Raw genomic sequence first — 72,089 nt, 5'->3', positions numbered from 1 at the left:
ACTTTTCAGGTAACTAATTATATAGCTGTGGATAGGATAACATAACAATCCATATTACGACGCACATTTAGTTCAGATTAAGGACCTTTGAGTTGAATTGAGTTGTATCCATAGACTAAAAGCCTATAAAAGCTACCCAAAAGATAGAAATATGATTTTTAGGTAGATTTTAGCACAGGAAAAGCAAATCTACTGTAATCATTTGACAGGTCAATGTTCCTCGGATGACAATATACCAACAACATGCTCCCTACAAAGACCCTGTAGTATAATTAGCCCAAAAAGAATGAGATGACTTCTAATTTTACGGCCAGGATAATTTAGCCAAAATTTGTTAGTAGATAAATCTTATAACCTCAATATTAAAAGCTGGAGTATGTCGTAATTTTCTAAAATAAGGCACTATTTCTTCTACCTCATCGAAAGCCTCGAATATGTCAATGCTTGGTTGGTGGATGGTGCAAACCGTTGTCCTTCCTGTGGATACTACATTCTTCACTGCACGCATGACAATTGCAGCTGCTCTCGCATCTAAACCCGATGTAGGTTCATCCATAAATATTATTGATGGATTTGAAACAAGCTCCACTGCAATTGTCAGCCTTTTACGTTGTTCAGTAGATAGGCCACTTTGGCCTGGAATTCCAACTAACGAATCTTTGATACCATCAAGTTCAATTGTTTCAATAACTTCTTCTACAAATCTCTGCATGACATATTATAGAGACTGTTATGAATGCATTATAATATTGTAGACCATGTAATTCATAGAGTATCTATAGCAGTATACTAACTTCAATAGAAATTTTACGTACTAGTATCAGTTATTGTTTGTTTGTGCCATTTGCACCAATATTCAGGGTTTTATGCATTTATCTAAACATGATTTGAAATCTCCTTATCATTCTCTTGTTTTTCCCAAAAATTTTAAGCAAATTACAGTGGTTGTTTAAGTGTTAAAAATGTTACACATTAGTGGACACAAGTCTCAAGTCATTAAGTTTCTGTCATGCCAATATTTTTTTGGGACAATGTCATGTATTGATCTTAATCAAAAGTCAACAGTCACAATCCCCATGACAAATCAAAAACTTGAAGATTCACTCCATTAGACCCACCAATGCCTTCTCTATTTTCTTATCGTTACAATAATTATTGAATTTCACTTAGATTGCTAAAGACTCTTGTAGCCAGTCCATATAGTTGGTATAAGGCTTAATTTAGTAATGCAGACAATCTTGAAATTTTGAGTCCCTTCAGAAATTGTTTGAAATTCTATACGATAGTACTATTGATAACTATGGAGAGGAACTGGAGGATATCATACAGCTTTTGTGTCTGAATCAATCTCAGGTGGCAATCGCAACCAAGCCGAGTATGTCACTGATTCTTTTACAGTAATCCATGGAGAATGTATATCATTCTGCTCACAGTAACCTGATATTCTTGCAAATGTCTTCTGGACCTTGGGATACCCTCCTATTCTTATATCTCCTTCAACAGTACCTCCAGTTTTCCTCCCAGAGAGGACGTCCATGAGAGTTGTTTTTCCAGCTCCACTTACGCCCATAAGTGCTGTAAGAATTCCTGGCCTAAATGCTCCTGTAATATCACGAAGCAACTGAAGCTTTTTCTGACTGAAACCCATCTCTCTCATTTCCTGTGCAGAAGGAATGTAGTAACAAGTAAGTTCTACCTTGTATACATATTCAAAATAATCATATGTGAATCATCATTTGCACTTGATTACCGGAGGGGTATCAACAAAGTATTGCACATCTTTAAATGATATTGTCAAGGGCTCAAATGGCAGGACCAGCCTCCCTGTACAACCAACCACATTCTCTTGTATCATCTTAGAACCAAAAATTTATTTACTGTATTGAGAATTAATTTTTTTGTTAACTAACTTATTGGCTAACAGTTTTATCTTACCAGAATTTCTTGTTTCTACAGTAGTTTGCAGAGAAGTAGCTAGAGTTGATTGGTTATCCAGCTTTACGCTTCCATTACAATCATCTGTTCCTCGTAGCTGAGAGAAATTTTTTTTTGAAATAATAGCTCGAGAAATCTTTGGAGCTGTATTCATGATAGGCTTACAGGTGAATGGATGAAATTTAAAAATTCAATCTTTATGCTTGTTTATTAATTGAAATGAACTTACGCTTTATGTAAGTTAAGGCTAAGATAAATCCAATATCGAAAAGTATTGTGAACCCGAACAAAGCTCCCAATGATATCCAATAGAAATAGCCATCAAAGTTCAAACCATGAGTAGTTAGAACCTCCATTCCTATGGTCATGTTTCCTTTCGAAACCTACAAAATGAGAATGAACTAAAGCTATTTAGTTGCTCTTGTAAATTAGCATGGCAAAAAAATATTAGGTCTTCTTCAAAGTACCTTTTGCCATCGTGGAGCAAGAAATTCATTCAGTGCTATACCTATTTCCGCATAACTCATGGGAGAAAGCCAGAAACCCCATCTCAACCAAGGTGGTAAAGAGGCTACAAAGAAGAAACTCTGTAAGTAGTCTAGTTGTTATCCCTGAGAATCAAAGCAAATAATTTATACTCACGTCGAGGAATAATGAAGCCTCCAAACAAAAAGATTAATACTAAGATCAAAGCACCACAAGTTGATGCAGTAACCATAGTCCGGAAAACTGAGGCAATGAAACGACACATGGACGTTGATTCTAGATGTAGAGCAAACAGCAAAAGGAACTGGAAGAAGAACCTAAGCCATATGTAGAAAATGTATATTAATGCTTAAAGAGAGAGAGATTATCCTTCTAATATTTTTGTTCAATTGGATTTTGAAAAGTACTTACCTTTCTACCTCAGGGCTATACCCAACAATATAGTAAGTCATTACTGTCCAAAGTATTGAATCAACCAAAGAAAGTGGAATCTTTAGGAGAGATGCTGGAATAGAATATGCCCATGCCGGATACAGATAGAATGATCTTTGCTTGTAAACCACTGGAAGTCTAGTGATTGTCAAGGACAACTCTGCAACTCCATTAGTCATGAGTCTTACAATTGTATAAAATAGACAGCCCAAAAAATAATTGGCACCGATCAAGTCGACAGTTGTTTGAGTACGCATAAATACTGTCATTGTAATAAATGCAGTGATGATGAGCTGCAGGATAAAGAAAGGGGAAATGTGTTAGTTTAATGTGATTGAGAATGTTATTGTAGATGCACCAGCCTAAGTAGTCATATGAGTAAATTATCACCTGCATCGTTTTGAAAATATAGACAAATGAATTCCGTTTCATGAGAAGTAGCTCTCTGGCCATGCAAGCTTTGAACATCTCCCATTTGCTCAAAGAGTAAATATCAAATGACAAGGCACTATTGTGGCTCTTAGATTTATCATATGGTTTTGAGAGCTCATCATTTAACTTCTGTCCTAAAGAACTAGCTTTGAACCTTTGAGAGAACTGATCCACTGAAACATAATTGTATGGAAGGTCAGCATGGTACCAGTATTGTTCTTGATCCTTCCTGGAGATAACCTGCAAATGTTTGAAATTTGAGCATATGAGACAATTAGGATTAATGTCAACTGTAAACAGGAATCATGTTCTCTCACCTCCTGAAGGAAGTCTGCAGCACCTTTTCTTTCTGGGCACTTGAAACCACAATCCTCAAAAAATTGAAGTACATGAGCTCGAGGACCATGGTATACTATTTTCCCTTCTGCCATTAATATCACTTCATCAAATAGATCAAATGTTTCAGGAGCTGGCTGAAGAAGTGAAACTAATGCAGTTGTATCTGTGATGTGCACCAATTGCTGAAGGCAGGTAACTATCTGAAAGGTTGTGGAACTGTCTAGTCCAGTCGATATTTCATCCATAAAAAGAGCTTTTGTGGGACCAACAATCATCTCCCCTGCCAGGCAAAGTAGCCATGAAAACCCTGGGTTGAGAAGAATATTCCTGCATGGAAAATATTTTCTTTCCTTTTCTCACAACACTAGGGAACAGGTTTTACAAATATAAGACCATTTTTGATAAACTACCACTTCATTTGAGATTTTTAACTTTTAAAATGGCAGTTAGAGTGGACACAGGGTTCAAATTCAGGACCACATGCTCTAATACCATGATAAATTCTCACTTGTCCCTAAGGTTTAAGCTGTGAAGAAATTATGAACTTTATCATTTAACTATTATTCTAACCATTTTAATTGCCCCACAAAAGAAAGTGGGAGGAAGTAGCAAAAAGATTGCCCAACAAAAGCTTTTAGAAAGATATCAAGCTTGTATTGATTTTTTTTTCTTGTTCAAGGGAACCTCTTATAGAATTTATAAACTGAGATGTGCTAGTAGTGGTAGAATCATTAGCAAAACGAAATTAACAGCATGTTTATCATTTTTAACAACCTGTAGTTAACCTTTTCTTCTGGCCACCGGAAATGCCTCTTTTCAATGCATCTCCAACCATTGTATCACTGCAGATATCGAGTCCAAGGATCTAAAAGGCCAAAATATTGTACTTTACACATCAAATTTGATAAAAACTTCTTGTTTGAAATATTCCATTGCCTAGTTTAATCAAGCTCTGCTTAAAGAAAAGCTACCTTTAAAACGTAGTCTGTTTGGAGATTTCTTTTTTGTCCTTCTACTGATATTGCCTGCAAGTATTTTGTTACTGCCTAATATACTCTCAAAAGACTTTTAGTAATTACTTTAAAAAAAATTGCCAACTTATGAATACCTTCATATAGGTGTCAATGTCAGGGTCAGGGACAATCCCTTCTTCCTTCTCTCTTCTGCTTACTTCCATCATGATATCTGCAGAGTGGAAAAAAAAAATGTTATTGGTAATGGCTCATATTCTGAATGAGAAAGTAACACAAGTATCTAGTTTAAATGTCTCAAGGTACAGTAAGGTATGTTAGGAAATTCAATGTACTGGGTTAGGGTTTTTTAATAGGGGCAGACTGGCAGTATAAACATGTAAACCCTAGTTTTTCATATAGAGGAATGATTAGCCACTCACTCCCATGGATATAGGCACACTACTGAATCATGTAGATCTTTACGTAGATTATCTTCTTTTTTTTCACTAAAATTTCATAAACAGAAATCTTCAACAAGAAATAAGTTCAAATTAAATAAATTGATATGGGTGCACAACTACCCTGCTAATAACTACATGAAGGAAACAAGGAACCTTACCTGCTCTGCTTCCAACACCCTGGCAGCGTGCTGCAAAGTCGATTGTTTCCCTCACAGTCATCTCAGCTAGGTGCAGGTCATGTTGGCTTACGTAAGCTGATGTTTTCTGTGGAATAAACTCATCTAGCATGTAGCCATTATAAGAGATTTGCCCTGCCACCTGTAGTGAGGAAAAGCTGAAGATTATTGTAAAGATTGTGACATCCAGATATGATTAGTTTGTAAACATGTATATGAACTATAAATAAGATTATTTTCCTATAAGTTCATAGTAATTGAAATCCTTATGTGCATGAAAAGGCATAAATGTGATGGCTGATCATGTTTTTTGAAACTACCCATGTTTGGGTGTAATTTCTTTATGATTTGAAATTAAAGTATATAGAATCTTGAATTTTTTTAAGAATGAAAATTTATTTCCTAGCATTGTATTGCTTTTAAGCTTGTCTACTATAGTTTTTTGAAATACTAACGTCGAGAGATTGATCAAGCTTTCCTGCAAGAGCCAATAATAAGGTCGTTTTCCCACAGCCTGGCGGACCGAGAAGAAGTGTAAGCCTGCATTCATAGAGAAATTCCATAAGTGAACAATTTTGGCCCACCTCCCAAATCTTAGCATACTGTTCTACTTACATAACTTGGCTGACTTGGTGAGTTTGTTCTGTTAGCATTGATTTAATGTAAATTTCTAACCATATAAATTGTATGCTTTGTTGCTATGCAAGGAACATATATTTGGCTTACCTTGATGGTTTGATGATGCCACTGACATCTTTTAAAATGTTTATTTTGGATTCTTGAGAATTGCACTGTATTACCTTTGTAAAAACCTGTCCAAGAGATAAATTCAGTAGAATTGTCAATCAAAAGTTGTAGCTCTTTTTGCTGATGACGACAGTGGAATTTTATTTTTTATTTTTTTTATGTATTATTTCTTTGACTCAGGATTTAGAGGTAGAACAGGAAGTTGGCCTGGATATTTCTACAATTAGAAGGTAGAAATGCCTACTTACTGATAAGGGACTCATGATGGAATTCCATAGTGTTGGAAGAGGCTTTCCTTGAACTACCTCGCACTTTGCATCCACAAAGAGATTCTTATATCTCACCTCCACAGTAGGTAACTTTACGTTCACTCTAACAGGAAAATTCACTTTTTAATTCATCAAAATGATACATATCTGACTAGTGTCAGTCAGGAAGAGTTCCATATACATTGATATACACATGCATAAAACTCATATGACAAAAAAGATAAACAAAGATAGATAGAAGCAGAAAAAAAAAAAGGATCCAGCATTTTCTACCTACACCACAATAAAATTAATGACAAATCAAAGAAAGTTTTAAATAAATTAAGAAAATATCTAACCCTTGAGCACAGATTTTATCAACCTAACAATTCCTACAACTAATTAAAAGGCTTTCCTTTTTCAATTCTGTCAAAGCCTAAGGGCAGGACAACCAAGGATATGTATGGCAGTTTGATTTTGTGGATTGGATGTATCATCAAAGGAATTTTTTTTATAAAACCAGTTTACTTTGACCACGAAGTACTTAACTAATATAAGATCCAAAAAAGCTTTACTACTCTGATCTCTTATGATAACAACCACTAAGCCTTGCTCCCAAACTTTTAGGCTCAGCTATGGATTCTCAACAAACTAGTCAAGTTCAACTACATGTATTGTTACTCTGATCACTTATTAAGTTGCAGAAAATTCTGTGCTGTGACAGGCTGAAGTTAGAGGTCATAATAGAAATAAAAACATAGCTTAAGTTATCTGTAATTTAGAGGCCTTTGGAGTGCTATTCTGACTGGTAAGAAAATATATGTAAACGAAGCATTTGGAACGAGATAAGCATTTCACTATATATGAACTAAAATTTGAGATACCTGTCTATTCTGTCTCTTAGTTTCTGCAGCAACCGGAGATTATCATTCTCAATGTGCTTTATGAGCTTCTCAATAAACAGATGTCTTTCAACTGCTCCAAGCTTGGTAACATCAGTCACTCTCTTACCTCTAAATTCTTTTCCACTTCCATTGTCATGATCAATATCAAATACTGAGGTTTTGAGCCGTTTGAATGTTGGTAGTCTCTCAATTGCTGCCCATTGCAGCTCAAGTTCCTCATCTTCCTCTATGATAGAATCTCCACCAGCATCGAGAGTTGAAGCATGGTGTTGAAATGATGATTGGGTGCTTTTTCCAATTGTTGTTAGCTCCATTTTATGAACTGATATATTTTTTTTTTCTTGGCCTTCAGTGAGGTTGTATATAATGAGTATTGTAGACAACTTCTTGTCTTTCTAATAACCCAAGAACAGAAAAGACACTGCTTTTTTAATTTAACCAGTAATATCCCAGATTTTTTTTTTTTTTTTTTTTGCTGAAAGCAATTTCCCAGATATTTATTGATCCCAAGTTGCTTGGGAATATAATGTAAACTATTAGATGTTGGACCAAATTTTCCAAATACCATAATTTTAGCACAATTTAAGGAAAAAAGAACATTCACAAAATTATTTAATTATGTAACACATTTTTGGAATTCGAGTTCCAAGAATTATGGCCTCTACTGTTTGGCATGCCATGCGAGCTATATGTAACTCGAATTTGAGTTGAAATTCAAGTTTGTCAAACTCGAATTTAAAAAATATGATGTATAACTAAATAACTTTTGTAAAGTTGAATTTAATCAACCATGTGTTGGCTTTATTCCATGACAAATTTGCTTGTAATATAGCACTTAGAAACCTTGTATTTAGGTGGGAATCATGTAAGGGTAGTGTGTGAAAGAGTGTGAAGAAATGCTCAAGACAGTGCAGTGAAGCAAAGACTCGCGGCTAGGACTCGCGGGTGGCTCGCGGCTTGCAAGCCGCCAAAAGTTGCTCACGTGCAGAGCACGCAGGGGAGCTAAACAGTCACGCCATCTGGAGCACTACACGACAAAAATCCAGACTGGCCATTAAGTTAGCTCGCGACTTGAACTCGCGACTCAGTCAAGTCGCGAGGTCAAGTCGCCAGCCAGCCCTGTTTTTGGAAAAACTGACTCTTCGCATTCCATTCTCATACCAGTATAAATACCCTTCATTCCCACAAGATAGGTGTGGCTATTCAAAAAGAAAAACCCTAAGAGAGGTTTCTTCAAAACACCCACCCAATTAGAGAGAGCTACTCATTCTTAGAGAGAAACCTTTGTAGTCTCTTCTCATTCCCTCTTTCATTGTCATACCTATTGAGAGGAGATTTCTATCCAAACACTACCCACACCCATTTAGAGTGTTGAGTGTTTTTGGAGTTTTGGGAAGCATTGGAAGATGCCAAGGATGGCGGATGCTATGGTCTAGTAGTGGAATCTGGTAAGCTAGAAAAGAAAAAGGTTCGGCGCAACCTCGTTGGAGCAAGAAGCTTGGAGGGCTTAGGTACATCGGGTAGATTAGGCTTGAAGGGTCTATTGCTGTTCATGTATCCCAACTACATTTTCTAGTGGATTATTGACCGCTTGGAAGGCGGCGGAGAGGTTTTACGCCGAAGGCTTCGGTTTCCTCTTCGATAACACATCGTGTGTTGTCCTTGTGTTTGCATCTCTCTTCCCTTTATCTTTACCTTTTATTTTCTGCTGTGGATGTGATTTATAATTGGCTTAGATTGATTTCCAATTCTGTTTATAGTTTATGTTCATTTTCCGCACACTAGTTGTTTGACATAAAACTTAAATTTGTTAATTTGTAAATTGGGGGTCTAAACGTTCAAGGGTGTTTATACACGTTTTCGAACTTTCAATTGGTATCAGAGCGGGTACACTTGTTGTGGTTTAAATACCTAAGTGTGATCCTTGACCCCTTGTGTTTATTTGCCATGGATTGTACTTTGTATGACTCTTTGCATGATTTGGTTGGTGATGAATGTAACATGCCACGTGTTTGTGAAAATGCCTCTATGAGTGTTAATCCTCATAAGTGTGATGACATGTTATTTGAATCTATGGGTGTTGTTAACAAACTCTTGAAGAAAAATGCTAAGAAGTTTCAAAAGAATTTAAGCAAGTTATTTTGTGAAAATGATGATTTGATTGCTAAGTTCAATGAATCCAACAAATTGGTTGTGAAATATAAAAAACTTGCTGAAGATTCTTTTGAAAAGCTAAAAGAGTTTGAATGTTTGAATATGGACTTGGATGCTAAACTTGTTGTGTCTAACAAACTTGTTGATGAGTTAAAATGTGAAAATGAATCTCTTAAGATGCATGCCAAGTGTTTGATTGTTGAACTCATTGATAAAATGGATGATAATATGTGTTGCAATCATGTTGTGGTACCCGATCTTGTGCCTAATGTGTATTCTACCTCTAAGGACAGATCGGTGTACGTTCCTCCACACAAAAGAAATCAAAATGTGGAGAGAAAGGCTGTTAAGTCAAAGCCTCCGTTTAGGTCTCAACCTAAGGTTTTGAATGGATCTAAGTTCGTTCCAACTTGCCACCATTGCGGTGTGATCGGTCATATAAGACCTCAATGCTCTAAGTTTCATGCTTTTAAAAGAATCAAAAGAAAAGAAAAATTTGAGCTTTTTGGAAGTTGTGCTAAAAAGAGTAAACCGGTTTTGAGTGAAAATAGCATGTTGTTAAAGAAAATGTTTAATGCTCTTAACTCCTTGACTATGTGCATCTCCGGTTCTCATTCTTCCAACCCTCGTCTCACTTCTCTTGAGACACTCATTCCAAACAATCGTTCCGCTTGGATGAGAAAGGGTTCCTATGGTTGAGCTTTTGCTCTTTTGGTCCTTGAACTTATTCTTTCGATTTTTGTAGGACCCTTCACGTATTAAATGTCATATCTTCATGCATTTTGTGCATCTTGCATTTATTTATATGCATTGTTTTGTTTTTTATCTTACTTTTATATTTCAGTTTTGTGTGAGTAAAAAATCCAAAACCACATAAAAAGTGAAAAATTCAAAAAGTTTGATCGTATATGTTTGAGCACATATCACATGTGAGTTTGGCCTTGTACCTTTGTACAAATGGCTTTGTGCATTTACGAGTTTAGCTTGTTATTTTTGCACTTATATCTTCGTGGGAAAAATCTTGACATCTTTGTGTGATTGTTGTAAATCGATCTTCAAGCTTGTCATGAATGATTAGTCAATAGTCATGTTGGTATTGATACATGCGTAGACTTGTGCTTATATCTCTTTCCACTCTTTTATTTTTATTACTTAAAGAGCTCAATAAATGTAAATCTCAAAATGAAAAGAGATAATGAGCTGCAAAAGCCGTCGCATATACTAGTATTTGACTAGGAAAAAGGGAAAGCGACTTGTATTGAAAATGTTTGATGCCCAAAAGCCAAAGGCTTGTTCATCAAATTGAAATATCAAAAATTTCAGGCATCAACCTCAAAAATGAGATGTATTGCTCAAAATGAGTTGTATTGATTCAAAATGATCAAATGATATGAATTGTAAGAAGCCAAATGAAAAGCTTCAATCTTATGTAATCATTTTCTTGTGGGAGGTCATATATGTTCATTTCTATAATTGAAATAGACCACTTGACTTAGTACTAGTTGTGTATGACTTGATTGAATTGATCATTGAAGTTTCACTCTAGACTAAGGACTATTCCACATTTGATACACATACATAACACACTTGCCTAATGTTCAATGAATGTCTTATTCATTTGTTAGATTGTACTTGTCTAAATGTGATGTGTGTGTGCTCAATCTTATATGAATTAATCCAAAAATATTTTTGATCATTTTATATGTTTTTGGAAGTGATTTTTATCACTTTTTGTGTTTATGTTTAGTGCTTACTTTGTTTTTCAATGTTTAAACATGTTCTGTTTTGAAAAACATGTGTCAGAATTTTTGGCCACTCATTTTGGCTACTTGCGTGAGCTGCCAGCAAGCTGCCAGTTTTGGCTACTCGGTTTGGCGGCTTGCAAGCCGCGAGTTTAAACTGCGAGTTCATACAGAGAGGTTTCGCGGCTCACTCGCGACTTGGCTCGCGACTCGCTAGTCGCGAGACGTCCAGAATCAGCTTTTTAAAGAGCTTTTTCATGGGAAATTTGTTTTAAACCTCTCCCATCCTCTCTAAGACCCCTCTTTCAATATTTTTACATCAAAACCCAACCAATTTGAATGGTTTTTCAATCCATTAACATCTCTAAGGTAATTATAAACTCTTTTCATTGATTTTGATCCTTAGATTATGTTTTGGAGAGTTTTGTGCTCTTGGTTGGGATTTTTATCATAGGGGTTGGGAAAACTTCTTTTTTGTCAATTTTCTTTATGGGATTGGTTTCTTTTACTGATTTACATTGGATGTTGGCCCCTTGTGGCAGAAAGAACATGTATTAGAGCGGATTTCATGATATTCTTGCATTGTTTCATATTTTTGTTCATAGTGTGCATGCTAAGTGTTTGATAAAATGCCTCTTAGACATTTTCTCGCTTGTTTGGACTCCGATGAGTACCAAACTTTGGGGTTTCTCATGTTTCCTCATTAGGAACATGTTTGGTTCATTGGTTGTGTATTTAACACACCTTACCCCACATGTGCATTTTTCATACATTGGTCATGCATTGCACTTAGCCACCTCTTGCACACACCTTTGCTACCCTTGTCATGCATTGGTCTTGACCTTGCTGTTTCATCCTAGCTTGTCATGTCTACCTTATGTTCTGTAGCATTTTACTTTGTCTTTGATTTGAGCTTCAGTTTTTCGCACCCCTCATGCATCATTAGCATTGTTCGTATCTTCATCTCTTGCCCTCATTTCTTCTTGACCCTTTGTCTATTCCTGACAAAAAGGGGGAGAGTATTCTTTAGATAATATACCGGAGTATTTTGTCATTTCTATATGACTCTTGTGCACATCCTTAGGGGGAGAAATTCTATTTCTCATGCACATTTGTAGGGGGAGAGATATTCCATAAGGGAGATGCATATACCAAGGGGGAGAAGACATTGAGATAATAAGAAAACTTTGTTTTGTTTGTTTTCTTGTTGGCTTTTTGGTACTTTGAGTTATACTTTGTTGTTCTCATTGCATCATGTTTGTGTTTTGGACATGCATATATCCCTATGCTATTGTGCTTCTTTGAATGCATGTTCGGATGATCATTTGCTTTGCTATGTGATCATTGTAGTCATTTCTATATGACTATTTTGGTGTATGATCAAGTTGCTCACATGTTTTATATCATGTTTACTTGATCGCAATTTATTTGTTACATTATACTTGTCCTTTTATTACTTGCTTTACCTTGAGGGTCTAATGTATTTTGTGCAAGTGTTTCAAGTTACAAGTATATATGTTCCTAGTACATCACAGCTTCTCATCATTTTGAAGGGGAGAAACTTTAAGCACTTTTAGTTTATATTGTTTAAGCTTATATTCAGTATTTTGTGTCTTGTACCCATGTTGCTTTTGTAAACTTTTAGGGTTATGTTTTATGCATAGTTTGTAGACTTTATGGTTTGTACCATGCTTTATGCAGCCTTTTATGTTTTGTTTAAATCAGTACTTCTATATAAATGTATTGCATTTTCTTTTAAGTACTGTCACTCTTGTGCCCTTGTAGGATTGTTCCTAGATGCATATACTTAGTGTATTATGCATTGGTTGAGTGTTTGGCATGCAAGAGACTTGCATTGAGCTTGTTAGCTTGTATGTCCTAGTGTTCATTCCAAGTGTGAATGAGCATTGTGGTCACTACTTTGTAGTGATTACTTCGTTGATCAAGTCATGATTTGTTTCTTAACTCCATCTTTGCTTGATCACATATTGCTTGCTTCATATGAATTTCATACTTTTCTGCATACAATGATCATGGTGTATTGTTGTATTTCAGGAGATTCATGTTCATATGATTCAAGAGCTGCACAACTTCTAGATTTAGGTGTGAGTGAGTTTTGCCATTGTTCCCAAACTCACGTTTAAGTCTAGAGTCTGTTTTAGGGTGTTTTGTTATGGAATAGCCAAAGGGGGAGATTGTAAGGTTGAATTTAATCAACCATGTGTTGGCTTTATTCCATGACAAATTTGCTTGTAATATAGCACTTAGAAACCTTGTATTTAGGTGGGAATCATGTAAGGGTAGTGTGTGAGAGAGTGTGAAGAAATACTCAAGACAGTGCAGTGAAGCAGAGACTCGCGGCTAGGACTCGCAGGTGGCTCGCGGCTTGCAAGCCGCCAAAAGTTGCTCACGTACAGAGCATGCAGGGGAGCTGAACAGTCACGTCATCTGGAGCACTACACGACAAAAATCCAGACTGGCCATTAAGTTAGCTCGTGACTTGAACTCGCGACTCAGTCAAGTCGCGAGGTCAAGTCGCCAGCCAGTCCTGTTTTTGGAAAAACTGAATCTTCGCATTCCATTCTCATACCAGTATAAATACCCCTCATTCACACAAGATAGGTGTGGCTATTCAGAAAGAAAAACCCTAAGAGAGGTTTCTTCAAAACACCCACCCAATTAGAGAGAGCTACTCATTCTTAGAGAGAAACCTTTGTAGTCTCTTCTCATTCCCTCTCTCATTGTCATACCTATTGAGAGGAGATTTCTATCCAAACACTACCCACACCCATTTAGAGTGTTGAGTGTTTTTGGAGTCTTGGGAAGCATTGGAAGATGCCAAGGATGGTGGATGCTATGGTCTAGTAGTGGAATCCGGTAAGCTAGAAAAGAAAAAGGTTCCGCGCAACCTCGTTGGAGCAAGAAGCTTGGAGGGCTTAGGTACATCGGGTAGATTAGGCTTGGAGGGTCTATTGCTGTTCATGTATCCCAACTACATTTTCTAGTGGATTATTGACCGCTTGGAGGGCGGCGGAGAGGTTTTACGCCGAGGGCTTCGATTTCCTCTTCGATAACACATCGTGTATTGTCCTTGTGTTTGCATCTCTCTTCCCTTTATCTTTGCCTTTTATTTTCTGCTGTGGATGTGATTTATAATTGGCTTAGATTGATTTCCAATTCTCTCTTCCCTTTATCTTTGCCTTTTATTTTCTGCTGTGGATGTGATTTATAATTGGCTTAGATTGATTTCCAATTCTGTTTATAGCTTATGTTCATTTTCCGCACACTAGTTATTTGACATAAAACTTGAATTGGTTAATTTGTAAATTGAGGGTCTAAACGTTCAAGGGTGTTTATACACGTTTTCGAACTTTCAACTTTGATAGAATGCCTTCAAAATATTTCCTAAATTTGTTACATTTCGTAAATTTGGCCTAAATGTTGGGATAGTATAGTTGCAGAAAGGGGCAACTAACTTCTTCGAGGATTGTCAATCTTTCTTCTCTGCTTTATGGCATATGCAGTTGCCTATTGATGGAGACCGGTCTCCAGATTTTTTTTTTTTTTTTTTTTTTTTTTTATATATATTTTGTTTGAAAGCAACCTAGTCTCTATAAATTTAACACGTTAGAATAATGTTAAATACTTAAATTTTTTAATAGTTTAAACTTTGTGATCAAGTAGTAATTTATTAAGGTATAAAGTTAGTATTTTGAGTTTGAACTTTGTCTCTACTCTTCTTCTCATTTAAAATTAAAATTTTATTTAAAAAAAAAAAAAAAAAAAACCTAAAAATTCTTTGGACCTCACTTATTAAGAAGAGTATGGACCAATACATGAGGAATGGTGTTAGAATAATAGTTAAATAATTAAATTTACTGTTACTTGATAGCTTAAACTTTTGAGATTAAGTGGTAAGTTATCCTAATATGGTGATATGTTTATAATTAAAACCACTAAACCATGACTCTAAAGTCTAGATAAACCATGACTCTAGATAATTATGTTTTCTTGTTGTGTCTAGTTTTGTATTATTGCTGGTCCCGTTAGTTCCAAAATGATTAACTATTGGCAATCCATATCCAAAACTTTGTTTAATTGTATTTCAAGTCTTAGCCTAGTGTGTCTAGAAAATGTTCAAGTGACATCAATTGAAGTCATAATCTGAACAAACCCAAAGACTTCGAAACCAACCGATCAATTGAGACTTAATAAATCTTGACACCAGCTTGACATTTGGCAATCGATCTAGCTTCGGGATTGGCTGAAACGTTTTAATTTAAGTCAGCTTTAATTGTGGTCTTTTGTAACCCTAATAGAGAGTTTATTTAAGGACCCATTATGCACTACGTATTCAAAGATTGTAGAGACTGAAAGGCTTTCAGAGTGAAAACTCAGCCTCCACCTATTGAACCGATGAGTTCAGAAAAGAAAACGAATAATATATTGTTGTGATTTTTGTGCACCAAGGATTTTGTACCAAGCAAAGTCTCTTACGTCTCTAACGCCAATTATCGAAGATCTTATCGGTGTTTAATGTGAAGTTATATATTGCAATCAATCTGTTGCGGTGTGCCTTTTTTATTTAGATCAATTTAGGTAACCGGTTAATTAAACTAACGTCAATTTACAACCCAACGGTTTGTGCATTGGACTATAATGGTGTCTTGTGACATCATTCTTGATGACGTGGTAATGAATATCTTATGATATTATTCTTTTTTTTTTTTTTTTACCGACATATCATTCTTAAATTGGTGAGGAAACAATAATTCATTTCCCTTGCTGACCCGGAAATTAAAAGGTTTGTCCCCCACCATTTTATTCAAACGATATGCCGTATCAATCATCATCATTGGGAAAGATATTGTTCTCCACTCCACACGCCTTATTTCAAATCACCGGTTTGACAATATATGATGTTGTCAAATCTGAACTACAACTTTCAATGGAAGTTCTTTTTTCATTTAAATATATATAAATATATATAGTAATGGAAGTTCGAGAGATAATATCTGGTTTTTTTAAATGAAAGGAAATGGAGAAATTTATATATCTGGCTTATTGCTGCTGCTCTGCTTTTATTTTTTTTAGTTGCTTGTCTACACGATGTGTGAGAATATATATAATTATTTTGTAATGTGGTATATGTATAATATTACAAATACATTATTCTATTATTTTGAGTGTTTTTTAATTAAAAACAATTGAGTGTGTTTGATTGATATTATTATTTTTTGAAGTGGTTTATATTTTTTCATACTTTTGTTATAGTTTTTTTTTTTTTTTTTTGGTATGACAGTACCATTTTAAGTTTCAAATTAATGATTTAAATTTCTCATTCTCTTAAGTAGATTATCATGATAATCAAACTCATCACAAATTTACAATTGATATTACTTAAATAATTTATAGACACATTTAAATAAATAGTCATGTAGATTGTATTTTGATATAAACTGAAATTCTTACTTCCAAAATATGTAAGAATTAACTCAAACGAAAACTATAAGAGGTGAAAAGAGTACATGTGATGGGGAACTTAAAAACAAACCACCACAATATATAAACCCAAACTAGAGATTAAAAAAAATACAAAAATTCATCAATCAAAATTTAAATTGCAAGAAAGAATAAAAAATTGAGAGAGAGAGAGAGAGAGTAGTCACCTTTTTTGGGAGAGAATATGAGAGAAATAGCAAATTCATATAAAATAAAATGAATAGAATAATACTCAAAAGAAAATGTATAGTTGTAAATACCAAATTATCCAAGTCATACTACATATAAAATAAAATTATATTATTATATATTAATATATAATGAAAGAAAAGAAAAGAAAAAGATAACAAATTAAAATATAACCAAATCACATTAAACCAAAGTAGAGTTCAACACAAAATTCATCAACCTAAAGTAAAGATGCAATAAATAATTAAAAATTCACCAAAAGAAATAAAAGATAAAGGACTACACACACACACACACACCAAAGTAGAGTTCAACACAAAATTCATCAACCTAAAGTAAAGATGCAATAAAGAATTAAAAATTTACCAAAAGAAATAAAAGATAAAGGACCACACACACACACACACAAAGGAAGTATTCACCTTTTTGTGTGGGCAAAATATATATAGATTGAATGCAGAGAGAGAGAGAGAGAGAGAGAGAGAGAGAGAGAGAGAGAGAGAGAGAGAGAGAGAGAGAGAGAGAGAGAGAGAGAGAGAGAGAGAGAGAGAGTATTCACCTTTTTGTGTGGGCAAAATATATATAGATTGAATGGAAGAGAGAATAATAAATTTTTATAGTAAATAAAAATGGGAAAAGAATAGTCAAAATTAAAGGAAAATGGAGGGATGAAGAAATTGTAATGTTAATGTATAAAATAATGGAAAAATAAAAAGATAAAAATTAGAGAAAGTGTGAGAATAATAAATTTTTATAGTAAATAAAAATGGGAAAAGAATAGTCAAAATTAAAGGAAAATGGAGGGATGAAGAAATTGTAATGTTAATGTATAAAATAATGGAAAAATAAAAAGATAAAAGTTAGAGAAAGTGTAATTTTACAGTGATAAATTAATAAAGAGAAAAATAGTTTAAAAGGTGAGTGAAAGTATTGGAAATATGGGGATGATGTGGTCGCTAATGTGGTTTAATAAAAGCGTAGCAATAAAAAAATATTACTCTTTAATATATATATATATAAGGTTATATTCAAGTTACATTTGGTGTAACTCTAAGTAATGTTACATTACCCAATAACTTGTTATAGAATTCATATTTTGAAAATCACACCGTTGAATTACATGTTCTATATGTTCTTAACACTTATGCCAATTTTTATGTCAATTGGATGTTATTTACCATTCAATCTATAAGCTTATCTTTTATGCATTATTTTAAACTATAAAAATTTGAATTTAAATAATTAATTGATAACATAGCTATTAATTTTTGATCATCTTAAAATTTTGCAAGCATGGAGAATATACGAATAAAATATAATCTAATGATGAATTTGTCAAAATTTGCATTGAATTAAAAAATATCGAGTGGTGTAACATTACTTAAAATTACATTAGGTGTAACTTGAACCCAACTCATGTATATATATATATATATATATATTCTTTTTTTTTTCTTAGGCAATGAAACTATGAAAGGCAATTCATTAGCCACTAAGTTTGCATTTGGGAAAAACTTAAAAAGTGCCTTTTTTTTACTATTTAGTTTTTTTTTATGGTCTCATTGTATTTTTTGATATTATTCATAAGTCTTACTATACTATTTTAATTATCTTTTAACTTTATTTATAGTATTTTTATCAAAAAAATTTCTATTTCAACAAAATAAACTGTTCATAAACGAACTAAGACTCGAAATAGTTCGAGGTTGATACAAATTTGAGCCATTTCAAAAACCAAATTTGAGTCATTTCAAAATGTACTTTAGATTCCTTAACTAATAAATTCAATTACGTGACTTCATTCAATTATGTGATTGTATTGTTCAATAAACCACTTTAATTTATTTCTTGTCCTACCTATGACCTATCAGACAAAACATGGTGTACCTTTTTTTTTTTGAGAAACCACCCCAGGGAAAAGGGGGAGCAATTCATTTAAGGAAATCAGCACAATATACATCAAATAAGTCTGGAGGAACATCCTCCATCCAGACTTGGTAATCAGAAAATTTACATGCCATACGTGCCAAACCATGGGCAACTCTATTCCCCATTCTGCGAGTGTGACAGAAGGACTCCCGATGAAAGGATTTGGATAGAAGATTAATGTCATTCAGAATGTGGCCAAAGCTTGAGGACAGAAGATCTCCCTTGTTGATGGCTTTAATGATGATCTCCGAGTCACCTTCAAAGATTACCTTAGAAAAATTCAGATCCTTAGCCAGGCAGATTGCACTGCGCGCTGCCAACACTTCCACTGTCTCTACCGAAGTAGGCAGGGGAATAGATTGTGTATAGGCAGCCATAACAAGACCTTGGTCGTTCCGGATAATGGCTCCCAAACCAGCCAGAGCTTTGGATGAGAAGGTGGCACCATCAAAGTTAACCTTCATCCAACCCGGGGGAGGAGGAGACCATTTAGCTGATTTGGATGTTGGGGGAGTTCGGAAGGGAGTGGAGGAAGCACGCTGGAATTCCTGAAGGTTTTCAAGGGCTGTGGAGTTGATTTTTTCTATGGGAAGAGCCTTGTCACCCACACGGATCTGGTTCCTTCGCGCCCAAATTAACGTAGCTGTCATGGCAAATAGGTCCGAGAGGTTGTTGTGCTCTTGGGAAAGCTGGATGACATCAAGGAAAGAAGAGCAATTCACAGCAAGCTTAGAGAGCCAGCTAAAGTGGACCTGCCACACCGGATACAGACAGGGGCATGACCAAAACATGGTGTACCTGTCTCTTGAGAACCTTTATAATTAACGAGGGAGTTCCCACTAAGACAAGACCAAAACCCTTTTCGCTTTGGATTATTATTATTATTATTTTTTCAGAAAACGATTTGGATTTAGCTGGACTGTGACAGTTCATTTTGTTTAATATATCAAATAAACATTGACATAACTTAAGGATCTGACTAAGTGTTCATTTTTAATTATTTATTAAATTAAATTTGAGTAGGGGAGTTAAGGGATTCTCCCTTTTTTTTTAAATGGATTTTACTAATGTGTGCCCTTAAATTACATTTGAGTATGGGAGTTAAGGGATTCTCCCTTTTTTTAAAATGGATTTTACTAATGTGTGCCCTTAGGGCACATATTAGTTTCCATTTTTGGAAAAAAATTTATTAAGAATTAAAAAAGTAATGATAGCTTTTTTAATTCCCAAGAAAATATTTTCAAAAATAGAAAGCTTAATGTGTGCCTTAAGGACACACATTAACCGAACCCTTTTAAAATTATCCAACTTTATTGATATTTTTCTCATACTCAAGCAACTGTTTGTCTATTTTATCTATCAACTCAACCTTTACCTTTATACTTTCAGCCACAAAAAAAAATTAAAAATTAAAAATTAAAAAAGAACAGAAAAGAAAGAAACCTTATCTTTTCACATATATTTTTGTTGATGTTAACCTTGTCTATCCTACGCAGCAGAAGTTGAACTACATGACAGTTTCCATTTCTCACTTTGATTCTATGAACTATGATATCACTTTATTAATAAAACTGAAAGGAAGATTACTATGGGGCCAAAGAATTTGGCAATCCCGGCCCACTTCATACTAAGCCCAAGGTGATGTGAACCCCGTTAAGAATAACGAGACCCAGCAACGAAAAGAAACCCAAGATCGTTCTATGGACAGATTCAAATGGAAGACCTCGACCCGTTGTTTATGACAAACAAGAACCTCGGTATAAGGAAGACGCCACAAACGGTGGTGGAAACTCCGTTTGATAAGTCGAGATAAACGCCACGGGAATTCCCGATAAGTTCAAGTAGTTCTTCAAAGAACCAAAGAGAATAAACCTCACAAGTTTTATCAATAATGTCTGAAAAACGTTTACAGACTTAGATGACTATTTAAGGGCTCCTTAAAACTTAACAGACAATAAAATATATTCTAAAATAACTCCTAATTAATACCTAACCATATTAGGAATAAAGTTTGACCTAAAAAGCATTAAATGCACCTAAAAACAAAGAAATAAATCACCTAAACCTAGAATAACGTTTTTTACATAGACCCAAAATATTTCATGTCAATTCTTAGCCTTGACCGGATTCTTCTAGAACTTGAATTAAGGTGACGATTTTTTGTTGCCCACGTGGATCATGCTCAATGGGCCTCCACGAGTTTGCTTGAGCCCATAACTCTTGGATGAGTCCATTGAGTACATCCTTGAACTTCTTTGCTCGTGCTCTTGTAACCGGCCCAATTGGTACTTGAACGAGATCCTTCGAAGCAGTGCCTTAATCTCCATCATTCCCCTCCTTTTGAAAAGGATTTGCCCTCAAATCATCACCTACATCAAAAGGACTTAAATCAATAACATTAAAAGTGACACTTACATCGTACTTACCAGGTAAATCTAGCTTGTAAGCGTTGTCATTGATACGCTCGAGGACTTGGAAGGGACCATCTCCTCTTGGGAGCAATTTAGAACATCTTTTCGCCGGGAATCTTTTTTTTCTCATATGTAGCCAAACCCAATTTTCGGGTTCAAAAACCAGTTTGCGACGTCCCTTGTTGGCTTGTGTGGCATATTGCTCCGTTCTTTGCTTAATGTTGAGTATTGCCTTCTCATGAATCTGCTTCGCAGAGTCAGCTTTCTTTTTGCCATCTAAATTAACGTGCTCCATCAAAGGTAAATGAGATAAATCCAATGGAGTTAAAGGATTAAACCCATACACAATTTCAAATGGCGAAAATTTGGTAGCATAATGAATAGCTCTATTATATGCAAACTCAACATGTGGTAAACATTCTTCCCATGTTTTGATGTTCTTTTTAATGACTGCCCTCAATAGAGTAGACAAAGTCCTATTTACTATTTCAGTTTGACCATCAGTTTGTGGATGACAAGTAGTGGAAAACAATAACTTAGTACCTAGCTTACACCACAAAGTCTTCAAAAAATAGCTCAAGAACTTAGGATCTCTATCCGAAACAATTGTCCTAGGCATGCCATGTAATCTCACAATCTCTCTAAAGAACAAATCAGCAACATGTGAAGCGTCATCCGTTTTGTGACATGAAATAAAATGTGCCATTTTAGAAAATCTATCCATGATTACAAAAATTGAATCTCTTCCACGTTTAGTCCTAGGCAATCCTAACACAAAATCCATTGAAATATCAATCCAAGGCTCACTAGGAATTGGTAAAGGAGTATACAAACCGTTGGGCTGCACTTTGGATTTAGCTTGCCTACATGTGACACATCTACCACAAATCCGTTCGACATCTCGTTTCATGTGAGGCCAATAGAAGTGTTCCTACAAAATAGCTAAAGTCTTTGCAACTCCAAAATGTCCCATGAATCCCCTACCATGTGATTCCTGCACTAATAACTCCCTCATAGAACAATTAGGCACGCATAGCTTATTTTCTCGAAATAGGAATCCATCAAGCTTAAAGAACTTACCAAAGGTGATTTTCTCACAAGCTCGATATTCCTCACAAAATTCGTGGTCTTCAGCATATAATTCTTTAATGTGTTCAAAACCAAGCAATTTTGCATCAAGTGTGGAGAGTAAAGCATACCTGCGAGAAAGTGCATCGGCGACTACATTCTCCTTACCTTGCTTGTACCGAATGACGTATGGAAACGTCTCTATGAACTCCACCCATCGTGCATGCCTTTTGTTTAGCTTGTGTTGGCCCTTCAAGTGTTTCAAGGACTCATGATCGATGTGAATCATGAACTCCTTAGGCCATAAGTAGTGCTGCCACGTCTCTAAAGCCCGAACCAATGCATACAACTCATTGTCATAAGTTAGGTAGTTTAAGGCTGTCCCGCTGAGTTTCTCACTGAAGTAAGCAATTGATCGTCCTTCTTGCATAAGAACGACTCCTATACCAATACCTGAAGCATCACATTCAATTTCAAATGTTTTAGAAAAGTTGGGCAAAGATAACAAAGGTGCGTTAGTCAGCTTCTCTTTGATTAATTGAAATGCCTTCTCTTGTTCTTCTCCCCACCGAAATCCAACGTTCTTCTTGATCACTTCGGTAAGAGGTGCGGCTAAGCTACTAAAGTCCTTCATAAACCGCCGGTAGAAACTAGCAAGTCCATCAAAACTATGAACATTACCTACACTTGTGGGGCTCGGCCAATCTTGGATTGCACGTACCTTCTCTTCATCAACCTGTATACCTTGTGCACTAACAACAAATCCCAAAAATACAAGCTTATCGGTGAAAAAAGTGCACTTTTTTAAATTAGCAAACAACCTTTCTTTCCTTAGCACATCTAAAATGGATTTCAAATGTACTACATGATCGTCTATGTTTTTGCTATAAATGAGTATATCATCAAAATAGATAACAAAAAATTTGCCTATAAATGCACGCAAAACATGGTTCATAAGTCTCATAAAGGTGCTCGGAGTATTAGTCAAACTAAAAGGCATAACTAACCATTCATACAAACCATATTTTGTTTTAAAGGCGGTTTTCCATTCATCTCCTTCTTTTATCCTAATTTGATGATAACTACTTTTTAAATCAATCTTAGAAAATATGCAAGAACTATGCAGCTTATCTAACATACCATCTAAACGTGGGATAGGATGACGATACATACCGTTATGTTGTTGATGGCTCGGCAATCAACGCACATTCTCCACATCCCATCCTTCTTAGATACAAGTAAGACCGAAACTGCACATGGGCTCATGCTCTCCCTCACGTGCCCTTTCTCCAACAATTCACTTACCTGCCGTTGAAGCTCCTTTGTCTCCTCGGGATTGCTCCTATAAGCTGGTCGGTTTGGAATGGTTGCACCGGGAACAAAATCAATTTGATGTTCAATCCCTCGGTTTGGAGGTAACCCATGTGGTGTTTCCTCGGGGAAGACATCCTCGTACTCCTGCAAAAGAGAAACAATAGAACTAGGCAAAAGTGTCTCTTTGTACAAAAGTACAATCATCGGCTTATTTGAAAACATTGCTCGCTTGATCTCACTCACTTTTGCATAGAAATTCTTTTTTTTTCTCTCTGATTTTCTCTCAAGGGCTGAACTTTGATTTTCTTTTTCTCCCTCATTTTTCTCGGCCTCTCTCTGATTTTCACTCCTTTTCTTTTGCTCACTCTCTTTCTTTTGATCACTCTCCTTTTGTAATCTTACTTGATCCTCATATACTTGCTGCGGTGTCAATGGTACAAGAGTGATTGATCGTTGATTAAGTACAAAAGAGTACTTGTTCGTAAAGCCATCATGCTTCACTTGCCTATCGAACTGCCAAGGACGCCCTAGCAATAAGTGTCCCGCTTGCATCGGTACTACATCACACAACACTTCATCTTCGTATTTACCAATTCGAAATGCAACTAACACTTGCTTGTTCACCCTGATCTCACCACTATCATTTAGCCATTGCAACTTGTACGGTCTAGGGTGCTTTACCATGGGCAATCCCAATTTCTCCACCATAATTGTGCTTGCAACATTAGTACAATTACCACCATCAATAATCACACTACATACCTTGTCTTTAACGTAGCACCTAGTGTGAAAGATGTTCTCCCGCTGTATTTCATCAACTCCTTTTGCTTGCAAGCTCAATGCTCTCCTCGCCACCAATGTCAATACGCTAAGGGCTAAATACTCCTCCTCGGAAACATCCTCTAATGGCGGCATGTTGTCGGTGTCGGAATCTTCATCATCGGTCACAATTTCACCATTGGCTTGCAACACCATGACTTGCTTGTTTGGACATTGACTTGCTATGTGGCCCTTGCCTTGACATCTAAAACATTTAATATCACGATTCCTAGAGGTAGAGGCTTCAGTTTTACCTTGAGGAACGTGGCTGGTGGTCACTAACTTGGGCTCGGGTTTGGGCGTTTTTGACTTGTCCAGCGGCTTAGCATGACTCGATTTCCAAGAGGTAGAACTAGAGTTATGGCCTGCACGTGTCCCATTCCCTCTCTTGAGTTGTTGTTCCACTTTGATAGCCATATACACCATATCTTCTAATTCCACATAATGCTGCATTTCTACCTTATCATGGATCTCCCGGTTTAAGCCAAGCAAAAATCTAGCCATTGTAGCCTCCTGATCCTCCTCTACATTAGCGCGGATCATAGCAATCTCCATCTCCTTGTAGTAATCCTCTATGCTTCGACTCCCTTGTCTAAGACCTTGTAACTTTTTGTACAACTCTCGGTAGTAGTAACTTGGAACAAATCGCTTTCTCATCACTACTTTCATCTCCTCCCATTTGTCTATTGGGTGTTGTCTATTGGGTGTTCTCTATTCCGCCTCCTGTTTATCACAAGCTGATCCCACCAAGTAATAGCATATTTAGAAAATTCAATCACGGCTAATTTTACCTTCTTTGTCTCAAAGTAATTATGGCAATCAAACACGAACTCCATCTTCTTTTCCCACTCAAGATATGCCTCAGGATCAGACCTACCTTGAAAGGACAGAATCTTCATCTTAATACCACCCAAGTTGTTATCTTCGTGATTCCTAGCTTCTCTAAATCTCCCTCCAGGTCTCCTATTGCTAACAATGGAATCCCGATCTTCTTCTTCATCAAAACCAGACCCATAACGCTCTTCATCCCCCTCCCTCGGTGGAACTCTTTCCCTTCTACGCAAATTACGACCGTTTTGTGGTTGCTCCTCACGTCTATTCTCCATATGATCTATTCGTTTGTGAACCTGCGCCATCTCCATCTTCATCACACGCCTCATCTCACTCATCATGGCCTCCAAAAACACTTTCGGATCAGCCAATTTTGTACCATCTTCGGCAGTGCTCTTACCACTATCGCGAGACATGATTGCTACAAAACAAAGGTTAGAAGGAAAAAAAAAAAAAAAAAAAGGAACCTCACGAATCACTCCCTTACGTGTTTACACTCAAGAATGTGGATCACTCTCCACTCGTGTTTTACTCAAAATAATATGGCTTTTACCCTCTGATGTTCTCACCACTCTTGCCTTTTTCTACTCGATAATTCTCTTTCAGTTCTTTTGAAACTAAACAAACAACTTAAAATTTCCAGCAACAATTCACCAAAAACTAATCAAGGAATCTCAGATTTGAACGTAAGGAATATGGAAATTTTCAGATTAGAATTAGAAGGAATATGGCAGCTTTGGAATTTTGGAAGCACAGAATAGTGAAATTTTTTTTTTTTTTTTTTTTTTTTTTTGTTCAGACTCATTTTTGTCTTCTTCTTCAAGTCTCTCTTTTTTTTTTTTTCCTTTTTTTTTTTTTTTAATGATCAGCAACTAGCTTTTGAGAATAATGAAATAAGATTTCGAAATAACTAAGAGATGTGAGACCAGACCAATAATTTAGACATCAACAAGACAAACAAAAATTGAACAGATAGGGTAAAGGAAATCCGGCTAAGAAGAAATAAATATGTTAAAGGATAGGCAAACCTGAATTAGAAACCTTACTCTGATACCAAATGATGTGAACCCCGTCAAGAATAACGAGACCCAATAACGAAAGGGAACCCAAGATCGTTCTATGGACATATTCAAATGGGAGACCTCGACCCGTTGTTTATGACAAACAAGAACCTCGGTATAAGGAAGACGCCACAAACGGTGGTGGAAACTCCATTTGATAAGTCGAGATGAACGCCACGGGAATTCCCGATAAGTTCGAGTAGTTCTTCAAAGAACCAAAGAGAATAAACCTCACAAATTTTATCAATAATGTCTGAAAAACATTTACAGACTTAGATGACTATTTAAGGGCTCCTTAAAACTTGACAGACAATAAAATATATTTTAAAATAACTCCTAATTGATACCTAACCATATTAGGAATAAAGTTTGACCTAAAAAGCATTAAATGCACCTAAAAACAAGGAAATAAATCACCTAAACCTAGAATAACGTTTTTTAAATAGACCCAAAATATTTCATGCCAATTCTTAGCCTTGACCGGATCCTTCTAGAACTTGAATCAAGGTGATGATTTTTTGTTGCCCACGTGGATCATGCTCAATGGGCCTCCACGAGTTTGCTTGAGCCCATAACTCTTGGATGAGTCCGTTGAGTACATCCTTGAACTTCTTTGCCCGTGCTCTTGTAACCGGCCCAATTGGTACTTGAACGAGATCCTTTGAAACTGTGCCTTGATCTCCATCACAAGGCCCACGCTGAGGAGGGAGAAATGACCGAGGATGAACAAAGAAAACCCAAATAGCCTAGAAACGTTGCCAAGAACGATCCTGTTCTCGGCATCCCAAGTCCCAGGAGGAAAGAACGGAAGGCCGGCAAAGGCAGCCTCCCGGAGTGCCCCCAGAAAAAGGACAAGTACAGTAGGATACCCATGGGAGTATGGTGTAGGAACAATTCAAGGAGAAACTGTCACCTTCGCATTGAATACACCCAACTAACGTTCTGGCCGCATTAATGAGGAAATGACCCCTGAATAGTGCGATCTTGGTTGCCGCAACTCATAAAGGGTTTGGGAAAGTGGCTGATGGGACGAGCACTCGAGTAATGACTTGCATGATCAACAGATGGGGGGCCAAGATCGACTGGAAAGAAATATATAATGTGAGAGATCCTCCAAGAATGGGGGATCGAAAAGGAGGAGAAAGAAAAAAGAAAGGGAGAAAAGAGTCGCAGTTTGCATGACTTAGGAAACCTCTGTAACCTAGTACTGAAGGAAGAAAGAGAACACTAAGTTCCTCGGGCGCTTCGCTCAAGGACAAAGTTTCATGCTTTAGTCTAAATCCTTGTTATTCAATCCATACATAACCGTGTCTAGTTGTTGTAATCCAAACTAAGACCTACTTCTTAAACCCATTCTCTACAAATTTATTGTATTGGGCTAGTTGGGCTTGAGACCACTCATCCAATAGAAGAAGTGCTCGAACCCAGTCCCTACAATTGGCACCATCTGTGGGAAGAGCTTGTGTGTTAGTAAGTACAACAATTAAGCATGGTAGGATCAAGCCCTCATCAAGCAGACTCGCATCAGCCCGAAACGGCTAGATCCTAACAACAGGGTAACTTTCCTAACACCGAACATGATCGAAATAAAGAGAATGGAAGGTTTCGAGAGGAAAGTGTAACACCACTCAAACCAGCAAAAGCTACTCTCGTGTGGGTAGTCACATGCTCTAGAGACAAAATAACAACCGGACCCCGCAACTAGAAGAAGTTAGGAGCCATGTATCTCAAAAACAGAACGATAAGCGGGCCATGCAGCGAGAGATAGACGATTTGAAAAGAAAGTTGTGCCATGCACAACAAAGGCGATCTCATTCTAGGCCTGACGTACACTCCGATGACGAAAGTGACGGTGACTATAGACAAAGATCGAGGACTCTTCCAAGTGAGACATTTTCTCACAAAGATCGAGGACTCCCCAAGTTTCAAAGTTATGTGACTGTGTAGCAAGTTTCAATTTTCCATCGTTTCGTTGAAATGATGGCTTATTGGAAAATAGAACCTTTGTGCTTCTTACTTAACTTTTCTTGTGCAATTAATTATTGTATTAACTTGGGTCCAATGCGCAATCCCCACTAAAGCCTTTTTTGTCTCTTCTCTAGTCTCTAGCTCAAAGTCGCTTGACTCAGTGGGTGCTTGGGCAGTTGGGCTAAGCACTTGGTGGCTACTTGTCCTCAATATATCTGCGTGTTCCACGTTTTTTGTTGTTACGATTAGGTGAGGTCATTTGAAAGCACATTTTCTTTGTCTTTTTAGCATTTTGGCTAACCGAACGTAGGGGTGTTTTGTAAGAATGGCAATGGGGTTAGTTCTGAATCTTCTGATAGAATTACACCCACAGTGCATGATTTGCTGGTCTGCTCATTGCCAAAGGCGGCTTGATGCATTTAGGGACCTTAGGTGAAAATTGACTGGAGACTTTTCATATATTTAAATATGATTTTTTTTATAAAAAAATTAATATTACTTAAATTCTATAATCTTGTTTTAGATGCAAAATTATTAATTAACTATGTAAAATCTTTTTTTCTTTAGAAAATCTATAGACACAAAAAAATTGACAAAATTTTGCACAGTTGTTGATGTGGCAGATTGGTAATGGTAAGTAAAAATGTGATGTTAGTAGTAGACCTAGATGAAAACTAGTAAAAATTTGCTAGCTCAACTGTTGTGAAATTCTTTGTATATTGCTTTTTTTTTTGGTGAAAAGTGTTATATTCACAATATTTTCACAACAAATCCTAAATATTAAGTTGTTACTGGTTCTAATTTAAACCCACCACTGAAATTACTTTTTTCCCCACTAATAACAGCCAGTAACAACCTTCTACTTAGGATTTGTTGTGAAAAATGTTGTGGACGTAACATTTTTCTCTCTTTTTTCTTGTTTTTTATTTGATAAAAAATGTTATTTTATTTATTGGCTAATATTTTTGGGCTTAATAAATAAGTTTATAATATAAAAAATTATTGTATTGGCCAAAATTTAAGGGCATTTTTCTATTTGGGGCCTTCGGCGACTGCCTCACTTGCTTACATACTAGAGCCAGCCCTGCTCATTGCTAGGATCATGCTCTATGGGTGTAATTTTTTTTTTTTTTTTTTGAGAAACTCTATGGGTGTAATTCTATCACCTATTCTCTGCGAGGTTTTTCCCTCTCCATTCTAGCATACACTCGCAGGTACCCATCTCACCACACTCAAATTTCTTATATATATAATTTATTAAAAGTTTATTTTGAATTCGTTAAATTAAAACTCATAAAGCATTATTAAAAAAAATTATAACATTACAAAATCTTCTCAAAGCATAACAAATTAACAATACAACAATTCAAATATTAAAAAACAAAAAAACAGTTCAAACACAATAAGACAACAAATAAACAATTCAAATCTTAAAACATAAAAATATAAATTTAATAATACAATATATAAAAAAACATCATAAATTTAAAGTGTGAAGGCTAAAAGCACATATATATCTTATAAAAAAAACCTATAAAAAATATTTTTAAATAGTTTAAATATAAACAGGGCTGGTATTAGGGAAAATGTTATCCCTCATCTCTATCTCATTTACTACATGGGACAGGTAAAACTCATCCATTAATGGCGGATGACGCAGGAATCCACAAGGGCAGGTTTAATTTTTCATCTCTAGTGTTTTGTTCATTTTTGTGAATTATGTATTCTATTTTTCCTTTGTAGGACTTTTACATTCCCTGGTCGGAATGCAAAAAGATGTGATCATTTCTTCTTTCTTTTTCTTTTCTTTTTCAATTAAACAACTAAAGATGATATATATATATATATATATATATGAAAGAATTATAAGATCTAAAAAATGTCACTGTCTATATTTAGGCAAGAGAGTAAAAATTGTAGGGTCAAACTTAAGTCCAATGTCCAGTAATACTAAACCCGTTAAGATAATGACATGTGTCCACTTTTAGATACATGTCACTATCTGACTAGGTCTTGTACACTGGATACACTGGACTTAAACCAAGTCCAAAATTGTTAAGGCCTGTATTTTATTTTCTTTTGCTTTTTCCTTTTCCAAGGAACCTATGTTGTTGAAAACAATTATTGGATGTATTTTTAGTATGGTTGCGGCAAGTAGAAACCATATAAGTGAATCATTTTCTCCACACCAAAAAAAAAAAAAAAAAACATAAGGATCTCGCATGGTACTATGGAACATGCAATTACCACTCTAATGTGAGATATAGAAGTTGATGAGGTTAAAAAAACAATTTACTCAATCAACTTTTATATTTCACATTGAGTGGTAATTGCATAACACTGGACCCGGATCCAGATCCGCATAGGACGATCCCTGGCTATAAAGTATTGTGAATCTTCCCATCAAAAAAAGAAAAGAAAAAAAAAGAGTATTGTGAATCTTATCAAAAAAAAAAGTATTGTGAATCTTTTGTTTTTATGTTTTTTTTTTTCTTTTTTTAATTAATGGAAAGTAGTGTGAAAACTAGGAACATATTAAAAGTTGGCCCTAAAGGCATACTTTAGAAGTCATTGTACTATTGTTTAAATAATTAAAAAAATTATTGTACTATTTGATGCGACACGTCCATTAGTGGAACATGTCATATACCACCTATACACTCAATTCCCTACCAACTACACATTGATAGGGATGGATGAGTTTGACCCATTATTCGGGATTTCGGGTCCACTTTAATGCCACTTATCGTGAATGATATGGGACAGACCATGTTATTAAAGGAGTAAAGCTTTTCACACTCTGAAGAAAAATAAAAATGCATACGATAGAATATAGATAGAAATCACCTAATCCATTCACCTATGGTCCAAAGCTGAGTCCCAAAAAAAAAAAAAAAAAAAAAGAGGTCCAATGCACCCACAATTCTAGGCCAAACAAAAAATAGAAGGAAAAGGAAAGGACAAGGTAGCGTGTGAGATGAGGATTAGGATCCGGACTTCACTTTTTACTTTTACTTTAACCTTTTCATAGAGTTTTTCTTTATTTTTATTTTTTTTTTTAATTAATAATTGAGATTGAAAGTTGTTTTTTTGTAACTATCAATCTTAACCATTAAAAGTAATTGCATCAAGTACAATACTTTAGGTATTGCACCTAATCTCAATCCGTAAGATGAAAGGTATTTTTCAGTCTGTCATCCTACTGTTTTGTATACCACGCAGAAGCTTTCCAACTTGAGTATGGCTCATCAATCATCATCATAATCATAACCATTAAAAATAATTGCATTAGAGGATATTAAACCTGATCTCAATCCATGAGATGAAAGGTATTTTTCAGTCTATCATTCGGTTGTTTTATATACCATGCAAAAGCTTCCCAACTTGAATATGACTCATCAAACACCATCATATTCATAAAGGGGGCCACCCTTTGAACATTTTGATTTTTGACAGAGAAATAGCATAGCTATAATGTTGTGTGCTAATTATTAGCTGATGATACACGAGATGTTTGCTATTATAGACTATTTTGTGTTACCATCTCACCCAAAAACAGAAAAAGATTTTTTGCATTTTTCACAAAGTAACAAAGCCCTTGTATCATGCTAATCCAAATAGTTGGTCAACCCAACTCTTTGAGGCCGAGGTGGCTATGTTCTCAAACTTTTATAAAGAGGCCCATTTACTCAGTAGGTTCATCATTTGCAATTTTTACACACTAATTTTTTCCAAATGATGAACCATCTGGCTAGGCTCAGACTTGATACTTAAGAATTTTGAGGTTGGGTAGAGTTCCTTGAAAGGGTGGTTATCTCACTGGATTAATTGCAATAGATTAGAGACAAACCCCCGAGTTTCTGAATGATCTTCTTCAAGTCTCTTTCACAACCCTCTGCACAATATGGTTTCATAGACACCAGGTTGTACATGAGCGTAAGACTCAAAAGGAGTCCTAGCACTATTGAAACCTCACTTTTAGTTAAAGCTTTAATTATCAGGTATCAAAGAGCCTTTCAGATAACTAACAAAGCCCACAACTAGCATATATAACTGGCAAATCCTAATTACAGAAGATGGCTTAAGAAAGAAAGATATTGTGCCTTTCGACGAGCACTTTGCTGATTTGCTTATTTGCTGAAAGCTGGTTTTAAAAGTATGGTACTTTGAGGCTTTCAAAATATGTCCATAAACAAATTGGTGTAGATATTTTACTACTTGAGCTAGCTAGAAGTTACAAGAGCGGTAACATATATATCTAACTGTTGACCCTACTTACAAACACGCTTGAAGAACCCTATAAATTAAATAGATTAATTATAACACAAGGTTACCAATAATCTTTACAAGAACATTGTCCATTTTTAAAATGGTGAAAGCGATTTCTATCTCTGACTATTATTTCACGATCATAAACCTTTGAGATGAGCTTCGTTGCAAGGTGACAATCTTTACAAACACGCAAATTCTTTGAGATACGAAGAGTTTCTCCAGGTTTAGTCTTCAACAGGCCAAACCCAATTGCTAGTTTCTCACTGTGGTAGTACAAGGGGTTTTCCTTTTCCTCCTCAACAAGGCAATGCAATAATGCTCCATCAGTGTCAGGCACATAGCCAACACATCTTATACGTTGTAACATCTCATCAACTTTGGTGTAAATGTCTTGGGCTTGAGGGTGTCCCTTTCCCCCTGCAATAAACTCATTGACCACTCCCTCCAATTCAATCATGGAAAAACCAGCAACCTTTTTCACTCCTCTGTCATTCATCAATTTTCTTACACCGGCAACATCTTCCCATCTACCAGCATTGGCATATAAATTAGCTAACAACACATAGCGCCCGCTATTCTTAGGCTCTAGTTCAATTACCCTCTTTCCTATTTGTTCTCCCAACTCAAAGTTCTTGTGGATTTTGCAGGCTCCAAGGAGAGCACCCAATACACCTACATCAGGGCTCATGGGCATCTTGCTAATGAGCTCACTTGCTTCCTCTAGCATTCCAGCTCTTCCAAGCAGATCAACCATGCATCCAAAATGCTCTGTTGTGGGCTCAATACCATGAACTTCAACCATATAACTAAAGTAATACCTGCCCTCTTCAACTAACCCTGAATGAGCACATGCACTGAGGACATTCACAAAAGTGATGTTATCAGGAGCTACCTTCTCCTTCTCCATCTCCTTAAATAGCTGAATAGCAGCCTCTCCCATACCATGCATTGCTAACCCCCCAATCATACAATTCCATGATGAAATCCCTTTATGAAGCAACCCATTGAAAACTTCAAAAGCCTTCTCCAAGCTACCACATTTGCAGTACATATCAATTATAGTTGTTGCAAGCTTTGAGTCCAATTCAATTCCACTCCTTTTAATATACCCATGTATCCACTTCCCTTGATCTAGAGCTCCTAATCCTGTACAAGCCGAAAGCATACTAGCCGCAACAAATTTATCCAACACTACTTTTTCAGTTTGCATCCTATCAAATAAAGTGAATGCCTCATGAAACTGATTGCTCTGGACATAACCGGCAATCATGGCATTCCAAGAGACAGAATTCCTCTCAGGCATCAGCTCAAAAACTTCAAAAGCCTCATCTAAAAATCCCCATTTTGAATACCCTGTAATCAAACTAGTCCAGGACACAACATCCCGCACGTGCATCTTATCAAAAACCCTTCTTGCTTTCACCAAAGACTGAAAATTCACATACATATAAATCAAACTGTTTTGAGAAAACCCATCTGCTTCAAACCCAAATTTCACAACATGAGCATGGACTTGTTTCCCTTCTTCAATAGCATTATCGTTGCAACAGGCTCTAATTACAGAAGGGAACGTAAATCTATTGGGTTCAACAGAGTCTTGCAACATTTGTGAGTACAAGTGAATGCAATTTCTGGGGAGTTGGTACTGCAAGTATCCTCTCATTGTGGTATTGTAGATGAAAGCATCTGGGTGAGGAATTGTATCAAACACTTGGAGGGCATAACCCAAATCACCGTTTTTGGATACAGCACAGAACTTAATGACTCGGCCCATGGCATCGTTATCGGCTGAAAGGCCGAGTCGAATGAGTTGGGAGTGATATTGCTTGAGCTCAGCCATGGTTGAGCATGTTTCAAGGCCATTCAGTGGTGATGGGTACGACCTAGGCGGAGAGCTTAAGGAGTGTGGGGTTGCTTGAAGGAGATGGAGTGAAGTCATTCTCTACCTCAGCTTTTCCTCAGGACTAAGGATTTGCATTTGACCATATAATAATTTTTCCATAGGATAAAATGCAATTTTTTCCTATCTCTTGGTCTTTGTGCTCTTGGCAACTTTTACAAGTTACCATTACAACTAGTAAGTAACCTGTAATTCATAGAGCAGAGGTCATAAGTTTTAATTTTTTTTTATTAAAATCTCAAACTTATGAAATCGTTTCAATTAGAGACTTTGGGTCTGTTTGCATTGAACTTATTGCTGCTGAAACTGAAAACTGAAAACTGAAAGTACTGTAGCAAAATAATTTTTAAATGTGTGAATAGTATCGTAGGACTCATTTTTAATATTTTTTAGTATGTGAACAGTGACAAACAGTGCTGTTACAGTACTGCTACAGTGGGCTACAGTGCTTATTGTCCCTGGAACACGTGAAGTGAGGAAAAAAGAAAAAAAAAAAAAAAAAAAAAAAAAAAAAAAAAAAAGGAAAAACGCAGCTTGGATTTAGCGGAAAACGCTGAATCCAAACGGCACCTTTATCAGCAAACCAAACGTATTTTTTTTTTTTTTTAAGAATACTAAATATTTTAACACACATGAAGAGAAGGGAGAAGGTTTTAAAGAAACTTACAGTGGTGTATATCCAAAATGGCCTAATTCTTAAATATACAGCACAGATTTTAAACCTTTTAACTAACACTCATTTCCCAATATGGGATTAATCCACTGTTTTTTCTTTTAAGAATACTAAATATTTTAACACACACACGGGAAAAGAGGAGAAGGTTTTAAAGAAACTACAGTGGTGTATATCCAAAAGATCCTAACTCTTGAATATACAGCACATGTTTTAAACCTCCCAAACCGCCCGAACCAAATTCAATTTTTCAATTTTTTCTCAATTCAGTTTGTTCTCAATTTGTATTTTTGGAAAACTGAAATTGATTGGTTCAATCCCGATTCAAAAAATATTAAATCAAACCAAAACCGACCAATATATATTAAATATTAATGTAGCTTAGTGGTAAGAAGTAAGGACACACATGTCCTCCCCTACAATTAAGGTTGTCCATGGGTCGGGCGGGTCGAGTTTTTGCCCAACCCGCAATCGACCCGTACAAGATTGGGTGGTAGTTTTTCAACCCGCAACCGACCCATAGCAGTAACGGGTTCGTCGGTTCGGATTGCCGGCGGGTGGTCGTCGGTTTCGGGTGAACCCGATTCCTTCGAAACGCGACGAGATCTCGCCAGATCAGGCAAAATCTTGCCAGATCCATCCAAGATCCGGTGAGATCCAGTCAAATTCGGCGAGATTTCTGCCAAATCGTGATGAGAAATCGCTGGTTCGGCCAGATCCGATGTTTATTGTGCCAGAAATCGATGGATTTAAGTGAAAAAGTTGCTGGAATCTGGAAAAAAATGGCTAGAATCTAGAAAAAAATGGCCGGAATATGAAAAAATTGTCGGAATCTGGAAAAAGTGGTCGGAATCTGGAAAAAAATTGCCGGATTCTGGAAAAAGTGGTCGGAATCTGGGAAAAAATGGTCGGAATCTGGAAAAAATGGCCGGATTTTAATGGATGTCGGGCGGGTCGGTTTTCACGGGTTTTAGAGGAAGAGATCCGACACTCGACCCGCCGGCGTCGGGTTTTTGAAGTCGGGACCCGAGTCCGACCACCGGAGCCGTCGGATCGGGTGATTATGGGTCGGGTCCAGGTGGGTGGGGCGGGTGGGCGGTTTATTTGGACAGCCCTACCTACAGTTGGTGTCAGTTCCAAATATGGCAAAATCGGCCTTTAACCCAACCAATTTCATCCCTACTTTAACCTGAATAATCAAGTTTAATTTTCTATTAGTTACTTTCTCACCATAACAAAACCCTTTTTTTCCAAATGAAGCCTTTTCTCTTTACCATCTATGTGGTTGCCAAATTGATAGCGAACAAATCCTTAAATAAAAAAAAAAAAAAAAGTGTAATTCTATCAATAGTATTCTATTTAGCTATGTTTCCTTATTGCCTAAAATAATGGAAATGAATGACAGAGATGGATAGAGGCTTCAAATTAAAATTATTTTTTAAATTTAGGACTTTAATTGAAAATTTAAAATATATATATGACCTAATCTGAAACACATTTTAAATAATGGGCTCTTTTTTATGTAATTTCTCTTTTTAAAATAAAAAGATGGATTCGAACTTAGGCTTGGCCCAATGCCAACCCATCTTAAAAGTCTCCACAATCCAAATAATTCTTTTAGCCCTCACCCCCTGCTTCTTTTCATTTCCATTTAAAAGTTCTTTATTATTTTCTTTTCCCAAAACTTGAATATTCTTTTCAACTCGATTGACTCAGCATTTCTTTTTCTCGGGACCTTATATGAAACCTAAAACAAACTATTTCTTTGAGTATAAAGACTGTTAGGTATATCCATAATTGGGCGATGGTTTTAATTATTTTTTAGTTTGTGACTTTTTTATTTTAAAAAATGATTCAAAACGATACTAGATAAAACAGGTTTAGCATGGAAGTGAAATGGAGGATGGGCCAATTAACCCGGGTTCAGTTTGGAAGGGAATCAAATCAAGCCCTCAACTAACCCTAGTGTCAAATAATGGTTAGTTTGCATTTCAAAAAAAAAGGGGGCACAAGGGTACTCACTCACAGAACAAAAAATAGACTAGGTTGCATGGACACCGACACAAGTACAGGGGTATTGCAATTCTTGAAAAACAAGAATACAACACGTCGGGGGTATGGCAATTAATTAATAAATATATTTAGGTATATTTTTAGACAATATATGTTTATTTTAGGATTTAAATTAAGCAAAAACAGCAAATAAGTACAACAACACCTATAAAATGTTGTTTTAAGTACAATTGATGTTTCATTACTATACCCATAAGACAGATAAAATCAAAATAGTAATAATATTAAACCCAGGACAAGAATAAGGCTCATTAAAATAAAACCAAAAGAAATACCAAACATATAAAATAAGTACATAACATGCGTAAGGATAAGTTAAGCCAAACCGACCAAAAAAAAAAAAAAAAACATAGAAAGAAAGTGTCAAAAGAGAGAGAAAACTCAAAACCTAAAGAGAGAGAAATGGCAAAGGGAACAAGAGGGAGATTAAGGGTCGGAGGAGGCCGGAGGGGGGTTCAATTGTCATCGATCTACTCTGAGAAGGCACAACACACAGATCAGATCAGAGAACTAAGAGGAAGAGAGAGGCATTGGTCAAAAATCTTGTTCTTTCTTTCTTTTTCTTTTTCTTTTTTCTTTTTTTCAAAGCTTTGCCATGTCTGGAAACCAGCGTGTCGTGACTATGTCACAATCGTGTCTGGGACGTGCCTAAATTTAAAAACAAAAACAAAAACAGAAGGGTACTCATTGGGTACAGATTTTAGCCATATCTTACCAATACCAATGTTGGACACAAGTACTTGGCTAAAATTTTCGTTTCCATGCAACATAGAAAATAGACTGAAGAATACCTTGAATAGTATTTATTAGTCATAAATACAACATTATAAATAAATTCACATATATGAGCTTGTTTGGGATAGAGTCAGGACTTGGAATTAGGGGGGTGGCTTACTGCGTGCGGCATCTTCAACCTCCGACTTTGCTACTTTACCGCTAAAGGGTTTTTGATGTGGTCATTGCAGCTGAGTAAGAACAAAATTAACGATGTAAGTGGTGAGTATAGATACAAACTAATAAAAATTTACTGCCCAAAGATTAAAAAATCAATTGCACTTGACTCATGTTCACGCAAGGTGGTCATAGTCATAGCTCTAATCTATAGCACCTTAGTGAAGGAGGAAGGGATATTGATGGCACACGCTCTAAGCTACCCTAACCTGCCAAAGAAGAAAACATTCTTCTCAAAGATAATCTGAAAGTTTCAAAGCAAAATGAAAATATAAAGATATCACTGCATCCAGAAGGCAAATGACTAATTACGAGTTTTCTGGTTGCTACAAAACCATCAAATGGCTTCCCAGAAAAATCTCCACATTTCGTTAAAGAGAGAATTTCTAATTATCTAGAGAATACACCATCTCATGGATCTATCGTCCTATCACTACTTCCCATCTCTGTCTAAATCCAGAACCGCCATCAAATAATCATACTAGGTGAGCAAGTTTATATTTTCAAGGCTTATTCATCATTTATTTGATAAGTGTTCAATACTAATTTGTTGTTGGGCACGGGTACATGATATTAGGCCTCTCCTTTTGTATGCACAAGAGTGGCTCAACCATTAGAGTCTAAGACTATTTAGCAATTTCTCAACAACAACAACAACAAATTAGGCTATTTAGCCCCCAAATTGAAGTAGGTCCTCTAAAATAGAATATAATAATAAAAAAGAAAGTGAGGCCTCTCACCCAATAAATAAATTCTTCTATTGGCCACTAGAATGTCTTTTTTTTGTTTTTGTTTTTGTTTTTGTTTTTTTTGATGGGATAGAATGTCTTATTTATTTGTCTTATAATGTTGAAAATTTTATTTACTAAGGCCCAAAAATATAATGAATAAAAATTATTTTTAAAAATATTGTATTATTTTTTAATTTTGTGCATTTAATTAATACATTTTACTCTATTTCCAGTAGTTTAAGAGAGTAAAAATTTTCAATCTCTCTAAAATTTTACTCTTCCTTTTTCACTCTATCAAAATTAAAATTAGAATGAGGAGTTTTGTTGAAACCATCAACTATTGTGGGCTACGGGACTTGGGTTTCTCTGGCCCAAAATTCACATGGCTGTACCAGCATGCAAATGGCTTGCAGATTAGGAAACGGCTGGATAGGGCAATGGCAACTCCAGAGTGGCTTAACATTTTCCCTAAGGCGAAAGTTTACCACCTTTCCTCATCGGTGTCGGACCACTTGCCTCTGGCCCTCCGAATGATGCCAAGCCAGAAGAGAAAGAAGTCCAGGAGAATGTTCAGATTTGAAGCAATGTGGCTGAAGGAACAAAGCTGTGAAGAGGTCGTACAGGAGGCATGGGAGGAAGGAAAGTTAGCAAATTCCGGAAGCACGTGGGTGAGTTGCATAGAAAGGTGTCGAAGCCACTTGGAAGCATGGAACAAAATGGTGTTTGGGCATGTGGGAAGGATGGTAGCTGAACTGCAAAAACGACTTGAATGGCTTGAACTCCAACCCCCCTCTCTTGAGATCAACAACGATCTTAAGAGAATCCGCAGTGATCTTAATAGCTGGCTTGATAAAGAGGATGACATGTGGCGACAACGGTCCAGACTCAACTGGCTCCAATCTGGGGATAGAAATATAGGTTTTTTCCACGCAAAAGCTTCTGCAAGGCAAAAGAAAAATTTCATTGAGGGCATTTTGGATGCAAACAATGTATGGCAGGCAGATGATGAAAGGGTAGCGGATGTGCTGGTAGCCTATTATGAAGAGTTGTTTACCTCGTGTCAACCAACAGATTTCTCTAACCTAATCCAAGCAGTCCAGCCAAAGGTGTCTCCCACAATGAACCAATGGCTGAACGGAGACTTCACAGAGTCAGAAGTTAGAATGGCGTTAAAGCAAATGTACCCACTAAAAGCACCTAGCCCGGATAGTATGCCTCCTCTTTTCTTCCAGAAATTTTGGAATGTAAGTGGCGAGGTGGTCACAGCAACAGTTTTAGATTTTCTTAATCATGGTGTTTCCCCCCCTGATTTTAACAAAACTCATATTGTCCTAATCCCAAAAGTCAAAAATCCTAAGAAGGTAACAGAGTACAGACCTATTAGTTTATGTAATGTGGTGTACAAAATTGCATCCAAATCAATAGCTAATAGGCTCAAGAAAATTTTACCTTCTATTATAAGTGATACTCAGAGTGCCTTTGTGCACGGTAGGTTTATTACTGATAATGTACTCATTGCCTTTGAGACCATGCACCATATCAGTCAGAAAAAAGGGGGTTAAAGTTGGTGAGATGACCCTGAAGGTAGATATGAGTAAGGCTTATGATTGGGTAGAATGGAGGTGTTTAGATAAAATTATGGAAAAGTTGGGTTTTAGTGAGAAATGGAGGAGTCTTATTATGCAATGTGTCTCTACTGTTACATACTCTATCAAGATTAATGGGGTTCCAAGGGGTAATATTGTTCCATCTAGGGGTATCCGTCAAGGAGACCCTTTATCACCTAACCTTTTTCTCTTATGCGTAGAGGGACTCTCTTCATTGATTAAAGCTTCGGTGGCAAGTGGAGCATTGGAGGGAATTGCAGTTTGTCGTAAAGGCCCGAAATTGTCTCACCTCTTCTTTGCAGATGATAGCTTGATTTTCTGTAAGGCTTCTCTGGCAAAATGTGATACCCTCCAACAAATTCTAAAAGTATATGAACAAGCTTCAGGCCAGCAGCTAAATCGGGCAAAAACATCTCTATTTTTCAGCAGGAACACACCCCATGAGATTCAGAAGGAGATAAAACAAAGGTTTGGTGCTTAGGTAATAAAGCAGCATGAGAAATACTTGGGTTTGCCATCTTTGGTGGGGAAGAATAAAAGGAGCACGTTCAATGAGATTAAGGAGAAGCTTCGTAAAAAGCTAGCCGATTGGAAGGAGAAATTGTTGTCCAAAGCTGGTAAAGAGGTGCTAATCAAGGCGGTGGCCCAAACCATACCCACATACACTATGAGTTGCTTCAAATTACCAGATGCTTTATGCGAGGAGTTGACAAGCATGGTAAGAAATTTTTGGTGGTGATAGAAGGAGAATGAGAAGAAGATAGCTTGGCTAATTTGGGAGAAATTGTGTGAGCCAAAACATAACGGTGGTATGGGTTTCAAGAAACTTAAACAATTTAATTTGGCACTCTTAGCAAAACAAGGGTGGAGGCTCCAAACAAACCATAACTCTTTGGTTTACCAGGTGCTTAAGGCAAAATACTTCCCTCGGTGTGATTTCATTGAGGCTTCCCTTGGAAACAACCCTTCATTTTCCTGGCAGAGCATAATGGCTGCTCAAAAATTGGTGAGGGAGGGTATAAGGTGGAGAGTGGGGAATGGGAGCGCTATTCGTATTTGGGGGGACAAATGGCTTCCATCACCGTCCACTTTCAAGATTGTTTCACCCAGACAGTTCATGCACCAAGACACAAGAGTTAGTGAGTTGATTGACAATGCCACAGCAAGTTGGAAGTCGAGTATTTTGGATGTTCTTTTTCTTCCCCACGAGGCTGAGATGATCAAAGGAATACCATTAAGCTCTCGCCTCCCCACTGACAAGCTGATATGGGCAGAAGCTTCTGATGGAAAGTTCAGCGTCAAGAGTGCTTATAAATTAGCTTTGAGAATTTCGGATAGTGGTGAACAAGGTGCCAGTTCGGAGCGTAGCCAAGTGAAATTGTTTTGGAATAAACTGTGGGCCCTACCCCTGCCTCATAAAGTGCGCCATTTTGCATGGAGGGCATGCAGAGAGAGTCTTCCTACGAAGGCAAATCTCATGCGATGTAGAGTGGTGCAAGACCAAGTTTGTGACGAGTGTAGTAGGGATATTGAGACAACGGGTCATGCGCTGTGGTCCTGTCCTAGTGCTAGAGAAGTGTGGTCGTGTACAAAAATTGTTGTCCCTCGGAGATATGAAAGAGTGCAGACCTTTTTTGATCTACTATGGGGTGTGATGATGAAGGAAAGGGCTAATATTGACATGGTAGCTAAAATGGTGTGCACGGCATGGGCTATATGGCACAATCGGAATGTCACTAGGCATGGAGGCAAGAGACGGCATGGCAAGGAGCTGGTCAGTTGGGTAACGCAGTATACTGAGGATTTTAAGGCAGCCAACATTTGCATGGAAAGTACAACACCTGGGGTTGAAGTCAAGGGCACGTGGATCCCGCCTCCTGGTAATGTGTACAAGGTAAATGTAGATGCAGCCATTTTTACAAGTCAAAAAACTATTGGAGTTGGAGTGATTATCAGAGATGATAAGGGTCGGCTTGAGGCTGCAATGAGTAAGAAAATTAATGCTCCGTTGGGCGCCGTCGAGGCAGAGGCCTTAGCGCATGAAGCGGGCTTGATATTCGCTAAGGATATAGGAATCCACAACTTAATCTTGGAGGGTGATTCTCTTATCATCCACAGGTCCTTATGTGAGACTTCTGATCCGCCTTCCTCTGTGGCTTCTATTGTACAAGGTGTGCAAGAACTGAGTAAAGATTTTTGTGGGGTAGAGTTTTCCCACGTTAGGAGACAGAATAACAAACCAGCCCACCTTTTAGCTAAACACGCTTTGGGCGTTGTTGATTTTGTTACTTGGATTGAGGAGGACCCTTGCTTTTTTGAGCAAGCTCTTGTCCAGGATGTAATAAATTTTGCTAGCTCGTAATAAAACTTCAGTATTTCGCATCCAAAAAAAAAAAATTAGAATTAATAGTTTTTCAAAAATATTAATTTCATTGTTCAATATCTAAAGTCTAATAGTGCCAAAAGAGACAATGATCATTTCACATCAACCTTAGCACAATTTTAGCTAAATTAACCCAAAAAATTCATTTTTTCTATTTTAACAAACAAACCCTAACATTAGTCTCAATATTTGTTTCTCAATTTTATTTAAATAATATTTTTTTTCTCTCTCTAAGAATAAATTATTTTATTTTATTTTATTTCTTTCCCACCAACCGTTCCACATTATATATCCTTCACAGAACAATACCAATATACCTCTTTCAGCAATAATACACAGCAACTCAACTTTCCCCTTCAAAGGCATTATGTCCACAACCACTATTTTCTCTTAAAACATCCATCAAACACACCATACCTACATCGATCTCAGATCAAGCCATAATCCAAGGGAAACCTAGAACAACTCCACATCCAACACAAACCCAATTTGCTTACCAAAAAAGAAGAATAACACAAACCAAGATTTCTAAACAAAAAAACGTGGACCCACTCCAAACCACCACCAAGGCACCGACAATCGTAACCCAAAATTATATATATATATATACTAGTATTATGTCCGTCTTAATTAAAAGTTATATATGTCGAAACTATATTAATAATTTGTGAGCCACAATAAAAATAATTAATTTTGAAATATGTAACACATACATATATAGACAAAACTTAGGTACAGTACCTTAGGTACATACGTACAGTACATCAGGTTCCCTATTTAAAATTTTGACATCTGTCCAGTTTAACAATCCACACAAACGGCGTTAAAACTTTTTTTTTTTCCCTTCTTCCTTCTTTTTCCTATACTGCAACTGCAAGAGAACCCATGGCTTCAGATCTTGGCAATGTAGGATCAGTGCCTTCTGCTGAAGAATAAATAGATATCATCATCAAAAGTAAACAAAAAAGCCCCAAGCAAAAAAAATAAGGAAGAAAGGGGAAAAAAGCAGAAAGCTTTGAGTTTAACAATTCGCCTCTTCTCAAAATTGTCACCTTCTCCATCGCCGGACCGATCTTCGCCACTCTCAGATCGTCCGCAGAGCTCAACCTCTTCAAGACTGACGGCTCCACCGTGGTGACATACCTCTTCTTCTCCTACCAGACCACTGGTTTCCGGCTAGATCTAGTGTTAGAATAGTTAAAGTTAGGGTTTCCATAGTTTCCCCGGCGATAAAAAATCGCCGGCTTCTTTATTTTCTCCTTTCTTCTTTATTTTTTTGCTGGAGATTTTTTGTTTGCTTTTGGTGAGCACCGTGGGAAAGCAGAAAGCATAGCTTTTGATCGGCTAAGATGAGAACAAGTTTATAGCTGATGGACTTCTTTGTTTTCCTTTTTCTTCTCTCAAAAGGAGTACCTCCACTATCTTCATGGTTATTTTTATTATTTTATATGGTTTTAGTTGCAATGAGCCCATGACTATTGGATTTCCCACGGTGAATTTTGGCTTTTTACTTTATTTGGATTTATTTGGAGTAGAAAGCATAGCTCATCTCTTTATTCTTTAGCGGAAGGCACAGATCCTACCATTTGAAAGATATGAAATATGAAGCCGTGGGTTCTCTTGCAAGTGCAGTGCAGGAAAAAGAAGGTAGAAGGAAAAAAAAAATTAGTTTTAGCGCCGTTTGCTTGGTTTGTTAAACTGGAAAGATGTCAAGATTTTAAATAGGGAACCTAATGTACTATATCTAAGAAACTGTATATAAGTTTTGCCCTACATGTATTTAGTTACTTTGTACATACATGATGTGTAATATATAAATTATACATATTAAAACATAAAGTTATATGGTTTATAATCTAAATAAATATTAAATTTATTTTAAATTACTTGAAACATTTTTAAATATAATTTAAAGTAAAGTATAATTTAAAATTTTTTAGAACTTAGAAAATAAATTTTATTCATAGTAAATTATTAGTAATAGAGTTTAATCTTCAATAACAAGCTTAATAATAAATGAAAGTATAAATTATATATTTTACTAACATTATCAAAATTATTTTAAACACTATTTCAACTTTCTTGATGTATAATGTATAATGTAAACAAAGAAGGAATCAGTACTAACCTTATCCATTGAGTAAACTTACTTGAGATGATTAAATATGAGATCTTTACATGCCTTCTTAGTTTATGTCAACCTCTTTGCCAATCTAACAAAATTTCATGTTTAATCAAAAGTTATCTACATAATTCCTCACCTTATATTATGAACACTTTATATCTTTCACACTCTACAATCCTATCAATGTTTGTAATTCTAAGAATTTATTGCCATGGCAATTGGCAATTGGGTCTCAACAATGTTTTTGACAAATAAGTTAAACCCGCCAAAATTTTGGGAGAAAAAAAAATACCTGGCATTTTATGCTCCACATGTTTGGTTTCATAAAACCTTTTTTTATGAATCTCAATAAATCAAATGATGAAAAAAATTGGATAAAAAGAAAAGAAACAGAGCTTGGAACAAATCTAAGATTTGAAACTTAGATTTGCTTATATTATAAACTTAAGGCTAAGGGTATATATATATATATATATATATATATATATATATACACTTACTGGATAACGAAACTGAATTTTAGTTGAAATAGATTTTTATATCATTTGAAACTTAGCTAAAAAGGATTATTTTTTCTTTAACATATAACTATTTTTTTAATTTTAAAAAAAAGTTCTCTTGGATTTATCCAAAAAATCCTCTCTTAGTTACTGGGCTTGAGCCTATTCAAAAATATCTCTTTTGCCGGATTTGAATTTCTTTTCTTTTTTTTTTTTGGATAAAATCGTGTATTAAAAAAAATGAAAAATTTGTAGATTATTATTCATAGTGTGAAAAAAAAAAAAAAAAAAACTGATATTGACATTAAGTTTTTGGTCTATCCGAAGATAAATAGCAAAAAAAGTTGATAAGAAAAATTAAAAATTTTGTGTCTATACAAAGATTATCAGAGGAAAAGTTGATAAGAATAATTAAGATGCTTTGTGTTTATCCAAAGATAAATAGAGGAAAAGTTGATAAGAACAATTAAGAATTTGTCTATCGAAAAAATTTATTTTAATAATAAAATAAGAAAATAAATAATAAGCAAATAAGAAAATATTTTTTAAATTAATTAAGATTAAATAATAAAATAGATAATTAAAATAAAGTAAAGAGAAATAATCTTTTATTTAAGTTATATAATGAATGCATGTGTAAGATTAAGTTTTTTTTTTTTTTTTAAAATCATATATAAGTCAAAAATTAACTATGTAACTAATATATAAAAATAAATAAAAATAAAAAGATGGCTAAAAAAATAGACAGGGAGTCTGCAAAATAATATATTAAGCTTTAAAGCTCAAGTAATCACCACCGCATATTTAAATGAAAAAAAAAATCTTGAATTCAATAATTAAGAAAAGATTAAAAAATTGAAAGCTTATTTAAGTGGTAAACTCAATTTAATAGTTAAGAATTAAGAAAAACCTAAATTATTAAACATTTAAAAATAAAAATTACTAAACATTAAAAAATAAAAGTAGAGAGACTTTCATGAGAATTGATTTTTTTTTCTTTGAAAGCAAGGGAGGAGGAAATTTCATCCTATCAGTATATATGTGTATTATGAAATAGAAAAAAATAAAAAATAAAGATCCTATCAAATATATGTGTATAATGAAATAGAAAAAAGAAAAAAAAGAAATGACAGAGTTAAATAACCTTGGAGAGAAAAAGAGAACTTGTAGCTTTCACTGTAGCCATCCTTAAAGTATCGTTTAAAGTTTCAAGTTAAATTCTAATATAAAATCTCATCAAATTATTCCCTATGATCTAATCTCAAGTTGTAAATATACTTGAAGATAAATATGAAAAAAAATTTGCTGATAACCTTATTTTTAGATAAAGATAGGCATAACTAATAGATTTTTGCATAAGCAAACATAATGAAATAGTGGAAACAATTAAAATCATTCTTTTTTCAAAAGATAATGATTTAGTTTACAAAATTTTATCTTTTAAAATTTACAAATGCTAATAGGATTATAGGAATTGTCATAGAGTAAATAATAAAGATACAATTATAAAAATAAAAAATAAAATAAAATAAAATTTAAAAAGTACTTGCAAAGAAAAATGATATGAAAAATACACATGACTAAGTTTATTACCTTCATTTGTATTTCACAACAAATTTATTATGAAATAAATGTGCACAATCGAAATAGATAAGTTTGTAGTTGAAAGTAAAAATTATTACAAAATAAATATATGACCATATGTTTATTGTTTATATGATCTTTTGCATGAATATTTGATCTTAAATTGTGCTTTTTTTGCCTCTAGGTGGCTGAATTTGTAGGTCCTTCTCGTTGTTCATTCATAATTAAGGTTGTCTACAGGTCAGGCCGGGTCGATTTTGGACCCAACCCGGACTCGACCCACTGGCGTTGAGTGGAGGGTGGAGGAACCTGAAACCAATTGCCGGAAAAATCAATTGAGTCGGTTTTGGGTGAGGGTGAGCATCGGCCGGGCCAGGTCTGTCGCCGAAAAAAAAAAAAAGGCATTGAAAAAAAAAAAAAAAAAAAAAAGCATCGCCAGAATCTGCATTTTTTCACTAAAAATTGTTGGGATTTGGCCGAATCTGGCTAAATACCACCAGATCTAGCCGGATTTGGGCAAGATCTCACAGAATCTGGCTTGTTTTTGCAAGATTTGGTTGGATTTTTTTATAGCTCCGGTCATGTTCGGGTTGCTAGGGTTTTGGAGATGCAAATCAACCACTCGACTTGACAGTGTCAGTTTTTGAGAACGGAAACCCGTCACCAACCGACTGGACCTTCAGTTCGAGCCAGAATCAAGTCTGCATTGGGCGGTTTGGCTGGGTTGTCGGGCTCTAGTCGGGTTTGGACAGCCCTATTCATAATGGATCTTCATCTTAACCTTGCTTCTCTTGTTTTTTATTTAGACGCTACTCAACCATTTAACCCATAAGGAAGAAATTTATGCATGGCAACTATTGAAGCCAATGTACTGATAATATCAATAGTTTTTAGAGAAAAAAAGAAAAAGATGATAATAGCAATAGTTTTTAGAGAAAAAAGAAAAAGACTTGCCTGGAGATCAATTTCTTGAATGGATTTTTTCTTTTGTTGGTACTTATTATATATATCATGTCTTTGCAAATTTGCAACAGCATTAGCATCCAGGTTTATTGAAGTATTCATAATTCAAGATTAGTTTATTGAAACAAATTTATTATAAAATAAATGTACACAATTGAAGCAAATAAATTTGTAATTCAATACAAATTTACTATGTAAAATAAATGTATGACTATATTGGTTACCTTTAATTGTTGATTGCTTATATGATCTATTTGCAAGAACAGTGTATCTTTGCTTTTTGTTGGTTGAATCTACAGATCTTGATAGTCGTAAACTCATAATGGATTTTCGTTTTGAAAGACAAATCAAGTACATGTAAAGTGTAAAAAAATACTTGCTAGTGGTGGTAGTGATGTCTTCCATGTCAAACGGTTTCTAGGAGAGGGAAATAAATTTTTTTTTTTTTTTTTTTTAAAACCGAGAGAGGGACTTAGTTTGAAAATTATAGGAGTCAATATATAATAGTAAAATATTAATATTTGGAAGCAGTATTTGATGTGGATAAGATTTCAATTGTGATCAAATTCATCTTCTCCTTTCTGTTTTTTATTTTTTATGTTTTATGCGTCTTAGTCTTCATATAATTAGTTTTTTTTTTGTCCTTGTAATTCATTTTAATTAGAAGTTTTTATATCCCTGTTTTATCTAATTAGTTTTGGGAGTGATATTTGATTCGGATTGGGTTTATCTAATTAATTTTTGTTGGTCTTTGTAATTAGAAGTTGACATGAACAAAAAATCTAATGTTAATCTAATATTAGGTTTTTTTTTTTTTTTTTTTGAGAAAGAAACTGATGGATTTTATTAATGAAATTCAACTACATCCAATTGTAAAATCGAAACAATATGTGATGGGACATCTTCCATCCATACTTGAAAATCTGGTATGCATAATACATTTTTAGCCAGACTATGAGCAATCCTATTGTCGTTTCTCTTAATGTGAGAATACAACAATCTTACAAAATTGTTAGCAAACATTTTCACATCTTCAATTAGCAAACCCGTTGGTGATAAGCTACGCTTCTCTGACTTCAAAGCTTGAATCAGTCCAAGAGAATCACCATAAAATCCAGTCAATCGCCATTCACCATCCATACCCTTGTCAACAACAGCATCAATATAATATTTGTTCGATCCCTCTACTATCAAATTAATTGAAGACCTCCAAAAAAGAACAAATCCACCACCTGTGCCTACCCTTGGAACCACCCACCGATGGTCGAAACCAATACTACTTTGAATAAACTCTAGCCTTACTTCATCTGTAAGTGTTTCGACTAAAAACACCACAGAGGGATCTTTTGCCCGAATGATTTCACCGAGCTCTTGTCCTGTACATAGGTTCCTAAGCCCACAACAATTCCATGCTAAGCAACTCATTGGTGCTGGCGAGGCTGACTCTCAGCCTTCACCAATACAAAAGACACCATATCATCATCTTGAGAAGCCTGGTAACGCTTGTGAGGCAGCTCCATATGATCTTCTAATGTTTCAATCTCTCTTTTTTTCCCCGTAATTTTTTTCACCTGTGTGGGAGCACTACTGGGAAGAGGTTTGCTTCAGCGAGTCCAGCTAGGGAGAACACGCCTATTATCATTTGAATTGGAAGCCCTAAGGAGCGACTGACTTGCACGTGACTTGTTGAGTTGGCTTGCATCCATTTCACTTAAGTTGGCACGTGATCCTAGTGCCACATCATTCGAACTAACTTCCCTAACTCGGCATGATTCCTTATCATTATCATTCAATGCCTTTTCAAATGAGTTAGGAGACTTGATTGCCTCATCAATCACGAAATTAACTGGATTTGGAGAGATTGTATCTGTTACTTCAGAGGAGTTTATTCCAACATTTACCTCCAACTTAATGGAGAATTAATAGTGTTTACGTTACGCTCTATCTCAACTTGTGGGTGCTCTGGCACGGTTGGACTCCTTTGCCGTTGGGACTAGCCTGAGCTTGGACTTGCTGTGGTAGTCTTCAAACTTGCATTTTTCTTTGCTGCGTAATACCCTGGTATAGTGATAACATTCCTCCTTGAAGCTACGAACGTGCTCAAAGGTTTGGTCCAAATTCCCTCTAATCTGCTCTCAAGGTTCCCTCACTCTCAACCCAGAGATCGTAGTCCCTGTCGTCATGAGTGAGACGACCACACCAATAGCAAATATTCGGCAATCTTTCGTATTTGAACGTAACCCACACTTTGGTTTGATTGTTAAGAGAAACAAGTCTACCCCTGCATAATGGAAGAGAGACATCAATGGAAACCTAAACCTGAATGAAATTGCCTCCATCAAACAACCTAGGGTCTAATTGCCTAAACACATCTCCCACAACACCACATATCTTCTCAGCCGCTCCAATGTTCATATACCTGGTCGGAATTCCATGAACCTACACCCACAGAATGGTTCGTTCGAACTTAATATCTTCTAAAGGTGTCTCACCTTCATAGCCCTGCATGACCAACAAATGCTTGTCGAAACTCCATCGTTCACTTCTCAAAATTCTATCAACATCTTCCTTTTTATCAAAAATGAAAAGAATTTTGTGATCACCAAAATTCTGAATCTTAAAACCATTGCGAGCTCTCCATAACGGTGACATCGACATTGAGAGTTCTTTTGGTCAAGAATTTTGCTGCAATGGAGTAATCCTTGACGGTATCTTCTCCTGTGAGGCAACAACCCAGCCCTTCTCTATCAGAAAGAGTAAGCCGATTCCAGGACTGAGCAAGGTCGTCCATAAATCCTGAACTCTAGTGTTTCCCTAATTCCCTAAAAGAAAAACCCAACAAAGCTGAGGAATAAACTTGTTATTCCACGGAGACTGACAACACCTTCGATGAAGGGACAACCAATTCTACTGTGCAAGAGAAATTAGAGTTGAGACACTAATTTCCTAGACACAGAGAAACTACTCTTGGAACTGCATCATTTTAGAACTTACAAAAGGATTTTTATTTAGTTAGTGGGTGATAATCTAATATTAAAAAATAGAGGGTTTGTTAAATTACAAATAAAAATAGCCAAATTACCATGATACTAGTTAGGATTCTCTTACTGCTTGGGACCTGGGAACTCGAACCCCAATTTCAAACCAAAACCAAAAAAATTGAACAATCAAAGTAGAGAAGCAAAAACCTGAATGTAATCGACGACGAAATTCTGGCCGGAACAACGATCCAGCTCGAAAGCAGAAATTTGTTGCGGTGCTACAGAAAATTCAAAGTTAGGTTTCCACGATCAGAGAAAAAAAATGAAGGAAGGTTGTTGATTGTGGGCGTGGAGAGAAGGAAAAACCCTAGAAATTGTAGTACCTTTGGTGTCCAGGGATGCCAGTGAGAGCCGAAACCCTAGCTAGTCAGAGAGAGCGAGAAATTGAGAGAGATAGAGGGTTTGTCAAATTAGAGAAAGGGTTCTTTATCACTAAACAATCCCTAGAGATCGGAGAGATGGAGGGTGACGGTGAGATTGGAGATGGAGAGTGAGGATTGAGATCGGAGAGATGGAGGGTGACGGTGAGATCGGGTCTTGGAGAGTGAGGATTGAGATCAGGTTGAGAGGCTTAGGGTTGAAAATGTCTGAAAGAGTGGAATATAAACAAAGCCTAAAGCCGCATTTTTAACATGCGGCTATAGGCAAAATCTGAGGCCCCGTTTAAAAAATGCGGCCCCAGTTTCGTCTAAAGTCGCGTCTATAAAACGCGACTTCAGATATGCTAGAGCCGCATTTTTAAAATGCGGCCACATTTAAGGAAAAGAAAAAAAAAAAAAAAAAAAAAAAAAAAAAAAAAAAAAAAAGAAGTTTGCCAAAAAATAAAATACGGAGGTCCTTAGGCCGCATTTTTAGCTCAAAAAAACGCGGTCTAAGAACCCGTCTATGGCCCCGTTTTTATGAAACGCAGCTTCAATCTACAATTAAGGAAAAGAAAAAAAAAAGTTTGCCAAAAAATAAAATACGGAGGTCCTTAGGCCGCGTTTTTAGCTCAAAAAAACGCGGCCTAAGAACCCGTCTATGGCCCTACTTAAAAAACGCGGCCTAAGAACCCGTCTATGGCCCCGTTTTTATGAAACGCGACTTCAGTCTATCTTGGGCCGCATTTTTTATAGCCACGGCTTAAAAAGCGTGGCCCAAGGCCCCCGCGTTTTGTAGTGATTAGTTGGTTTTAAATGTTTTCTTTTTAAAATCTAAAAATCTAAAAAAATTTCTTCAATTTAGTGAAGCCACTTGGTGCAACCACGACATTTAAGCCCAACTTTTATTATATAGTGTACAGCATTAGCATCCCGGTTTATTGAAGTATTCATAATTCAAGATTAGTTTATTGAAACAAATTTACTATAAAATAAATGTACACAATTGAAACAAATAAATTTGTAATTCAATACAAATTTACTATGTAAAATACATGTATAACTATATTAGTTACCTTCAATTATTCATTTCTTATATGATCTATTTGCAAGAATAGTGTTTCTTTGCTTTTTGTTGGTTGAATCTACAGATCTTGATAGTCGTAAACTCATAATGGATTTTCATTTTGAAAGACAAATCAAGTACATGTAAAATGTAAAAAAAAATACTTGCCAGTGGTGATTGTGATGTCTTCCATGTCAAATGGCTTCTAGGAGAGGGAGAGAAAGATTTTTTTTTTTTGGGAAAAAAACCGAGAGAGATAGAGAGAGACTTATTTGAAAATTAAAGGAGTCAATATATAATAGTAAAATATTAATATTTGGAAGTGGTATTTGATGCAGATAAGATTTCAATTGTGATCAAATTCATCTTCTCCTTTCTGTTTTTTTAATTTTTTTTTTTTTTTTTTAGGTTTTATGCGTCTTAGTCTTTATATAACTAGACTTAGTTTGAAAATTAAAGGAGTCAATATATAATAGTAAAATATTAATATTTGGAAGTGGTATTTGATACGGATATAAGATTTCAATTGTGATCAAATTCATCTTCTCCTTTCTTTTTCTTTTTCTTTTTTTTTCTTTTTTTTATGCTTCTTAGTCTTCATATAATTAGCTTTTTTTGGTCCTTGTAATTCATTTTAATTGGAAGTTTTTGTATTCCTGTTTTATCTAATTAGTTTTGGGAGTGATATTTGATTTGGATTAGGTTTATCTAATTAGTTTTTGTTGGTCTTTGTAATTTGAAGTTGACATGAACAAAAAATCTAATGTTAATCTAATATTAGTTGGTTTTAAATGTTTTCTTTTTAAAATCTAAAAAAATTTCTTCAATTTGGTGAAGCCACTTGACACAACTACGGCGTCTAAACCTAACTTTTATTATATAGTACATTATATGATATTAGCTTTGGCGATGAATAGTGTTCACCACAAGTAGTTTGGGTTAGTTTGTTAAGTTTGATGCATGAGGCTTTTGTAGGTATTTAGGTAAATTTCATTATCAAGCTAGTTTAACTAGTTTGATGTGAATGTTCACTCCAAAATGTGTTGAGTTGTTCCTAGACTGGGCACATAAAAGATTGGACCTTGAGTGCTTCTTAATGTTTTTTTATTTTTTATTTATTTTTATTGGAATTGGAATTGGAATTCTATAGAATCTTGTACAACCGTGAAAATCGTTTAAAGTGTTTGCCCCAATACAAGCAACCTTTAAAAATTGTCTTTTAAGTTTTAATTGGCTAATTTTACAATTTTCCTAGACTGGGCCCTATTATCATAGACTACGAATTTGAGGGTTGAATTGAGGTATTTAACAGTAACGATATCATTTAGATTTACAAGTATTTTTTTATTTTTTATTTAAAATACTCTATGCATATGAAAAATTCTCATAATAATGTGGCCATATTTTGCATGAAAGACGTTTAACATATTTAATGATTTTGGCATATGATCATCATGCTATTAATACAATGAAATTAATTTAATTGAGACTAAATTTTTTAAAAACACACAAATATCAAATTGATGACTTTGCAAAGAAGTGTTTAACAAGAATCATCGTTGGGATATTGGAAGAAACTAATAATTCTTCGCATAAAATAAATTATAAGAGTGATGTATTGGTCTCCCTGAATTTTGTGTTAGGTGAGGTCCTCATTCACAAAAGCTATTGAAGATTTTTTGAAATTAAGCAATTATATCAAGTCTGACAACCAAAGTCAAATATGTGCTTATAAACCAAATACTCAATAATATGTTATGCTAAATGTAAGAATGTAATAGTTGATTTGTTGCCTTTCATTATATATATTGATGTTGGACAAATTAGGATTTTGTCTACGTATATTCGTGGTGGGTTTAGGGTTAGGAAAAAAGAAGAATTTGTGAGAAATTAGGGTTATTTAAGAGTTGTGTAAATAGTATCCATGAACAATAACTTTAGTAAAATAAATAGAAAAAAATTGGAGAAAAAACAATTAAAGAGCAACATGACATTGACCACAATTGATATATATAGCCAAAGTTCAAAGAAAATCCAATTAGATTTTAATTAAATTCTCAATTTTGCGCCACGTGTCTCATTTAATTTTTAATTTTGTGTCTAGCGAATTATTGAGTATAAAAATTAAAGACTCCAAATCCAATTAGATTCTAAATTATATTTCAATTAGAGTCCAATTTTTCACCACGTGTCAATCTAAATTTTTAATTTTTGTGATGAGTGAAGTATAAATGTAAGCTAATACCATGTATAATTTGAAATTCTTCTAAAAAACAGGTATAATTTGAATCGTATAATTGTAATTATTTTTAATTGTACCAGTACATATGCATGAGGCTACACACTAATATATATAAAGACTCTTACTTGTACTAGTAGTAATAGGATTCCTACTAGGACTACTAATTTGACTAGTAAATAAAAATTAATCCATAAAGATCTATAAACTGAATAAGACTTATTAATAAAATAAAACACATGACCCATAAATATGGCCCACTATACATGGGTAAGTTTTCACCAAGCTTTGAGGGGATATTTGCCCATTAGCATGATTTTTCACTACTATTTCATTAGTTAGTAAGCTTTAGAAACAATTTAGGAGAGTAACATCTCGAGCCTTAAAGACTCGAGTTCTAACTACTGAGGTGGAATAATTTATTCACATGGAACTTGAGTTCTATAGAAGTAGCTCTGAAGAAACCAAATACAAAGAAGACAAAGGAAGAAGAAAGACAATCTGGAAAATGCAGATCCAAAGAAGAACAGAGGAAGAGGAAGACGATCCGAAGAAGAGGAAGAACAAAGGAAGAGGAAGAAGAGAGGAAGAGGAAGACAATTTGGCAGGAGAAGAGGAAGAATAGAGGATGAAGAAGAAGAACAGGGCACGATCTGGAAAAGAGGAGGAAGAAGAAGAAGAACAAACGCCCTGGAAAGAAAATGGTGGAACTCGAGTCTTAAAAACTTGAGTTCCACGTGGATATTTTTTCATGTCAGATTGCCACCACTTGCAACTCAAGTCTTTGAAACTCAAGTTCTATCTTGGAACTCAAGTTTTAGACACTTGAGATGCTAGTTTACTAAATAGCTTTGCAAACTTGACAACTAATTAAAATGTTACAAAAATGATGCTAAATGCAACAACAACAACAAAAATCCTAGCTTTGACGTGATTTACTCTATCCTATTTAAAAGCCTGTAAAATAAATCAACAACTCTTCAACTATCTAAACATTTTTTTTTATTAGTAAATTACAATATCATTCAATGGGTCTTAAACCCACAACCTCACCTTCTTTATATTTCTTTTTTAATTGGTAAGTAACACACGTACCCAGTGGTCTTGAACCCATAACCTCACCCTCCATCCCAATACTATGAAAGGAGAAAGGATCATCAAGTTAGTCAAAATAGTTGGGAAAAATGCTTACACACCCCCGGAACTTTAGGATGGTGGCCCTTACACCCCCCTCCTCAACTTTTATTTAGCTAATTTACTCCTTAAACTTCACACATGTGCCAAATTATCTCAATTAGTCTATTGTTAATTTACTAACAAAAAAAGCATGAGAGATATACGTGAAGCTTAAAAATTCCAAAATCAATTGTCTCAAGTTTGAACTTGATGGAAAGAAGAGAGAGAAACGATTTGACCAAAAACACCGCATCATCAAACCATAGAAGGTGAAGCACAAAACCACTAACTCAAGCTCAAAAAAGTTACAGTAAAATTTACTCAACCCCACTACTAGCCATGAACATGGAACCAATTTTCTCTTTATTCTTTTAGGACAATTAACTATCAAACTTTATATTAATTTGTTTATAGTAAATTTTTTAACAAAAAAACTAGATTTTGATGAATTCAATGGAATTTGATTGTTTGTGTTGTTAGGATTTGGAATTGGATTGGTGGGTTTTGGTTATTTTTCTATGTTGGCTTGTGGAATTGAAACGACAAAATAATGGTGGATGTCAAATGACAAGTCCAGATATGCAGTTGAGCGGTGTAGAACAAGGAACTATGGCACTGGAGGAAGAAGGGAAGTGGTGGTGGTTTTGGTTCAACTCTCTCTCTCTCTCTCTCTCTCTCTCTCTCTCAACATTTCTTTGTTCTATTCATTGTAATTTTGGTATTTTTAAGCTTCCCGGCGTCTCCCTTGAATTTTTTGTTAGTAAATTAACAACATACTAACTAAGGTATTAATTTGGTACATGAGTGAAATTCAAGAAGTAAATTAGTCAAAATAAAAGTTTAAGGGTGCAATGATCACTACCCTAAAGTTTGGAGGTGTGCGAACATTTTTCCCAAAGTAATTACTAATTAGAGGAGAGTTTTTTTTTTTTTTTTTTTTTAACAACATAGAATTTTTACTATAGCCTAATCTAAATGTATATGTGTTTGAAACTCCCTCCTGGAGACTTAAACCCCGGCTCTTACCCCTCACAAGCACTTATACTTGTGGAATGACCACCACACCAAAAGTGCGCAATGGCGTAAAATGTTACTAGAGCACAATGCCCTCGTCTGACTGTGCTGTAAATAAAAAGGGAAACAATGGAATTGCAGCTGTAAAACTCCATCCCAACATTCATCTACTTTCACTAACATCAAGGATCAACAGGGAAAGAGAACAAATGCCATATACCAATGTTTGAATTAGTTCTTGCATTTAGAGCACTCACAGCAGTGGTGCTAAATAGCTATATTGCTATTTTTTAGCACCACTGATCACAAAAGAAGAGTACAGCAGTGGAGCTATAAGCAAAATTTTTTGCTTCTTAGCTACAGTGCACATCTATCTTTAGATGTGCACTGTAGCTCAAAGGTAAAAAATAAAAAAAAAAAAAAAAAATTATTACACTTCTCTCTCTTCTCTTAATAAAAAAACCTTTCCTATTTTCTTTCTCTCTCTCCGGCTTCTCTTCTTCCTTCTTTCTTCCTCAAATTTTTTTTTTCTCTCTAGCTCGCCAGCCAACTCCTTCATCTCCCTCATCCCTCAACTCGCTGGCCAGCTCCCTCATCGCCGATCCGTTTCGCCGACCCACCTTAAGCCCCATCGCCAAGTCGGTTCCCAAGTACCCAGATGGGTTACCGTTGTTTTTGCTATCGAAGCCTTTTCAGGTCGGGTTTACATAGCGGGCGGGCACGACAAGAACAAGAACACGTTGGAATCAGCGTGGGTTTACGATCTGAGGAAGGACGAGTGGGCTGAGTTGACTCAAATGAGTCAGGAACGGGACGAGTGCGAAGGGGTGGTGGTGGTGGTGGTGGATGATTGTCCTGTGCTGTGCTATGATTGAGTTTTTTTTTTTTTTTTTTCATATGGGTTTGGTGGCTGTGGTGGTGGTGGATGATTTTGACAGTGGGTTTGTGGATTTTGATTGTAGTGGTGGTGGATGATTTTGGCTTTGGCAGTGGGTTTTGTGGATTTTGGCTATGAGTTTTGTGGTTTATGGTTGTGGCAGTGGGTTGTGGTTGTGGTTGTCATGGCTGGTGGTTTGTGATAATTGGTGGTGATGGGGTTGTGATTGTGGTTGTGGTTTTGTTTTTTTGTTTTTTTGTTTTTTTTTCCTATGTTGTGGTTGCTAAAGTAGAGTGGTGGTTGTGGCCGGTGCTGGTGGTGGTGGTTGTGACTAGTGCTATGGATGTTTTTTTGTAGTGGAATATATTATTTTATTGTAATGTTTATATTATTTTATTGTATTGAAAGCTAAAATAAATCCATAAGTAAAATAAATAAAATAACTTTTGGTAGAGTTAAAAAATTAAATTTTTAGTTCCACTGCTGTGGATGCACTTACAAATGATGCATATTAATGGTCTCACATGCGGTGTGTCAAAAAGCAAATACCATTTCACATTGTTGCAGCAGACCAAGGATTCTCTTTCATATATTATTATTTCTTTCTTAGCAGCATTAAAATACAACTCCGAGACTATCTTTCAATTTGTTTATGATATCCATTACCCTTATAAAAAATAAAAAATAAAAACCTAAAATTATCTTCCCGAAAAAAGACATGAAATATAATAATAATTTTTTCCTCAAAAAAAAAAATAAAAAAAAAAAAATAATAAAATAACAGTGCACAATAGGAAGAGCCAACAGGCAAACTCCTGCCTTCAAGCAGAAGCAAGTAAAACAGGTTAATTTTATCTTGGTAATTGAAGACGAGACCTTAATCAAGCTTGGACCTTGTCCCACTTAAGGGGCTTCACCACCTCCCATGTGAAGTCAGTGTCATCCCTACCAAAATGTCCATAAGCAGCAGTCTTCAAGAACCTGCCATTGCCACCCCTCTTGAGATCAAGATTAATGGAAATCATACCGGGCCTGAAATCAAAACTCTCCTTCACAATCTTGAGGATCTCTTTGTCAGGAATCTTTCCAGTACCATAAGTGTCAACAAACACAGACAAAGGCTCAGGAACACCAATGGCATAAGAAACTTGAACAATGCACCTTCTGGCAAGTCCATTAGCCACAATGCTCTTTGCAGCTTGCCTAACAATGTAAGCTCCACTCCTGTCCACCTTAGTTGGGTCCTTTCCAGAAAATGCACCACCACCATGAGCACCCCATCCACCATAAGTGTCAATAATGATCTTACGGCCGGTGAGACCAGCATCACCATGAGGTCCACCAATGACAAAACGGCCAGACGGGTTAAGGTGGAAAATGGTCTTCTCATCAAGGTACTTCTCAGGAATCACAGACTTGATCACATGCTCCTTTAGATCAGCTGCAATCTCATCATTTGTCACAGTCTCATCATGCTGAGTAGAGATGAGCACGGTGTGAACACGAATTGGAACCATGGCACCTTTTTCATTGTAATACTCAACAGTGACTTGGGTTTTCCCATCTGGCCTAAGCCATGGGCATGTACCATTCTTGCGGACCTCAGTGAGGCGAGCGCCAAGTTTGGTTGCAAGAACATGGCTCAATGGCATCAATTCTGGGGTCTCATCAGTAGCATAGCCAAACATGTGGCCTTGATCACCAGCACCAATCTCCTCTGGCCGCTTTGTGAGATGACCGTGCACACCCTGAGCAATATCAGGACTCTGCTGCTCAATGTTAACAAGGACCTTGCAATTGTCTGCATCAAGACCCACATCGTCTGAAACAAAACCAATGGCTCGGCATGTGTCACGCACAATTTTCTCATAGTCCACATTGGCCTTGGTTGTGATCTCTCCGAATACCATGACCATGTTGGTCTTGGTGCAAGTCTCACAGGCCACCTTGCTCTCAGGGTCCTGTGCTAGACAAGCATCAAGCACTGCATCAGAGATCTGGTCACAGAGCTTGTCTGGGTGCCCCTCGTTCACTGATTCAGAGGTGAATAGGAAGGTCTCCATTTCTTTCAAGCTGCAAAGTACACCAAAATAAAATAAAATTATGACCAATACCACAATTATACAGACTAACCAAATTTATTCACTCTATTATGAATAGATGCATATAAACATTGGGACATTCCTACAAGGGAATACATGTGGCCGACCCAATCCGTAACCAACCCCAAAATTTTGAGACCCGGGGTTGGTTGGTGATATTGTGTATATATAATTATATATAAAACTGATCCGATGGGTTTTTTTTCCCCCCCACAGATCTGTTTAGTAAAATTGCTAGGAAGTAATTGAAAATAACAAAGTACAACAGACAAATGCATAATGGATCTATTTAATTGCATACAGTACAAAAACCCAGCAACAGCAACTGACAACCGACAATCGTTCAAAACTTTGCTAGAGCAACCTTAAAAGTACCCACAAGTGCAGACTGATTTAAATAACATAAATGAATTAAAATCCTGAATCCATTTCACAGTCCAACAGAAATACCCTTTACACAAACACAAACGCCAACAACAAAAAAACAAACAAATCAGAAATGGTTGATTCATGGGTTTCCTCAAACACCCAATACCCAACTTATCATAATCCCATATTTACACACACTCAAAACGCAATTAAAAAATGCCACCAGATCTGAAACCTTAATGCACATTGCTATTATAAGATTACAAATAGAGCAAACCAAATCTTAACAAGAAATATAAGAACTAGGCCTACCTCGAGAAAGAGAAAGAGAGAGAGAGAGTTAGAACGGGTTGTGCTTGGCTGAGGGAAAATGTGAACCAAAGGGGTTTGCCTTGCCAAGCAGTACGAGTCCAGAGTTGGGGTTTTAGGTGCTAATTTATAGAGAATGTGGAGTGTCAATAAGAAGCGAATTTTGGGTTAGATTCATTCACTGTAACGCGGGGTCTACATCCACGGCTGAGATTACATGTTGCTAATTTGATCTCAGCAGTCGGTGACAGCGTGTCGGTGAGTTGAGGCATGTTTTTTTAGGATTTTAGTGAGGATTGAGGAACAAGGAGGATGACGCGTTTAACTGGGAATTGCCTGTAATGGTTAATAAGGCCACCTACCCCAGCCTGTCGTCGGCTGTGCGAGTCTTTACTCGGATATGTCAAGCCACCCACTACTCGGCTTGCTCGGTCTTGGACTAACCAACCCACCCACTTAGTTAACTCTGTTTAAAAATTAATTTGAAAGGTCTCAAAACACTTTCCTCGTGTATAATATAATTTTTTTTTTATGTGAAAAACTTGACTTTATTAAGTAAACAAAAAGGAATTACAACCTGTCTTGAGCACACACGTGCTCAACCACACTGGGGCATTCCTCCACCCAGGCTAAATAATCCTCAACATTCTTGGCATGTTGGGCTAAGACATGAGCAGGGACATTTCCCTGTCTTTTGATGTGAGTAAAGTTCCACTTTCTGAATAAAGAGGCTTGGTTCAGAATTCCGGTTACCACGTTCACCACCGATGACGGCGGAGCTGAGTGGCCTCGCCATGCATTAAAAATCTCCAACGAGTCGATCTCAACTTCAGCATCTCGGATTCCCATGTCATGAGCAAAGATGATACCAGCTTCCATTGCTTTCACTTCCGCTTCTATAGCACCCAAAGGATAATTCCATTTCTTGCTTAAGGCAGCAACAACTTCCCCAGCTCCATCCCTAATAATGACACCTGCCCCTGCTTGTTTACTATTTGAGAAGACCGCCCCATCCGTGTTGACTTTGTAGCATCCATCGCTTGGAGGTTGCCATGAAACCGTTGGTGCAACGTCAGCCACTGGTTCTTCTTTTAGTTCATTTGCCGTGAGAAACTCATCCACCAAGTTCATGGCCGTCCTCAATATTGTCCTGCCCGTCTTCCCTTTCCCCCCGGTCCAAAGCTCGTTCCTGTTCTTCCAAATGCCCCAGTAGATTGCGATGACGCGTTCTAGAAGACTAGGCCAAGTTTCTTCGCACCCAGTGTTGTTGATACCGTACCGTACTGGCCGGTACGGCCGGAATATACCGTACCGGCCGGTGATCCGGTACGGTTAACCCCTACGTTTCGTACCGGTAAAAATATCGGCCGTATCGGCCACGTACCGGCCGTACCAGCCAATACCAGCCGTACCGGCCGGTATTTGAATACCGGACCGAAACGTGGAAAATGAAAGTAACGTAAAATTTGTATAAGCATTGCATAAGAGGAAAAGAGAGGACCTTGAGGTTGCGGATCACAATGTCAAGGTTGAGTAGATGAAGAGCCTCAAACGATTAGTCGCAGATAAAACTTTTTGTACAGTTCACAGTTTTGAGAAAATAGAAAATGTTATAGAGAAGCGGACAGTAATGGTGACTAACTTTAGAGAGTTCAGGGAAGTTCCACGAAGTTTCCTCCTTTACTGTAGTGTTCTACTTTAGCCCACTTCCACTTCCAGGGAAAATTATCTCATGGAGCGAGGTAGTTTACAATTCTAGATATCAGGACTTCCAGATCTTAGGACCCATCAGTTCGTGATCTGCAGCAGAACCTTGGCTAGCAATTTTCTGAATACGTGAAGAAAATTCTTCGGCCTGAAGGCATTGAAGCTGGTCAGTGCACTGCTTATACAGACCCATCAATTCGCAATGCTTATTTCATGTTTTGTGTATGTATGTGTGTGTGTGTGTGTGTGTGTGTGTGTGTGTGTGTGTGTGTATATATATTAAATATATAAAATAGCGGTAAACCCGAAACGGTACACCGGTATTGACCGGTATCCGAAATATACCGTACCGGTGGCCAAACCGGTACAGCCTCCGGTACGGTATTGACAACCTTGTTCGCACCGCTTCAGGTGTTCAACCACGTCCAAGAAACTCCAGTATTTAGCAATCTCAAATGGTAAAACCATTTTGCTTACGGTCCATACCTCTGTAGCGTGACTACAAAACCAGAGTAAATGTGTCACCGTCTCCTCATCTTGTCCACAAAGATCACACACTCCGTTCGGTACATTCATTGCCAGGCTCCTTTTTGTGGCGAGAATGTCACGACTCGCTTTCCATGCAAAGTGTTTCAGTTTCTGAGGCAGCTTTAATTGCCAAATAGTCTTCCATAACTTCCTTCGAACCGAGCCATTGGAGCAATCCACCATGCCGAGATGACTCTGTTCCTCAAGTGCCAGAGCATGGGCACTTTTAACCGTGAACTTGCCACTTCTGTTTTCAGCCCAAATTAGTCTATCACAAACCTCATTTGTACTTAACAGGATGCTCATTATAGCCTCTCTGTCTTTGAGTAAGAACCACTCCTGCAACCTATCCATGTTCCACTCATGAGTTGCTCTGTTTATGAGCTCGCAAACCAGAGCATTCTCCGAGTTTGACTTCTCTGGTGTTACCAACCTATATGTACTTGGCCTTGGAACCCACTTGTCTTGCCACACTCTGATTTTATTTCCGTTTCCCACCTGCCACCTCATGCCTCTCCGGACAACTCCCTGTGCCGCCATTAAGCTTCGCCACGCATATGAAGGATTCAGACCCATCTTTGCCTCAACAAAATTGCACTGTGGGAAGTATTTAGCCTTATATACTCGACTAAATAGTGAGGTAGGATTGGTTTGAAGCCGCCACCCCTGTTTCGCCAAAAGAGCCAAGTTGAATCATTTTAGGTCTCTGAAACCTAATCCCCCTCTTTCCTTCGGCAAGCACATTTTGTCCCAACTTAACCACGCAAGCTTCTTTTCGTTCTTCACCCGTCCCCACCAGAACTGCCTGATCATGCCCATAAGCTCCTCACATAATTTCTTAGGTAATAGGAAACAACTCATCGTATAGGATGGCACAACTTAGGCTATTGATTTAATCAATATCTCCTTTCCTGCAGGTGTGAGTAATTTTTCTTTCCAACCCGAGACTTTGTTTGCCACTTTCTGCTTGAGCTGAGCGAAGGTATTATTTTTTGACCTACCCACAAGTGACGGCAAACCGAGATAGGACTCGTGTGGCTTTATTACTTGGGCACCGAACATGTTTTTCACCCTTTCCTTTGTTCCATCATCTGTATTTGGGCTGAAAAAGAGGGAAGTTTTGGAGCAATTCAGTTGTTGTCCAGAGGAGAGTTCATAGACTTTAAGAATCCTCTGGATTTCTATGGCTTCACTCACTGATGCCCTTCCAAACACTAAACTATCATCCGCGAAAAAGAGATGGGATACTCTAGGACTTCTAGTTGATGCAGCCACTCCCTTAATGGCACTTCTTTGGGCAGCACGGTGCAGAAGAGCCGACAACCCCTCGGCGCAAATAAGGAAGAGATAAGGCAACAGGGGGTCGCCTTGCCTCAGCCCTCGAGTTGGCTGGATTTGGCCGCAAGGTTGTCCATTAATACGTACTGCATACTTCACCAACGTCACACACCTCATCACAATACCAATCCACTTCTCCTGAAAACCAAGCTTTCGCATCATCTATTACAAACATTCCCATTCGACTCGGTCGTATGCCTTACTCATGTCCAACTTCACGGCCATCTCTCCACCTTTACCCCTTTTCTTCCTACTGATATGATTCATCAACTCATGTGCCACCAGTACATTGTCTGTGATAAGGAGTTCCGCCACAAAAGCACTTTGGTTCTCCCCTATTATATCCTGCATCACCACTTTCAACCTGTTCGCCACCACTTTGGAAGCAATTTTATAAGCCACATTACATAAAGAAATAGGTCTATAATCAGTGACTTTCTCCGGGTTCTTAATTTTGGGGATAAGCACAATGTGTGTATCATGAAATTTTGGGGGAGCTATGCCATTATTTAAAAAGGTAAGAACAGTTTGAATAACAATGGATTTTACAGTTGGCCAAAAATGTTGATAAAATAAGGGGGGCATACCGTCCGGGCCTGGCGCCGTTAAAGGATGCATTTGTTTTAGTGCTTTTTCCACCTCCATGGCGTGGAACTCTTGGGAAAGAGTAGAGTTCATCCTATCTATGACTTTAGGGTGCACTGCCTCAATCATCTCTTGATCTACCTTTGGCTGTGAGGAAGTGAATAAATGTTCAAAATAGTTGATAAAAATCTGTCCAATCTGGTCTACCTCCTTGTACCAAACATTATTAGAGTCCAAGATTTTACTGATAGTATTCTTTTGGTACCGGTTTGAAGCTTTGGTATGGAAGAAAGTTGTATTCTTGTCTCCTGCCTTTAACCAATTGTTGCGACTTCTTTGGTGCCACATCTCTTCTTCAATGCCCAGCCACTTATTGAGCTCCATTTTCAATGCATGGAGTGATTCTAAGTCAATACCATTACAGTTCATTGACTCAAGCCCTTGGATTTTATTCTGAAGATCAGCAATCTGCTTTCCAACATTGCCAAAAGTATGCTTATTCCATGACTGAAGTGATCTTTGGCACTCCTCCAAACAAGATTCTAAAGTCCACCGTGAAAGACTATGTTGCCCGTGTATAATATAATTGTCATAATGCAATCATGTACAAACTCTTTCTTAGAAGGAAACCGATTTATTTATTTTTTTAAATAACACACATTTTCAAACAATTTCATTAGTTAGCACGTTTTTAAAACTATTTAGGAAACTAACATCTCGAGTCCTATATACTCGATTTTGGATTGCTAAATCGAGTCCAATGAACTCGATTTCAACATTCTGTCATATGAAACTCGAGTCCATATGACCCGATTTCTTCAACAGACTATGTCAATGCCTTCAAAGAAAGAAAGGAAGCACCAGAAAAATTCTCCCAGAATTAACTAACTTAAGAGAATCCAAATGGTTGTCTCACCTGAAAACCAAATTTGTTCATCCTCACAGCTTTGAGATAGTTTGCATTCTACAAGCCTTCATCTATGGGGTTGAAATCAAACCCAAACCGCTCCGGTGTTGAAATCAAAACATCTGTGGGGTTGTGTTTTGATTTAGGGGTATTTTTTCTGATTTTTGGGTTTGGATTTTTGAGAAATGGGTTTGGGTCTTCGTGGGGTTGGTTGCAAATTCTTCTTCTTCTTCTTCATGGATTTGCTTCTTCTTCTTCTTCATGGAATTGGGTCTCCGTGGGTCTGTTGAAGAAATCGAGTCCTACGGACTCGAGTTTCATATGACAGAATGTTGAAATCGAGTTCAAGGGCTCGATTTAGCATACCAAAATCGAGTATTTAGAACTTGAGATGTTAGTTTCCTAAATAATTTTTAAAAAGTGCTAACTAACAAAATTGTTTGAAAATTGGTGTTAGTTTGAAAAAAAATCTGAAGGAAACACTAAACACAATACTTGAAAGTAACGTGTTTAAGCCTGGTGAGATAGTGTTTTCAAAAAAAAAAAAAAAAAAAAAGCCTAGTGAGATAGTGTAATTTTTTTTTTTTTTTATGGGATAGTGTAATTTTTTTTTTCTTTGAGAAACAAACACACACATACACAAGGGAGAGAGAAAGGGGTTCTAACACAAAGACACACTACAACTCCACTCAAAAGCCATGGTAACTTTTTAAGGGAGGGTGTGGCAAATTATACTACACACAACACACTCTCTTTTAAATGTGTGTATATGTTTAACAATTAGTTTGTTTCTAAAAAATGATAATAATACTTGAAGGAGCCCAAAACTTTCAAATGATGTCTAGTATCATTTAGAATCATATTGGACATTTAAAAAATAAAAATAAAAAATCTTGAATTAACCTAGAGACTAAGGGGTGTTTTTTGTATTATACCTTATATTGTAAGTTTGTAAAAATTAGGCTTTTATTATTAGGTTTGGTTAACGAATGCCCTCAAGCCAGTGGTTAATGAATCACTATAAAAAAATTGTGATGCTAATTTTATAGAAAATATAAAAAAGCTATCGAATAAGTCAATTATTTTTTCCTCTTCCCATCAAAAGTTTCTAAAAATGATTATTAACAAATGCCCTTAGGGCATCTTTTATCATTTCCCTTTATATTATTATTAGTATTATATAATAAAAAACATTTCACTTTTGGTTCGTACACTAAATTAGAATCATAATATATTGAGTTCTAATTAACTCAATTGGTAAAATATTTTGTTATCGAAAAAGATATTTGGGATTTGAATTTTTAACCTTGACTACATACCCAAAAAAATATAAATAAATAATAATAATAATAAATAAAAATAAAAATCAATTGGTGTATTGATCTTGATCATGGAACGTATGCCTATCTTTTTTTTTTTTTTTTTAAATCTTAATATATCATATTTTCTTTGAATAATAAAAGGGAAATGCTTTTTTTTTTTTTTTAATAAAAGGGAAATGTTAAGATGCCCTAAAAGGCATTTAGTTTATAAAATATTTTTAGAAACCTTTTGTGGAAAAAAAAATGGTTTTGTGATTTTTTTTTTTTTATATTTCCCATGAAAATAGTATCTAAACTTTTCTAAAATATTCCATTAACAAACATCCTAAGGGCACTCGTTAATTAGATTCATATTAAAATAAAGGGTCATGCTAACGAGTGCCCTAAGGGCATTGGTTAAGAATCCATTTTAGGAAAGTCTTGACATCACTTTTATGGGAAATGAAAAAAGCTGTCAAAACATTTTTTTTTTCTTTTCCTATAAAAACTTTCTTTAACTGGATTCTTAACCAGTACTCTAAGGGAACTCGTTAGCATTTCCCTAAAATAAAAAGTTCCATTTACAAATTCAACCATAATAAATACCTATTAAAAATGATCATGATTATATATTTAATATTTCTTTACAAAAAAATTCATAATAAATACACATTAATAACTACCATAATTATCAAATTTCATATGTAATATTATTTAATATAGGAGAAATTACTTTTTTTTTTCACCCTAAATTATACATGTAAAGACCCAATTTGAGTCCTAAGCCCAACAGTCAAAAGGATTTTAGCCCAAAAAGCCCAATACAATGAATTTGTAGAGAGTATGTCAGAAAACTAGGCTCTAATGAATTAGACAACGATTATGGTGGGTCTAGATGACCTGAAAGCAAAGATAAACAAGGTTTACCCAAAAAAAAATCGTCATTGGCACAATCCAAGAAGATATGTTCTTATATATATCTCTTTTGAATTTGATTACAAGTCCAATTTCTGTTGTTACAGCGTTTTTCCTTTAATTTCTCGATCCCCCTCCTCAGTGTATTCTTTCTCTTTTATATTGTCTTTCTTCTTTCATCTCCACCCTCCACATTTAGACCAGGTTTCTGCCGTTGATCTCTGTCCCATCAACACAAACCTGAAGTTTTTTAGAGTAGCTGTAAGGGTGAAAATTATTGTTCAGGTATCACTTTCACATTAATATGGCCAGAGAGTTAGCTATAAAGCATTCAATGCGGTGGTAGCATCTTTCTCTTAGATATTTCATAGTTCCCCTTTGTCATGTGCTTCCATGATGTGTATTCTTATCAATAGAATCTTCCGAAATGTTGCTCTGGATGGCAAACCACACCTTCTGACCTTTGTTTTGATTAGCTGAGGAGGCATTCCTCCTCGGACCACCTTCGTGGACCCTCATGACCAGATCCCATTTCTTCATTCACTAATGCAGACTTCCATGACAACGTTTACTTGTCATCGGACTACTAGATGTCCTTGGATTAAGCTCCCTGCCCAACATATATATAGATATATACTACTGGGCCTATCATACCTATAATACATAATTTTACACTTTGCCCTTTAAACTATCAAAATGCACGCTTGACCCCCAAATTGAAATTTTGTAACACTTAACTCCACCATTTATTTGATGTTAAGTTTAATGAAATTTAGTATTGAAAGACTAATTTGCCTTCTACTGTTTGTTTTGGAAAGATGGGTAAATTGTTCTTTCAATACTTAATTATCTCATACTTAACACCAAAACAAAATAATTCAATGGACAAAATGTAAAACATGGTATAATTTAGAGTGGAAAATGTAATTTCTCATTTCATATATAAACACAACTATAATAAATGATTATTAATAACTACATGAAATCACATTTGGTAATTTTTTTTCTCATTTTATAACTATCATATTTTATTAAATTTTTCTATGCATTGCAAGAATTGTTAACTAGTTATCTATAATCTATAATATATAAAAACATAAAACATTTAACTTTTGGGGACTTCATAATATTGTGCTACATAAATCTTTGAGGTCTTATAATTTTAAATGTCATTATTTTAGGAGAAATGCTATGTCCACAATATTTCACAACAAATCTTAAGTGGTAGTTTGTTATGGGTGGACAAAAAAGTAATTTTAAGTTTTAAATTCAAATTAAAACCAATAACAACTTACCACCTATGATTTGTAGCGAAAGTGTTATGAAAATGTTGTGGACATTGCACTACTCTTATTTTAATATAGATTTTTAATTATATGTAAATTATATTCTATCCACTAAAATCTTAGTGCATAATATTTTTTCCATATACAAACACAATTATAATAAATGACTAATAATTAATAGGATATAGAGTTCCACATATAGGCACTATCATAATAAATGCATATTAATAATTAATAACTACCATACTTTTTATTTTTATTTTTTTTGAGAAACAACTACCATAATTATAAAATTGGCTAAAATACAAATTACATACTCTAACTTTGACCAAAATTCATTTAAGTTTTATAACTTTACTTTATTTCAATTGAGTTCTCTAAGTTTCAAATTTATTCAACTGATGTCTCCCATTTATTCCGGTTAGATGTGCCATGAAGCTTTGCTTTTTTATAATACCTCTTTGTATTTGATAGTGGAGCTTCAAAGTTGTTCGAATCTGTAAATAATTTTTTTTGTTTGAATCTTTGTATGTACTAGATTTGTGTTCTTCTTCTTTAAAGGTCAAATTAATTTTGTATTTTCCTTTTTTTTCTCTCCTTTTATAAAAATATTTTTATGATTTTATGATTTTTTTTTAAGGGATCCACTTAACAGAGTTAGAGTATGACAGAAGTTTCAATTGAATAAACATAAAACTTAGAGGACTTAATTGAACTAAAGTAAAGTTAGATAATTGAATTGAATTTTGGTCAAAGTTAGAGGGTGTGATTTGCATTTTAGCCTATTGAATTTCATATTATATATTTTAAATTAAATTAAAATTATATTCTATAGTGAAACCATCCATTAGAATTTTGGCACATCATATTTTTACATATACAAACACAATTATAATAAATGCCTAACACTAGAATATATATTATCATATTCAAAAACAATCATAATAAATGTATAGTAATAATTATCGAATGTCATATTTAGACGAAAAATTAAAAGAGGAAAAATATATTATGTTAAACTTTTCCCCCGCATTGTATTGGTTACCGATTTACCCATTATCAAATAGTTATTATTACTATTTTTTTTTTTTTATAAAAAAACACTGATTTTGTTTTCTTATAATAATAATTTGGGCATAGAAATTGTGGTTGCGCCAAGTGGTTTCACCAAATTGCAGTAAAAGCTCAGAAGTCGCGGTTACGACAAATGGCTTTACCAAGTTGCAAAAGCTTTTTAGATAGACACCAATATAATTTTTAACAATCAAATTCCCTAAACTTAAGAAGTTTAGGCTAATATAGAGTTTTGAAGAAATTGATATGAAAAAAAGAGAGCCGATGAGGTGCATGTTTACCAAAAAAACGCTTTAGATAAACACAAAAGTTTAATGGTGTATATAATAAAAGTTGAATTTAGAAGCTATGGTTGCACTAAATAGCTTTACCAAATTGCAGTAAAGGCTCATAAGTCGTGGTTATGACAAGTGGCTTCACCAAGTTGCAGTAACTTTTTAGAAAGAATCAACAATTTATTTATTCTTATCAACTTCTCCGTAGTGTTTTAACAAAACATACAACTTTTTTGGTCATCTCAATTCTCAAACTATTTTTTCCCTTCACTTTTTTTTTTCTTTGAATAAACACCAAAACTTAATAGTCAATATGATTTTTAACAATCAAATACCCTAACCTTAAGAAGTTTAGGATAATATAGAGTTTTGAAGAAATTGATATGAAAAAAGAGAGTCCATCAAGTGCATGTTTACGTTTAAAAAAAAAAAAAAAAAAAAAAAAAACACTTTGGATAGACATAAAAACCTAATAGTTAAATAAAAGATTTAAGATTCAATATTCGTCTACACCAAAACCGATTGATGTTTTGATTTGGTGATAAAATGTTATTATCAAGAGCGGACACCATAGGTTAAAACTCTCTAAAAAAAATCCTAATGGTGTATTTTGGTTAAATTATCAAAACAAAATTCCGTTTCTAATATTTTTCTTTTATTTATTTTTTTCGTTCACATTTTTTCACGTTTCTATTAGGTATTTTTTTTAAGATGGATAGAAGGTTAATCTATTGAAGTTTATCAAATTTTTTTTCTTTCATTATTCCTAGGTTGATTAGAAATCTGAATTCTTCACAATTGAAAATAATATATATACTAGCATTATGCCTGTGCGATGCACGGCTTAATCAAAATCCATATGCAAATAATTTTTTAATTAATTTACTTAAAATTCAATAATAAAGAAGATAATAAAAATAAATGAATATTTTACTTTTAAGTTATATAATGAACGCATATAATAATAATAATTGAATGGAAGATGGTAGAGATACCATAAAAAATATATAAAAGGATTTTGAATAATACATTGAAATTTAAGCCTCAAAATCAATTTTTTTTTTTTTTTTTTTTTGGAGAAAAACTTAGGGTTAAAACCTTGGGAATAAGTTTGTATTGATAATTGAAAAACAATCTGAACAACCATTTGTATTATTTGATCTCATCCTCTATCTCTGTATTATTGACAAAACAAAATAAGTCAGTAATATAAATATATATATATATATATATATATATTATATAGACACGTGTGTGTGTGTGTGTGTGTGTGTGTGTGTGTGTGTGTGTGTGTGTGTGTGGGGGGGGGTTTGATAATGACCACAGTCATATTTATAATTTATAAATTCTATATTTGATTTTAAAAGAAAAAAAAATGTTAAGTTAATAACAAAGTTGTATCCATCATATCTAGCATAGGTTGCATATTTTGTTAAAACACTAACTCTTACTTTATCCTAAGCGAGTGATAAGATCAAAAAATTGTTGTTTTTATCTAAAACATTACATCAATTCAATCAAGCCACTTGGCATGGCTTCTAAACCTTTACTGCAATTTGGTGAAGTCACTTGGCGCAACCACGGCTTCTAAGCTCAAATTTTATTATATAGTATATGATATGATATGATATGATATATATATATATATATATAGTTTTTTAATGTATTCTTATATATTCCTATGCACAGTTTCTTCTTCATCTTCTTATTTTATAGCTTTTTCTTTTTGCTTTTTTTTTTTTTGGTCTATCCTTTTT

At 35.6% G+C, this 72,089-nt stretch overlaps 3 protein-coding genes across 3 annotated transcripts in view; all 3 read right to left on the bottom strand.

Annotated features, from left to right (window-relative positions):
- LOC115995312 (pleiotropic drug resistance protein 3-like) overlaps positions 1 to 7,498 on the bottom strand; it is a 7,552-nt gene extending 54 nt beyond the window's left edge. Inside the window, exons 1-18 of the mRNA XM_031119825.1 lie at positions 7,094 to 7,498; positions 6,210 to 6,333; positions 5,941 to 6,026; positions 5,670 to 5,754; positions 5,197 to 5,356; positions 4,733 to 4,809; positions 4,596 to 4,649; positions 4,399 to 4,489; positions 3,603 to 3,904; positions 3,244 to 3,525; positions 2,833 to 3,146; positions 2,578 to 2,738; positions 2,403 to 2,506; positions 2,165 to 2,318; positions 1,936 to 2,079; positions 1,751 to 1,824; positions 1,328 to 1,660; positions 1 to 706 (exon numbers count right to left, since the gene is read on the bottom strand). The exon at positions 1 to 706 is cut by the window's left edge and continues 54 nt beyond it. Of these exons, the coding sequence (XP_030975685.1) occupies positions 335 to 706; positions 1,328 to 1,660; positions 1,751 to 1,824; positions 1,936 to 2,079; positions 2,165 to 2,318; positions 2,403 to 2,506; positions 2,578 to 2,738; positions 2,833 to 3,146; positions 3,244 to 3,525; positions 3,603 to 3,904; positions 4,399 to 4,489; positions 4,596 to 4,649; positions 4,733 to 4,809; positions 5,197 to 5,356; positions 5,670 to 5,754; positions 5,941 to 6,026; positions 6,210 to 6,333; positions 7,094 to 7,428 (3,252 nt within the window). The 5' untranslated portion in view covers positions 7,429 to 7,498 and the 3' untranslated portion in view covers positions 1 to 334. The remainder of the gene's footprint in view (positions 707 to 1,327; positions 1,661 to 1,750; positions 1,825 to 1,935; positions 2,080 to 2,164; positions 2,319 to 2,402; positions 2,507 to 2,577; positions 2,739 to 2,832; positions 3,147 to 3,243; positions 3,526 to 3,602; positions 3,905 to 4,398; positions 4,490 to 4,595; positions 4,650 to 4,732; positions 4,810 to 5,196; positions 5,357 to 5,669; positions 5,755 to 5,940; positions 6,027 to 6,209; positions 6,334 to 7,093) is intronic.
- Positions 7,499 to 32,295: 24,797 nt separating this feature from the next.
- On the bottom strand, positions 32,296 to 34,339 carry LOC115995313 (pentatricopeptide repeat-containing protein At5g66520-like). Its single transcript, XM_031119826.1, has one exon. The coding sequence runs from the start codon at positions 34,311 to 34,313 to the stop codon at positions 32,433 to 32,435; it is 1,881 nt and encodes a 626-aa protein (XP_030975686.1). The 5' UTR covers positions 34,314 to 34,339; the 3' UTR covers positions 32,296 to 32,432.
- Positions 34,340 to 58,197: 23,858 nt separating this feature from the next.
- LOC115995314 (S-adenosylmethionine synthase) lies at positions 58,198 to 60,526 on the bottom strand. Its single transcript, XM_031119828.1, has 2 exons — positions 60,420 to 60,526; positions 58,198 to 59,709 (listed from the first exon to the last, which is right to left on the bottom strand). The coding sequence occupies exon 2, from the start codon at positions 59,697 to 59,699 to the stop codon at positions 58,518 to 58,520; it is 1,182 nt and encodes a 393-aa protein (XP_030975688.1). The 5' UTR covers positions 59,700 to 59,709; positions 60,420 to 60,526; the 3' UTR covers positions 58,198 to 58,517.
- Positions 60,527 to 72,089: the final 11,563 nt, after the last annotated feature.

Source organism: Quercus lobata, chromosome 6 (genome assembly GCF_001633185.2).
Source record: "Quercus lobata isolate SW786 chromosome 6, ValleyOak3.0 Primary Assembly, whole genome shotgun sequence".
Lineage (NCBI taxonomy): Eukaryota > Viridiplantae > Streptophyta > Magnoliopsida > Fagales > Fagaceae > Quercus > Quercus lobata.
Note: the sequence above shows the minus strand (reverse complement) of the source record. Positions and strands in the feature narration are given on the sequence as shown.

What these genes read in the sequence shown, in the direction of transcription:
- LOC115995314 (XM_031119828.1), bottom strand. Translation starts at nt 59,699, where the DNA reads ATGGAGACCTTCCTATTCACCTCTGAATCAGTGAACGAGGGGCACCCA.
- LOC115995313 (XM_031119826.1), bottom strand. Translation starts at nt 34,313, where the DNA reads ATGACTTCACTCCATCTCCTTCAAGCAACCCCACACTCCTTAAGCTCT.